This window comes from Atractosteus spatula, chromosome 9 (genome assembly GCF_055471065.1).
Source record: "Atractosteus spatula isolate fAtrSpa1 chromosome 9, fAtrSpa1.hap1, whole genome shotgun sequence".
Taxonomy (NCBI): Eukaryota; Metazoa; Chordata; class Actinopteri; order Semionotiformes; family Lepisosteidae; genus Atractosteus; species Atractosteus spatula.
Genome location: NC_142714.1, coordinates 19130071 through 19191018, shown reverse-complemented (window position 1 = coordinate 19191018; position 60948 = coordinate 19130071). Strand labels below are relative to the sequence as shown.

The 60948-nt window shown below is 35.7% G+C and overlaps 2 protein-coding genes across 5 annotated transcripts; one reads left to right on the top strand and one right to left on the bottom strand.

The window, feature by feature from the left end:
- The first annotated feature begins 617 nt into the window (after nt 1-617).
- On the top strand, nt 618-6532 carry LOC148828352 (transmembrane protein 179-like). The gene is made up of 4 exons (XM_088925007.1): nt 618-1003; nt 2276-2413; nt 3425-3503; nt 3774-6532. The coding sequence occupies exons 1-4, from the start codon at nt 618-620 to the stop codon at nt 3951-3953; spliced, it is 783 nt and encodes a 260-aa protein (XP_088781133.1). The 3' UTR covers nt 3954-6532.
- On the bottom strand, nt 6115-36260 carry c9h14orf180 (chromosome 9 C14orf180 homolog). 4 transcript variants are annotated; one of them, XM_088925005.1, is made up of 10 exons: nt 36108-36260; nt 30011-30041; nt 26122-26208; nt 23755-23875; nt 19296-19326; nt 18883-18991; nt 16498-16674; nt 16164-16286; nt 14596-14622; nt 6115-10248 (listed from the first exon to the last, which is right to left on the bottom strand). In XM_088925005.1, exons 1-10 carry the CDS (start codon nt 36258-36260, stop codon nt 10043-10045), a joined length of 1065 nt encoding a protein of 354 aa, XP_088781131.1. In that variant the 3' UTR covers nt 6115-10042. The 4 variants fall into 4 exon arrangements, with proteins under 4 accessions (XP_088781131.1, XP_088781129.1, XP_088781132.1 ...); XM_088925003.1 differs by having other exon boundaries at nt 16164-16305; nt 16508-16674; XM_088925006.1 differs by lacking the exon at nt 14596-14622.
- Nucleotides 36261-60948: the final 24688 nt, after the last annotated feature.

Sequence of the window (60948 nt, the reverse complement as noted above, 5' to 3'; positions counted from 1 at the left end):
TCAGTATAGGACTTTTAATCATTATTCACTATTTTTTGCGCACTTAAAAGTGTAAATTTCTGGTCTACTGAATACCGTCTAAATGACGACTCTTTCTGCATGTAGTGAACATGCGATATCGTATGCATATGTATTAGATCGAAATGATCTTGATTGTCACTTTTAGTGAAATGGGTATCTCCTTTCTTCCTAATTGGCAGTTTATAATTGTGAAACAGAATCGTCAAAGCCACGTTTTAAGAGTTATCTTGTCACGACAACCACCATAAACGCCAAACACTACTTCATTTTTTCTGTTTCATTTAAATTTTCATGTTATTTAATCCATGAGTCTGAACGTTTTGCTTAGGTATTCCTAAAAAAAAAATACACCAGCAGAATAGCACGCATTCTATAATTATGAACATAAAATGTATATTTTATCGTCTTTTTCTACTGTACCTCTTTAAATTGTATAACTTTTTATTGGTCGATGTAAATAACAGACATGAAAAGAACGCCTATTATAAAGCATTGGGAAAACCCATGCAACAGTTCAAAATAAAATAGCATGTACTAAGTACATTTTTCTCTTGCTTTGTAGCTACCAGAGCCCAATAGTTGTACAAGCAGAAGAGATGCTCTGCCTTACGCGTCAGTGTTTGACTGCGCAGTCGCGGCTTCACTGGGCACTGAAAGTGAATGCCAAAAGAAGAGAAAAAATGGCTCTCGATAATTTCCTCTTTGCCCAGTGCATCTTATATTTTCTGGCTTTTCTCTTTGGCTTTATCGCTGTGGTGCCATTATCTGAAAACGGCGATGATTTCCAGGGGAAATGCCTTCTGTTTACACGAGGGATGTGGCAGAACGAGAACATCACCGTGGAAAAGCAGAGGTTTATTGTGGAGGAATGGGGACCCGAGTCGTCTTGCCGTTTCAGCACTTTCGTTGGGATAGTATCTCTCATCTTATCCGCAGTGCAGGCTTGCAGAATACTCTTCTACCTCTGCAAGGGTCATGATGAGTGAGTTTTTTAAAACAATCTTAGGAATTAATCTGTGCTTTGTGTGCGCGTTAGTATTTATCACATTCGTGAGATGCACTATTTAAACTAAAATTTTAATTTTTCAGGGCATATTGTTCTAATCCCAGTTTTATGGTGTACTAAAACACATCCGATCCGCCAGAAGCCTATGAATGGTGTCCCTGGAATAGAACGTCTAATTTTTCCTCTTGTATGGTCACAAAACCTCATTAAACGATTGAGGTGAACTTTTTTGGAATATATTTGATCACTAAATAAATAAAATGGTGGCATCCTACCTCTCGTATTATCCTAAGGATGTAAAAACCCTACCCCACCCAGATTTAGCATTCTGGGATTACATTAAAGATTAATATCATAGCAGCAATTTGTGTTAAAAAATTCTAGGTAGAAAGAAAAAATACTGAATTAATTATGCAAGAAGGTGATGAAAGAGGCAGTTAGAGAGGTCTCTCTCATAATGACCAGTTTTGCATAGATTAGTCCCCCCCTGCTGTATTGCATCAAACAGCACAACAAACGTGCAGTAGAGGCCTTTCATCTCAAATGATTACTGATATTCTAAAAGTGGGAAGAAAAACTTTTGTACTAAAAATGCTAAATCTTTAATTACTTTATTTCTAAATATACAAAATATGTAAATCAATATCTAAAACACATGCATGTACATGTAAAACACCAAGGATACTTTTTTCTCAACCACATGAGCTGCTTAAAGGATTTTATATACAGTATATATATAGACAATAATGCATACACAGGGGTAACAGCTGTTGTTATTATTTCTTTTTAGTTCAACTGATAAAAGTACAAAACATTCCCATATAATATCCTGTAAAGAAAACAATATTTTTTTTCTGTTTTGAATTCAAGATGGTATAGCTTATCTTTCAGGTAAATCGATCAATTGAAAATCTAAGAGAATTATAATAGTGCTGAAATCCAGATTCATGAAGTGAGTCTTATGTAATGGAAAGCAATATTCCTCCTACACAATCCAGATCATGAAAAAAAATCAAAAGATTTCAAGCCTCCTTTTCTCAAAGGCCATAGAAGCTCTGTTTTTCTAGTGATTTGCATACCATCAATTTCTTCTCTTTAAAAGATGTTTGATGTTTTAACTAATTATGCCAGTACCCTCATCTTCCTTGCCATGTAACATTTGCCCAGAGAATGACAATTAGAGAGATTGCTGATGTTGTGCATATTTTTATGCGTGTCATATAACCTTGACTTTCTCTGTAATTACAGCTCCTTCTTTTATGCCTTCATAAATCTTCTGGTAAGCTCCTTTGTGGTTTTTGTAATCTTCGTTGCTAGTACAATAGTCAGCGTGGGATTTAATATGTGGTGTGATGCCATCACAGAAAATGGAAGTATGCCAAGCAGGTATGTACCCCATCGTTGACTTTCACTTTCAAACACTCTTGTTGTGAAACTGTTGAACACTTTTGACCACAGGTCCATGGTAAACACAGCTGGATGGGTTGATTCTGCCATAACACAGGATTTTGAAAACAGATTTTTTTGTCTTTATTTCTGACATGCAAACATCGGGTGATTGTTATGCAGCACTTTTTACTATAGTTTTGAACTGGCTGAAAACTGTGGCTTGAATTGAATACATGGGGTGACTGTATGTAGTATATAGTTTGCAAACACCTCTGGGCAGATTATCTCTCTAGCCATTTTCTGTATCTCTATAAGTGATTAATTGATTCTCCCATTGTCACTCACATGCCCATGAGCCCTGTGCACTCTGTAGCTTTCAAGTAAAAAGGATGAATGCAGAGATATTCTTCTCAGAAAGAACTTCATAGTTGTCCTTTTTGAGAAGGATTACTGAGTCATCTGAGTAGTCATTTTTAAATTTATCTTTGAGTCAAAGATGCAATAATTGCATCAGTAATTGCATCTTTAGAGTGAGATTAGCAGAGACTCTATGGTTGTGATCATCGGTGCTTATAAAAAGTACATTGAGTGAAAAAGTATCTGGTAGGTTGTTGATTTGGGCTGCCTTTCCATTGCAAAATAGGTGCTCCAGGGTTTTTGAAGAAAGCATTAGCTCAGAGTAACCCTTGTTGTTACTGTTGGTTTCTCGTAACAATAAACATCAGGATTCTGAAATAATGACACTTTTAGTAGAAAAGCTCAGGAACCTTCTCCATTAACATCTTTAATCTACTGTAAAATCCTTCTTTGTTAATAACTATAACTTTAATGTGCAATGTTGTTCAAAAATACTTTTGTCATATATCTACTTCATATGGTATAGTTTTGTGCTTTGTGTAAAACAGATTAATTTAAAAAGGTACCCCTCTGTACTTAAGTGTGTCTTCAGATGTGTTCAGCATAATTGTTAATGTGTACATGTTTCTCTTTGCCATCACTTTTTCACAGCTGTGAAGACCTGCAGGATACTGACCTGGAATTTGGTCTTGACAACTCCTCTTTTTATGACCAATTTGCTATTGCACAGGTAAGAGAACAAGGAAGAGCCTGGCAGGATGATGTAGTTTCAGTTGTTTTTTTGTGGACATTTTACTTTGGTTTAACATCTTGATCAGACATTCTTGCTGCCAAGCTTAGGTGGGTACTACCACTAATTAAAATCAAGTTCTAAGCTGCTTGAAAATCACCCTTTTAGCTTTCACATATACTGTGAAAGAAATCTCTCAGGAGAAAATAACTCAGTCCTTGCACTTGAAGGGGAAGAGGTTTTACAACAATCCCTTGATTGTTCTTACAGTTTGGGCTCTGGGCTGCCTGGCTGACGTGGTTGGGAATTACAGTCTTGGCATTCCTCAAAGTCTACCACAACTACCGGCAGGAGGACTTGCTGGACAGCCTGATTCATGAGAAGGAGTTGCTGCTGGGGAGATCATCCCGATGGGGCTCGGATGGAGATGAGAAAAGCGGGATGATCTAATCCCCCCCATACCCTCCTGGAGATTGAGTTACTTATAAACTTCCTATCACTGTATGGGCGGGTGGTTGACATCTAGCTGAAACCATCTTGATGATTTAGTCTCTTATCCGCAAGCGGGAATACTTTAAGATTCTTTATTTCCTAGTTCTTCTTAACCAGCTGTAATAAATAAATCATCCAAGGACCTTGTGTAACATTGCTAAGCCTATACAGATGGTTACGAGATTTAAGTGAAAAAATGTTATTGTTTCCTACAGCATGAATTGAATTATTAAAAAAAATGTGGAGCAATTTTAAAATAAAGAACAAATGGTTCACATGGCTCACTAAGAGCAAAATTCACCTTAATAGGGCAAATTATATAATTTTGTATTGGATAATTTAGGGAAAATACAATTTTTTGAACACCATATTTAAAGAGAACTATAAAATCATTGAGTCATTGTACAGTATGTAATACTATAGTTGCTTCCAGATTAGACCAATTAACCAGATTGGTCATTCAACACTAAATATAATACCTTCCGATATATTTTCCTCAAACTGGCATCATTGCTGTAATGCTCATCAAGTTCTTCAGTTTTCTAAATAACGTTGTTAACAGGTATTTTACAAATTGGTCCACCTCTTTCCTGCAAACGCTGTGGTAGTGGAAGTTTGTAATCCACAAAACTCCTTAAAACACTTTAATGGTTGGTGAAGCCTTAAGAGCAATATACCCCACTCTCTATATTATGGGAGCCAAGTATTTTGCATGCTGCAGTAAGATGTGGTGTGTGCTTTGGCAGTGTCACTTGTATGATAAAAAATTTGTGTTGAGAACTTTGTTAAGAATGTGATAGAAATTGTACGAAAAGATTCTGAATGATCTCCTTGCATCTCTAGCATTCTTTAGTTTTGAGTATTATCACAAGTTTCTTAATGTTTTATGGCTCATATCCTAGAAAGTAGCATGACTAAATAGCATTTTTTCCCAATGCTGCCGTCAGCACAATCCCATTTGGTTGTGACTGCGTTGTTTTTGCTTTGAACCCTTGTCTCTCAGCATGGTGGCAATTTCTGTAGCACTCATCAGTAACGTGTATTCAATGGTTTCAATGGATAAGTCACTTGGTGATGCTTTTCAGCCTGTCCACGAAACCTGTTGCTAAATGTGTGGAATGCAATTTGGCTCTTTCTTAACAAGGTTTGAAATATGCTGAGATAATTTATTGTGGGTTTAGCCTTGGCTTACTAAGTATAGATTATTTTTTGGATTTAAATATATACAGTACTATAGATATGCAGGTACTTCCCTGGGATGTCCAATTAACAACACTTAAATTAGTGTATTTGTAGACATTTGGCTTTGGACAGCAAACGTTTAAACCTTTAAGCACTTGCTCATCTTTTCAGTAACCATATGTTGATAGCTTATGAAATACAGTGTTCTGTACATGTACCCAAGAATTTCAGCAGAGGGCATTGTGCTTAAAAGTTCTAACTTACCATGACATGGATAAAGAATCTTTAAAACCACGTCAAAGCCCAACAAGCAAGATGGGCCAAACAAACATTTCTTGTTTATTATTTGTATCGGTTATGTTTCTGATAAGTTTCCTATATTTTGAATATCCCATAACAAAACGGGGGATTCTGTACAATATATTTTGCATAAATCTTGCCATTTCTGATTTCTCAAAAGATTTAACAGTAATGATCTGGATTTATATTACAAGAATTATTATACAATTTATTTTGTGGCACAAGCATAATTAAAATACATGCTCATGAATGATACTCAAATATTCTAGTGAAGTGCTCCTGACAGTGTCAGCTATACTTTTTTTCCTCCTTTTTGTGCTTTTTTGGTTCATCTTGAGCCCAGGTCAATGCACTGAGAGGCACCTGATCTTGTAATTAACTTTTGCCTATTGTTCAACTTCCTTGGGTTAGCTTGACCTCATTCGTATCCATCCAGTGCTGAAACTCTCCAGTAATTTCCAGTACAGCACCTTAGAATGCAATTTACAGAAAATACACAGTGCCTGCATTTTTTCTTGGCTTTTCTTGTGTCATCCAATGAGACATTCCTCAGGCACCAAACTTCAATAACCATTATCCTTTTCTCCCACTGTGTTGACCAAGTTTTGAGGTGAGATATACAAGAGACATTTCCTCAATGTGTTTCTAACTTTTTTATTTGAAACCAAAAAAGGACAAAGAAACAATATAAAGACACTTCTTTTAAAAGTGGCTAAGTACACAATACAATGTCAGTAAAATACAAAAGGTATACAATTTAAAGGACAGGTATGTGAACTTGGTAAAGATATTTTTGTTGCTAGAAAATCCTAACTGTTCAGCTCAAGTTTTAGCTCTGAAATATTCATTATCAATGTCAATAAGCAATGTATTCTAATGGACAGCTATTGCATTGTATTGCTTCAAATTCTTAAGTGTAAGGCTTCCAAATAAACTATCCTTACATATATACAGTGTATAAAGTTTTACCTAAAACGTGGTATGGAAAGAACAATTATTAGAAACTGTTTTGTCTTCTTATTGTTCTCAAAATAAAAGCATTGACAAATTTAAAATGTTATGTCTTTTTGTAGCTGTTTTGTTCTCTTTTATTAGTAGGCTTTAAAAACAAAGATTTTGCACATTAGAAAACCATTATTAAATGTTATACATGAAAGTTAATGAATAACAAATGATCTGAAAATATATAGAGGGTATAAATACAAAAGGGACCCACATCGCATATGACGGTAAAGTTGGAAAACTGTTTCATTACATCAATACTTATTGTGTCTTTTACTCTCACCTAAACATCTACTTTTAAGAAAAGCCTGTATCCTAATATGTGTTTTAAAGTAAAATCACATATATTTCTAAAGTGCAAGATTTTATTCAAGAATGAAGTTTATATTGCTTACAAATAATAATGTTCAAACCAGAGTACAAAAGAATAATTTAAAAATGAGAAAAATTAACAGAAACTTCAACAAACTGTAAAAGTATGTTATGCTTATATTACAGCATTAACAGAATTGTAGCATCTTTGTTTTTGGAAAAGCTATTCACTTTTGACTGCAGCATTACCAACTTACAGCCAACTCTCAGCAGCTCAGAAGCTAAGCAAAACTTGGCCTGGCTAGCACGGAGATTCAAGACCTCTAATGGAAACTAGACCAATGTTTTTTCTTCAGACAACATCAGTGCAACCTTTCAAAGTAGTATGTAAAGGAACCATCTGGTTTAAGCAGATAATGAAGAAAACTATGTCTGAAAAACTTAAAACTGAAAAAGTTCAGCTAACTTTTCTGAAAAGTACCATTTTGCCTACTCATGTACTGTATAAGAGGTTTTGGGAGTCACCAAAAATTTTCTTAAGAAAATTCTCTTGTAACATACAGTACCTCCTTTGAGGGAAACCGATATTTAAAAATAATGTGAGCTAAGCTATTTACCCACAACCATGTCTGCTTTTAAGAAACTAGTCCAAAGAACGTTATGAAGCCTGGTCTAAAGATAAAATTTTACCTTGAGATTCAAATTCAAATTAGAGTAACTATGGTACTTTGTACATGGGTAAAAATGGTCCATTTTTGACATTCACAAAATTCTACCTTATGCTGGAGCTTTGTGCTTGATACAGCTTTAAGAATGTCTTTGGTTATGAAAATGAAGACTGATTTGGTCCAAGAAGGCAGTATTTTCTTGTCTGAAACCTTCAAATTGAATAGATGATACAATGTAAAATTACTCAGTGCGGATCAACATTCAGATTTCCAAAAACATTTCACATTTGTGCTTGTCACAGTTTTGTAATTAATATACCGTGATTGAAATATTTTACACATGATTTAACTTGCTATTTAAAGTCTAAATGATTGGGTTTAGCTTTAATAAAACAGCGGGCTTTCATTCTTAACTGTATTTCTTAAACATTTTTGAATAAACAACCGCTTGACATATCTTTGTTTAGAATTTTCCATTTGGTGAAGGTTAATAGCAACGTCATCTTAAATTAAGACTCCTGCAAACAGAGAGTTCAATTATTAATAATCAAGACCGTGGAATGTATCCAAAAACCTACCCATTTTGATGGTAAATTCAGTGATGTGAGGCCGTGGTAGTTTTGGAAAAACATCTCATAATATATTAAAATAAAAAGATAATGAATTTAACAATTTCTTGCCTGAAATTCCTTCTATGTGGAATTTGCTCTCCCCATTCAAAGTGTGCCTACATTTTCTACCACACTCCTAAATGATTAAGTATATCTAAATTATCCCCTGTCTGAGTGTGTAGTAAATGTGTCTGTGAGCCCTGTGACTGGTATCCTGCCCAGGGTGTAGCATGCCTTCCGTTCATTGTCTACCAAACTAAAGTTAGGTTCAAACTCCCCTCAATCAAATTTTTTATTTTTTTTTAATAAAAGTTATTTTTGAAAATGGAAGGATAGAAGAATTGATGGTTACCAGATTTGATAGATTGCCAAGGACACAATTATCAGGTGTCTGCATATGCTTAAACTATGCTGCTAGTTTTCATATGCTGAAAACTTTGAAATGTGTCCCAAGTCACTCATCCAACTGCTTGCTCAGAGAAAAGGTCGAGTCTTTTGGTCAAATCATTGCGTGTGCATGCCTCAGACATGTCACCAGCTGACATTGAGCAGGATTCTCCAAGTGGTCAGGTGCACCACCAGCAAAACAACAACCCTTGCGACCTGCTGGGCTCCTGCAAGCTTGCAGTCAGAGTGAGATGTGCTTCTCCTCCCATGAGTCCTAACTATCCAGTAAGGCACAGTGAAGTGTAATAACAGGTGAATTGCTCTGACAGGTGTGTCACAGGAGTCTGTTTATAGGATCCTCAAGTTCAACAAGCAGTACAGGGGTTTTTATCAGAATGCCAAGTCTTAAATGAACTAGAAGTTCTAAACTAAGTAGGTATATATAAATATATAATAAAATAATTGATGATAACCAACTATAAAGAAAAAGGTGATTTGTTAATGTTAACCTTGGTATTTCTATTTTCTTTTACAAGGAGTAAGCATAATCATATTCCTCTATAATTACTTCTAATCATAACATTTATTTACTAAATCTGATCACAAGCCTCTTCATTCAGAGATATTCCTGTTTATGTTCATGTCTATACACACCCCAAATCCTGAATAATGTGAAAGAACTCTGTATAAACCTTGTAGAAGCAGATATTAAATGTATGTATCCATGTATTACAGAATGAAATGTGAATTAGCTGCCCCAGTTTCACAAAGCTCAAAAACAGAATCATCTAAATAGGCTTTGAATTATTATTTGCATACTGTGTACAAAGTCAAAGTTAGCTGCCAAAGACAGCTGCTATTACCCTACAGTATATGGGGCTCATCAGCAGGACACGGATAACTAATATACAGTACAGTATGTATATATACTGCAACATAAAATATCATGAAAATTAAGATAATGGAATCTGGGCATATATTCTCTCTCTTTAATGATACTCTTCTGAAAAACATTAATTAAGATGGAAATAAGGCATGATGTCATTTAGTGAGCTTTTATTGGTGTTATTTGTCCGGCTGAGGAGAATGGTAACTACAGTATCAGCGAGGACAGGTTTGTCAGGACCCCACCCCCTTTTAATGAGGAATGAGCCAAGGAGCTGCAAGAGCAAAGAGGATGAAGATAGTGTACAGTATGTCCTTCTCCCGAACTTGCCTTTTTATACTCCATAAAGCGAAACTTAAATGTACGCTTTTAATCATGAGGATTTTTTTCAACATCACCTTACTGTATATTGTCAACCCTGTTGACATATTGTAAACCTACAATAGCTAACATCAAACTGGTAGCTACAAAATATTTGCATGTCTACCAAAGTAACTATTTAAGGTTGGGACTATACACTTTTACAAGGTACTCAAAATAATGTCCACCTTATAAAGTGGTATAAAAATGATCCAAACTGCAGACTTGCAGTATAAATTAAGTGACTTTCAGCCACGTCACATGCTGAAGACATCCTTTCACTGAAATGCTGGATAAAGGACACGGAAGACCTCCCTTTTGTTTAAATATTTTTCTTGGTCACTGCATTGTCAGCCAGATCCAACAGCTCCACAACACCTGCTTCATCTGAACAAAGCAAACACTTAACACAGATTCCAGTTCTTCACACACTTTGAGGTGCCTCCTTTTGTCAGTGCAGTACATAACACCTCCGAGGATGGACAGCAAAATAAACAGACAGGTCAGCAGGGCATAATGAGGTCTGTTTGTAGAGTTGTTATACACTGAAATAAAAAATAGTAATTTTGAGAATATACCATGTCCCATTTAACTTGTCAGCAGCCATATCACCCTGCAACTCACAACTGGCAACCCACTAAAGCTAAGCAGGTGTGAGCATGGTCAGTACCTGGATGGGAGACCTCCTGGGAAAAACTAAGGTTGCTGCTGGAAGAGGTGTTAGTGGGGCCAATAGGGAGCGCTCACCCTGTGGTCCATGTGGGTCCTAATGCCCCAGCGTAGTGAGGTGGACACTATACTGTAAACAGGCGCCGTCCTTTGGATGAGACATAAAACTGAGGTCCTGACTCTCTCCGGTCATAAAAAAATCCCAGGGCGTTTCTTGAAAAGAGTAGGGGTGTAACCCTGGCGTCCTGGCCAAATTTTCCATTGGCCCTTATCAATCACAGCCTCCTAATAATCCCCCTCTATGAATAGGCTACTTTACTCTGCTCTCCTCCCCACTGATAGTTGATGTGTGGTGAGTGTTCTGGTGCACTATGGCTGCCGTTGCATCATCCAGGTGGATGCTGCACATTGGTGGTGGTAGAGGGGAGTCCCCATTACCTGTAAAGCGCTTTGAGTGGAGTGTCCAGTAAGTGTAAGCAATTATAATAATGATTATTATAACTGTGTAATTAGAACCTTTACGTTTTTTTATGAACTGTAGATGATCTATCACCATTGATTGACACTATTATTGTCATGCATCACTATTTTTGTTTGATTTAAATTTAATGTGGTAAAATCATAAATCCCTTGATCAATGACAGATGATTCAAATTCATTGTCCAGATTGGTCCACTCAGAGATTTATGTAGTTTTTCTCAAGCATGCTCATTTCTGTCTGCTGCTATGATCAACACAGTCTAATACAGTGCCTCGAAAAAGTATTCACACCCTTGACCCTCTGAAGGTCAGAGCTGTTACAACTACACTCAATTACAAGGAAAGACCTACAGGTAGGTATGCAGCTGCAGAGGTGAGGACAGCCGACATAGGAGAATTGAGATTTTAGTTTAACCTCTTCCCAAACGTGTGTTAAATAACCATTTCAGAAGTTCCGTCGAATTCCGTTCTCTAATTGCAATGAAACAAGCATACTTAAATGAAGAGATTGCATACTTAGTACTTCAAGTGTTTAGCATTAACTTACTTGGCTGAGCTATTACAACCCCTAAAAGGATCTTCAAAACGCTGATACAAATTTCTTCTAATACAGAACTATTGGATTGAGTTAGTTTCAATGAAACGTTTCACAGGCACTGATTGGACCACCATATGAATGTGCCACAGTGTTGAGTAAATTAGCGTGAGTAATAAGCTGGAAGAGTTGTTTGAGGTGAATTGGATATGCAATGTTTTGGAGGACCACTGATGGAGAATCAAGTGAATAAGGTGTGGTTATGCCACAGGAAAAGCCAGGAAATAGATGGCTGTAAAGCCACCAAACTTTCTCGCTCTGGGCTGGGCAGCAGAAGATGCTCTGGTAACTCAGGAAGAGTAGTCTGAGGTGAACTGTACTGAGATGAGAATAGTACAGGAGCAGTTGTGAGTTGGCACTTGCTGAAGTTTTCTAAAAGTGAATGTACTGAATGAGGAAGGACTCCACATGGAATCTCCAAGCGAAGAAGAAATATAAGCTACTTCTGCTGGTGGAAGCTTGGTTAAGGCAAAGAGATGTAGGCGAACACCACACCATTTGGATGGCAGCAGAAGGGTGGGCGGCTATGGGAAGCCTGTTGCTGTAGCAGCCAGGGCTGCAATCAGGGCAAGGGCCCCAGGGACAGCGAGGCAAGGGCCAGGAGCCCTGGCCCAGTGCAGACAGACTCCATGCACTTGCACACTTGGGGTGAAGTGAATACCAGTGACCAGGAGGTCTCCTTCGGGGACAGAGAAAAGGAGCATTGGGAAGAGAGGGTGGAGTGAGTGGGGAAAGCAATAGAGAGAGGTGGAAAGTGGCTGTGGCTGTTCCAGAGTTCCACTGAAGGTTATTGACACCAGGATATCTGACAGAAATCAGCAGATGATGGCAGGTTCTGGGACCTATTTGTTTTCTGGAGAAAATTTGAGGTTGAAGAGCTGCTGGTTTGAGAAAAAGTGAAAAAGCAATGTCCATCATGGCTTGGAGGAGAAGAATACAACAAAGGTAAGGTCTTTGCAGCTCTGGTTTGAGAGATGTCTGTCTCTGAAGAGACTGAATGCACAGTGCTAGAAAAGATACACACAGATTTGTGGACAGACAGTAAGTATTTATATACTGTAGGAGAGCAGAACTACGATATGCAGTTTGGCCTCCTACAAAATTTGTTTTTCATAACACCATGTTTTACATCAGTCAGTTAACAGTACCTCTGTTAGAACAGCTCTAAATCATAAGAGCTGTCTTATATGTCCTATAGTATATTATACAGGACAGTGAAGCTTGAAAAGACTGATTGGAAGATGAGGTGATGCAAAATACCGGAAAACAGGCTCCAGACCTAAAACTAGGACAAAACTTCAAATTTCATCAAGACAATGACATCAATGACCCAAATCACAAGGCCAGAGCTGCACTAGAGTGGCTTCAGACTGAGAAAGTAAATGTCCTTGAAAGGGCAATCAAAGACCTAACTTGAATCCTTTTGCAAATTTGTGAAAGAACTTGTGCTGCCCATAAGCAGCGTGAGAGAGCATGAGCAAATCTGCCAGGAAGAATGGACAAAGATTGCACCAAGCCAGTGTTTAAAGTTGGTAGACACCTACCCAATATGAACAGCAAATTGCAATTGCTGTTAAAGGTGCTCCCACCAAATATGGGTCTGAATACCTTTGCAATCAACATTTTTTTTTCCTCTTTAGTTTTTTACTGACATTTACTATATCTTACCCTTAGAGGTATTCAGTCTAAGCATGCAGTTTTTGAGAAAAAAATAATAAAAAAATGTGTATGCATAATTTTGTAATTTCACAAAATGGGACACCATAGAAAGGCACTGCACATTATGTTCTAATTGTTCACTATGCCAATATTTGCAGGTAACATTTGAATGTTTGATCGCAATTTGCATGTCATGGACTTCTAGAAGTTTGATTTAATGGTCTTTTTAAAGAACTTTATTCTTGTATTATATTGACAGTACACTGATATACTGACAAAAACCCACCACAGAAAATAATTTTCATGTAACAAGACAACTTGCCATGTATTTTCAGAGTGGGCATGTACATGGGATGATTAACAGTAATGCAATGTAAATAACATGAAAGTGCAAGAGACCCATTACACTTTTCCAGGTAGGTGGGGGATGGATATGTGCGTAGGGGAGCTGTGGGAAGAATTAACATAAAAAGCTGTCATTTGTTATGGAATAAAAATAGCATGCCATTAAAGTGGGGCCCATATGCAAACACCAAGAGATCCACAGAAAACAGAAGATGAATGTTTCCCATGAGAATGAGCAACAAATGAAAACCCACACATTTCAATGGTTGAAATGGGAGTGCTGGAATTAAATTACAATATTGCAGTACAATATGTGGTCATTTTATTAGAAACACATTTGCTGACTTTATTTCTAGGGGGCTTATCACATCTAATCCTGGTTTTATTAGGCTTTAGAGGCAGGTATTACAGTTTTCAATTCAACATTTGTTTTTATTTTAGTGTTTTTATAATGAGCTCATCAAGTTGATAAATAACGATCTTTAAAGTAGAATTTTTGTGTATTTTAGAGGGCCGCAGACGCATATTAGTTTGATACTACCACTGGCACTGGACTGTAAAAAAAATGTTATCTATGAAGTAATTCCCTATTGTTTTTTGTCGTTTTTGTATAGCATTTGGTCTGTAATAATTAAGCACAGATAAAATTGCTGCATTTAAAAAATGCATTTAGATACAAATAAGCAAGGTGTGTGTATATAATTTTGTGTTAATATAATAATAATTTAAACATGCAAAAAAAACATTTCTCTATATTTAAAAGTGTTTTAATAAAAATATTAAAAGTATGTGCTGTAAATTTGAGTAAAAAAGAAAGCTTTAAAAAAACATTTAGAATCTTGAAAGATGTGCTTCATATGTTCTTGGTGCATTATGTATCAATTTCCAATACAATGATAAGTACAAAAACCCTAATAAATGCCATAATTAATGCTGATAAAATCAGGTTTCTCCTTGAAAAAGAAAGACAGATTGTTTTTTCAAAATTGTACAAATTTTAGTAAATTTGACCCCTTTTCATTTAAAAGTATAGAACAATGTCAATTACATGTATTTTTGACAGCTGTTATTGATGAAGATGAGTGACACACAGCTGACTGCATGCTGTCTACAAAGGATGTTTTCAGCTTCTAATTTCACTTACCTAGTAAACAATCATAGTAAGGAATGTCTGAAAATAAGATGAAAGTCACTTTAACGTTTGCAAGACCCCATAACATGAAATTGAAGGCATGTCAATTGTTTGAAATTTAAAGCTAAAATGTTTACAAAAGAAAGGGAGCTGTCTGGTTCATCTAGCACATTTAGGTTGTAGTGGTTAAATGAGGTTTGGATTTCACACACCCAGTTCTTAAACAAAGCCAGAGTACAGTATCATCTTCAACAGCATGGCTGAGTTGTATGTCCTAGACTCCAACAACATCAAACAATAGAATTGTCTCTTTAAAATAGTGTGTACAGAAAGATGCAGAGACAGATTATTGTTGTAATAAAAAGAGCAGCTCATATTCTGCAGAGTATTTGCATTTGTAACTGCACAAACACATTTTATATGTATTTTATTTCCTCTGAAATGGTTGCTTTAAATCTCAAATAATATTTCTTAGGGGGATTCTAGTTTTTGTTCACTGAGTGTTTCTTAATTGAACTAATAATTTTCTTTAGTGCATATTTAATCTTTCTGCTCTGTAAAGATATAGTACTTCAACAAATGTTCATTAGTTTATAACAGAGGTATCTATTTTTCGTACAGAGCTGCAGGGTGTTCTGCACTAAAATAGGTGTCTAACTATTTTCTTTCACTTTTAAATTTTAAAAGGTACAGAACAAATAAAACGTGGAAGAAAAACTAATTTAAGATACTAATTTTAAAACAAGGAACATCATTTAACACCCCTAATTTAGAAATATTCAAGGGAAAACCAGAGTGAATAAAGTAATCAGTAAATAAATACAACATAACCCCAAACAGCTGAATAGAAAATAAATACATTTGATTCACTCTGGTTTATAAATTAATGTTCGTCTTCAGCTAAATCCTGAGGAAGTGTTTCTGATTTTATTATCTTAAAAATATCAACTGCAGATTATTATTTAGAAGTAATGAGTTCAACAACATTAAATACAACAACATTTAAGATTCTCTGAGTGGACGTTTTACAAAGGACTTCTTCTGTATAGAGTTTGAGCCTAAGGAAATGTGTGCAAATATTACAGTAAAAGGTGTGTTTTGCAGTTTTCTGCATGTTTATAATAGCAAACTGACTTTATTGTTGAAAACTATTTTTTTGTAAAAATGTTTTTTTTTTACTCATGAGATTTATAAATATATTTTTAAACCTTCTTGTTTATTACTTGTTGAGTTATGCATTTAGATTTAGTTATGCATTTAGGACTGAAGTTTAAAAATTCAGCCAGTCTCTTATTAGCACTTGGTTATGGCATTGGTTTGATAGAAAAAAACTAATATTTGTTAGTGATAAGCCTCATTACCTACTTTGGAATTTTGCTTTGATAGCTAGGATATTGTTAGACATATACACTAAAATAGTTTCTTAATCTTGATTTGTTCAGTTTAAGAAAAAGATTTATGAAACAGTTAAGTTTTCCAAACCTGAAAGGGATTCACATCATACAAAGTGACCTCTAGGTTTCCCTTCTTTCTAAATGTGTCCAGATGCTGCACTATGTTCAATCCTTTTCAGTTCTTACCATGTACAGTGATCTCAGGCTCTCTGAAATGAACCCTGCGGTCCGATTTTTTTCTGTGTGCTAGCTCTTTGTTGTCATTGCTGTAGTTTGACTTCTTCCTCAGTATGGAAGTGGGAAATGTACATGTTGTAGGAATGCCATTCTGTCAGAACAAAGGAAAGGCTCTGAGATTACTCAAGAATTAGGTTGATAATACAGGACATCAATACTTTTGAGAGAATTCAATATGCATATAACAGCTTTGGCTCAAAACTCTGGAATTCTAATGAGTACATTTCACTCAAAAATCCATTATGACAAATGGATTGATTTGTACCTCAGTTAAATGTTAAAAGATAAAATACCTTCTGCTTTCTGACATCTGGAGGAGAAGGGACGCCCTTTTTGTGATGAAGTCTCACGTCTGAGCGTTCCTCTGTCTTTGCTGGGGGAACACCATTAAGAGCATCGCTGAATGAGTCAGTGGTGGAGAAAGTCTTGGAAAGTGCTGACATATACTGTCCTAATGTATCTGTGGAGGCAAAGCATATCATGGACCTAAGCAGGAAACCTGCATTCTCTCAGTGTTCACCAATCTACCAAGCTCCTGTGTGTCATGTTCTTTTTCAAAACATTTGAATATGTATAGGTACAAGACTCATTTAAAAATTATGATCTTCTTAATCTTATTCCTTTGCCATTTAAATGTATTTTCCACCAGCTCAATTAATACTTTATTGAGTAAAATGTAAAGTAAGGTTTGTTCGGTCAAATGTAATCATCTTAATGCAGAGTTCTCCGATCCTGGTTCTAGAGGCTTGGTGTGTTTGCAGGCTTTCATTCAGTTTAAGTCAGCTGATGCTATTGCATTAAAGAGATTTGAAAAGACCGTAGATATGCTGATCATACAGTAACAGGATTAGGGACCTTTGCTCAGTATTCAAGGTAAATCAATATTCAACCATAACTTGTGTTATTACAGGAGTTCAAATATCAGAGTTATTTAAGAAGCAAAACTTGATTGAACTGTTGTAGGAAAGACAGTGCATGCTGCATACAAAACAAGGCTGCAACAGGGAATAGAAGATATCACAGAAGGGACAATGAATCCAGGATTGACTTCAGTTTCATACATGATCATTTCCTGCCTTAGTTTACTTCTAGGATCTGATTCCAGAGTATTTTATTTTTTATTAACAGGATATACCTCTAAAACAACATCAAAAACTTAGTGGAAAAAACTGCCTTTCTTATGTGTTAAGAATTAAAACTAGGTGAATAAAAGCCGGTTTGAAAAACTTAAGCAGTGCAAAATACAAATTCAAGAAAAGCACTGGAACAGTCTCAAAATATCAACAGACCACATATTGGTCTGTACAGTAACTACCAAGTCATAAATAACATAGCTATTTTCAATGTACTGTATGAATGTCCTCTGGTCTTGGATAATGGATAATATGGCCAACAGAGGAATAACATAGAAGTTGGATATATTCTAGGATACTCTGTTGATGTTTTCATTGGGACAACATGAGTCAATGTAACTTAATTTAAAAATACTGTCCCACTTTAAAGACTTAAAATATTTACTCTGTTCTTGTCAAAGACATTCGAATTGTGATGAAACAAACCAAAACCAAGCCCTGCTATCTGCCAACAATCTAATACAATATCGCAAATATAGCTCAATGTGAGAACACCATATAGAAAACTATTATATACTCTATTGTCCATACTCTATTTCATGATGTATGTTCCAGCTATGAAAAACAGTTGGCACTCCATATCACTGTAATATACTATGAAGGACTATCACCAAGGCTTCAGATGAACGGGATAAAAAAAATTATATTGGAAACAAAAGATTTTCACTGCCAAATGGAGCATAATAATTTTAATGTTGTTAATATATAAATATATTTGAGATTACAGTATAATTGATTACTTTGTTAAAATGCACTACATTACCTGTATTGTATATTTTTTTGTTCATTTGATAATTTGACAAAATGTTTACATTGTGAAGAATATTTAGCATTAAAATTCATACTATATATAAAAGTTGTAGGGTTATTTTGTGGTTTAAATTTAACATTCTAAATTTAGATTTCTACTTAAGTATATGAGGCATAGAAAGCAAAATCTTAAATGCATTTGTACTTTTTTGGGTTTAAAGCTGACAGTGAAGAATGACCAATTGTCAAAAATTTGTAGTTTATTTTAAATATTTTGTTTTATAGTTTTCCCCCAATTGGTGAAGACTGGAAGATTTATAACCAGTTGCTGAAATAAATCCTGAAGCCTTGAGTTAGTCAACTTCAGTATAACTGAGTGTTGAGAATGTTTTCTTGATGGTTTCTGTTTTTCATCTCATCTGTGTTTCCAGATTCTGAATGAAACAATTTTTTTGCATAAGTTCTTTAACAATGATTGTATTGAAGATACAGTATTCTGAAAACCTGCTTGACTCTCTGCCCCCTAGCAGTTTATAAGTTAAAAGTTCACTTTTGTAACAGGCCCCTTCAGTATAAGTCTTGTACTAACAGTATTGTTATACAGTATGTACTTTCATACTGAAACTTTTTATGAAACTTTGTTTCCATAGGCTGCTAGAACAGTCCATAAATACCTAAAACAGGGCTATGTTACACCCCTAACTCTACTGTACATACATTGATGACTGTCATTTCCAGCTGACCTTTAAGCTGTACATTAAACCTCCATTAAAAAAATATTTTACCTGAATACTCCTTCTTTCCTATTTCTGCATAGACAGAAGCCAGCAGCTCCAGGCTCTTTGCAGTAATTGGATGGTCATTGCCAAATGTCTTCTGTCTAATTTTAGTTGCCTGAACCAGGAAAGGAGAAAAAAGATCAGAACACTGCACTGAGTAATAGTGTTCAATCACCTACGTTAAAGGATTTAAGTATAACTTGCTGTAAATAGAAAACGTCAGAGACTTGGGCTTATGTATCTTTCAGCATATAGAGAAAACAGTATGACATGCACTAGTTGTGTGCATAAGGAGTGGTCACCTTATGGAAAGTTCCAAACCTCCTGATAAAAAAACACATGTATAGACAGAGATAGTTTCATTTAAAATATAAAACTGTACGTTGTACATGTTAAGTTTAAAAGCAAATGATACATACCTTTCCACTGTACTCTAAAGCCAGATGAGGCCTAGAAACAAGAGAAAACAAAAAATGAGAATGGTTTGTGTGATGATAATAGTGATACTACTAGTACTAATAAAAAAAATAATTATTATTTTAATTTCAATAGTGGTAATTAGCTTTCTGGATCCCAAATTATTACAGAATGACATTATGCAGAACCCACCAGGTTAATGTGAGGCAGTATCATTTCGTTTATTTATGAAGCTCATTGATTTCTCCAGTACTAATATTTGCTGGGTGTACTTTGCTTCAGTTGCTATTGTTGCATGTCACCTGAGCTCTCCTCCTGAGCCCAAACTATGCACATACTGTAGATAGAATTTTTGGTTTCTGTTTGTTATATGGGAGGCTCTTGCACAAAGTCAATACTCTAAACACACATGCTTAGTTCCAGCAAGTGAGTGGTGCAGCTAACATATGGACAGTAGCTGCTGGACCTTTACTGTACCTTCCTCTAGGCAAAAGAGACACATGGGGCAGTATCTGTCTTTTACATCTGCCAAGAACAATTAAGGACTAATAAACATTTCACTTCCAGGAAACTGGGTTCCTTCCTGAAGGTGATTAGAAATAACACAGTTTAAGAAAATGACAGCGCTGAGATTTAGCTGTTATTTCATAACATGTAGAACTGGTTATTGGCCAATCCTTATGTCCAGTCCTGAAAACCCTAGGTGTTATGATTTAATCTTTACATAAACATACATATTTTTACTGTTAATCTGGATTCACAACAAAAACAAACAGTTTTGAAGCTATTGGCATATCGATATTAATAACACACTTGGAATGTGTGCTGTGCAGGTTTATGCAGGTAGTGCAAAGATAGATTTCAATTCCTAATGCAAAGATTAATAACCCAACCCACATGTCAAAAATAACCTTCTAATTACAGCTAGAAATTTGTTGTCTGTTTACCTATCTTCCTTTATCTGTAAATTGGGTCCTAATCTTTTTGGAGCAAACAACAGCAGTATTTTCTCAGGAATGTCTTTCCTGTTTGCATTTTTAAAGAGACTAAATTAGGCTTCCTGCATGGTTCTAGTAGTGTGAGTTCTGGTAGGGGTGTACTGAACATTGGGTACCAGAGACCAGAGATTGCTGGTTCAGGTCTGGATTATACTATTAACCACATGGAATCCCAAAAATCATGGTGCAAAACAAAATGACTTTAAGATTGGTTTGGTGGGATATAGAGTTACTTGGAATTACGGTATCTTAGCTTGTCTCACAACACTTCCTCTCATTGCTTTCTGGGCACCAGAGACATTGCAATGTTATTAGTGATATCGGCATCAGTCCACTATTTTATCTCTAATGTTGGCATTTCCCAGTGTGTCAGTCTTTTACAGAAGTAGATGGCCTGATAATATACTGTATACAGTATTTCAGAAGAAACTGCATGTGTGATATCCACTTCCTCTGTTCTGGTATGATGACTGTATGATGGAACCAAACTGATTCTGAATTATCATGTGTGTATTTGTGGCAGAAAAAAATTATAAATAATACAGTATGTGCTATAAATAAAAGAGAATTGAATGGTGGTTTTAAAGTTATTTCAGATAACATTGCAACTGAACTATTATAAAACTTTTCTTTAAATCATTGTTATTCACTGAAAAATGTCATTACTCTTATACAGCTTCACACCAAAGTGTTAATAATAGGAGGTAATAGCTAAAACCTAAATCTAGCAATGACCGCTTTTCAAATGCTGTGCATCAGTTGAAATAAATAATTAACTCCTACTTAGAATGACTAGTAGGAGAACACCACCCATTATTAGAAGGCTGCTTATTCCTGGAAAGACTCACAGCAACTCAAGTCCTGTTTCAGAACAGTAGGGTACGAAGCAGAACTATAACCTGCACAGGATGCCAGTCTATCACAGAGCACACATATTTAGAAATATACCAATTAGGCTAGCATGTCTTGAAAGCTTGGTGAAGATGATACACCCAGAAAAAAAACACAGGGATATAGGGAGAACATGCAAACTACACACAGAAAGCACCCAATTCCAGAATCAAACCCAGGACCCAAGAGCTGTGAGGGTGTAGCACTAACCTCCATGACACTGCACTTCCCATGATAACATTAGAGAAGCCTAAGGCTAAGTGGGTGACCTACATTTTAAGGACTTGTTTTGCTGTTAAGAGTGTAATAAATCTAACCCAGATAAGCACTGATGCTCTAGACCAGGTGAAGAGAGAGAGGTATCCAGAGATGAGATGAAGTCAGTGGAAATATCAGGTTGGTGCCAAGTTGTGGTGATGTGACCTGGCAGGCAGGGGAGGAGGAGGGTGGGGTGCAGTTTTGAATAAGCTGAGTTGTGTAGTCAGATAGCACTGAGGGGTCTCTGCTGCAGTTCTCTAAAGCAGAGTCATAGAATGCTCATAGTGCTTTACTGCAAGGTCATCCCTCACCTCCATGTGTACTTCAAATTGTAGAGCAAGCTGTATTTAGTACTACAGATGTCACTGTTACTGTTCCAAACCATATCATCTTAAATAAGTAATGGAATGGAGTCAGATGTCCTGTTTAAAGTGTGCAGCTATTTGATACTCCCTTTAAAATCCCAGCTCTAGGCCTTCTTCAAGCATCAATGAATGATTAACACTTCTTGTTGGAAAGGTGTCATCTACAGTAGAGGACTGCTTTGCTTTATTATTTTAATAATGTAATAAACAATAACAAATCACAAGAGAGTATTTGCAAAATTAAAATGCCTTCAGTGTAAATGCCACTTTGCATGTGCATGCAGAACTGTCAGCATTTTCCAAAGAAACTGGCCAATAAAAAATGATATATTGTACCCATAACCTCAGCCTTTTTTTTTAGATTTTGAAGAACTTAACAAGTACATTTATGGATACTTTAAAGCTCCAGGTGGAATATCTACTTGGGACAAATCGTGTAACTACTGCTTTAATTTATGTAATTCACTTGGGAAAAGCCTGATTTTGGCACAGTCCAGAGTTAGGAACCATCATTAGAAAACTGTGCTAGGCTAAATCCAAGGCTTTTTGTTGACATGTACCCGTAGGTACTAAAGCTTAACCATTCAGTGATAATAAATAGTGGGAAAAAAGGCAAAATATTTTAATGTGAAAATCCCTCTATCCTTAGCAATCAAATTAAATAGTTACAGGAAAGCAACTTTTATATAAATGTTTTATGAAGGCCTAGTAGGTAGCTGTGCCAGCTTGTGTAGGCTGCAAAGGAACAGGTAAAGGTTTATTCTATGCAGAAGGGAAAAGAGACACAATGTTTTCAGCCACGGAGCCTTCTTCAGGTGTCCCTTTTTCTTTCAGCATGAAATAAACCTTTACCTTTTCCTAAATGTTTTATGTTTACTGTTTTTGCTTAATGAGCTGTTCCTGCATCATGCACAGCCTAAAGAAAATGGACACCAGATTTAAGTGTTCTCGTAACACCTGAAACGTATTGCAAATGTGGTGTTTGTTTTCTTTCTGTGCAGGATCTAGAATAAATTAAAGTGCTTATTTTGCATAAAGCCAAAGGCACAATGATGTCAGATCTTGATACATTTACTAGGAAAATTTCTTTTCGGTTTTATGCGAAAGATTTAGTGATTGCATCACGTTCTTCTACTACAATATGGTTCAGTTTCAAACATACAGTAACCAAGCAAATGCATACTGTATTTGTTTTACCTTTGTACTGTATGCCATGTGGTTATTGAATACTTTTTCATTAAACATTTAATCTTAGTAGGACTAGTTAACGATTTGCCAGTTAAAGAAGCAAATTGTTTAAATTAGGAAAACTAATGCTGTCCAAAAAGACCTTGCGGATGTAAATAAATCCATACTGCATACTGAAATCAATTAAACAAGTCATAAACCAGCAGACCACATTTCATTACTTTTAAGAAGCAGTCAGTATCCAGGTAACAGGCAAACAAAGGAAAGCCCAACATCCACATATCACTTTCTGTAAAACAACAGGAGCATATGTAAATCAAATGCCCTTCATGACAGGAAAATATAATGTCGCAGTGGTGTTACTCAAATCAGACAGAAGAAAAATTGCTTTAGTTTACTACATCTCTATGGTGAATTCAAAAACACAAGTAACAAACACAATTCCTGAGTATTGCAAAGATATAACGTTGGCTTTAGCTCATACACTAGCTTAGGAATAATAATTATATACAGTACCATATAGTTTAGAATCCTGAATTAATTATTGAGCTCATCTTAAATCACTTCATATTGATAGAAGTTTGAGCTTAAAACAATAGAACATAACCCACTAGCTTGGTATCCTATCTCAAAAAGCTAAAGTGTAATCTAAAGACAGCCTTGTATGAAACTCCTGGAAGAAAAGAATTGAAATGACAACAGACATGCTGTACAAAAGCAGGAGCTCTTTCAGTCATTCGGTCTCCAGATCGAAGGCCTACCTTTTACTCATGATGCAAAGCTGGGCTAGTTTTTCATAGTCCCTGGCTTGAGAGGCCTGTTCTGAAAGATCCTCTACAAAGTCCCATCCTTCTGCTCCCTGCTGCGATACTTCAGAAGGACCTGTCAGGGATAGTGTAATCAGAATCAGTCAGCAACCAGCAGTCCTTCAGAAGGCAAGGAAACTAGATCCCAAACATGGGCATCTGGCCACCTCCAAGTAAACCTAGTGCGTAGGAATAGAAAAAAAAATACAAAGAAAGAAATACTCAGTTCCCCACTAATATAGGAGACTTTTTTTGTTAGTACAGTTCTATGAAGCCATCCTGTATGGTGTCGTAGCCCTTTCATAGCACACCTAACCATCTATGAGTCATAACCTTGGAAGAGAGTGGGGGAGAATGAGACAAAAACTGCTGGTGCTGCTCGGGTGCAGAAGTGCTGATTCAGAGGCCTCTGTGTTTCCATGGTGCTTTGCATCTCTTAATCAGATAACGCAAGCAAGGAGTGTTTTTGCACCAAATGGCCTGGGCTGCTTGTTCAGTGCAGATGTGAGCTCACTACATCAGCAGAATTTGCAAAAGAAATGTAGCTAAGGCTGTAGCAGCCGATCTATTGCATTTGCATCTGAGACTTGCCCCCAAAACACAGCAAAATTTAAATCTGGAGATATTCTAGATATAAATTATTTGCTGAGATAAAATAAAAAAAAAATCAGAGTAGGGAGCTGCATCAGCATGTGTAAACAGCAATGGAACAGGTAAATCTCAGCCGTGATCTCACATCTCAGCTGTGGAGCCTTCTTCAGGTGACTTAAAATTAAAAACGAAATAAATGGCAAGTCATCAGAAAGTGACAAGAGTATTTTTCCCCTAACTTAAAATTACATGTTCTGAATCTTTCCATCCGCTAATTGTACACAGGCAAGAAATGAAAAGTTATACACTAAAGTTAGGAACAGGATAACAATTTGCCAATAGAAACCCTTAAGCATTTAATGTGAAACAGAAAACCTCTGAAGAGTATTGCGAGTTGTGACCAGTAAAATATGAAACATTGTCCATAGGTTGGGAGGAAAAAACGTTACAGTTGTATTTAAAAATACTGGACTTCCGATTAAATAACATTTTATTGCCACCATTTCTTTGGTTAAAAATCAAAGTAAAAAACATTTGCCTATAGAAGTGACTTTTATATGTTCCACTTCAATATAAACGACAGAGAAACCTGTGTTAAGAATTGCGATATAGCTGATTTAAGAAACAATCTGTCTCAATTTCATCCTAGAACTATCGCAAATACCTCTACTGACATTACGTAACTGATGCGCCTTGGGGTTCTTTTGTATCCTTCTCCCAATCTCTAAACCAAGAAGTATGATTCAGACACACATAATCCTCTCAGAATCATTATGCAGAAGAATTTACAGTATGTATAGAATGTAAAGACATATAGTACAGTATTGCACACTTCATAGGTCATCAAGGTTTTACCACTTTTTTAGAGACGCTGAGAACGATAAGCTTAGCACAGTTTCCATCAAAATTCAACTCTATCTCTAAAATTATAATTTTAACAGTATACAACTTATCAAACAGCTGAGAAGAGAGATAATATACTTAGTCTTGTTATGCTAAAAATCATTATGACATTATTATTGTTCCATAGTTCCTCTACTTTCTTTTTGTTATATCACATAAGGATTCCTGACCCAATAAAAATAAAGTAATTATAAAAATTCTCAGCCATTATAATTAATTAAACATTAGGGGCAAGACTAGAATTTGCAACATGGAAAACAATGTCTATGGAAAAAATGTAACTTCAAAAGATAGAAGATGAGCAAAGAGGGGAAGATTGTTCTCTAATGATACAAAGCAATTGAGTAATGAGACCCTACAACTTATACAATAGAGTGGCAAAAGGTATAAAGGCCAAGTAACATTCAACTAAATGTAACAATCAACTTAGTTTGTTGTACGATACAATACTGTCCATTTATAAAAAAATAAGCTTTACAGGTTATAATCTTAGACAAACATTGGACAACTTAATTGTGCCTCTCATAACAACAAACCATAAATTATACATAAATGAATCTGGTGAAATGTATACATTGTTAAACCTAATATCCCCTAATTTTGATTTTACATACTGTAGGTTTCTTCATGTTGAGGCATCTCATGATGTGTGTCAAGTTTAAAAGCAGAACAAATCTCATAGGAAATACACTCCACCAGCAATTAGTTAAGCAGAAGCACGCTGAGGAAGATAGCTTTTCTGATTAGAATTAGAAGAATCTAAGGTTTCCAAATTAAACACACATTATCTGTGCAATATTCAGAAAATACAATAAGACAGAAACTCGCCTGAGGTCCCCTGATGAGCAGTGAGGTCTATCAGAGCCACTTCATAGAACATCTTCTCTGCTTGAATGAACTGAAGGGCTTTTGCATCTGTTTATATTGGTTAAGGATTAACTGGGGTGTCAGTTGTCACTTAACTGAATGGAAAAGAACAATGGCCAGAGAGGGCCCAGCAGGTCAACAACTCTGTTTACAGCCTCCTTCTTGAACATGCAGTCAGAAATATACATACTATACAGCTATGGCTGAACGTAATCATAGTGTAACAGTAGCTGCTCACTATGAGAGATATGTAGCATAGTTCATTTTTAGATTCTGTATAATTTGATAGACACGCACATTATTTCCAGGTCAGTTTATTCCTTCGTGCTGGAAAGCCTTCGTACACGTGCTGCCCCTTAAAATACCCTAATAGCTGGAGATCTCCACAACCTATTCATGTACTACAAATAGAAGAGAATGTGTCATAGACATCCAACAAAGCAACCTGCTTGAGCATGATGAGCTCCAGATACACTTAGATGGAGAAATGTGTTTAAAATAGAGTATATGTTAATATGTACATGCTGACTAATGACTCAAATTAATGACTGATTTTGTTATAAAGCAGTTCCTTGGTTTCATCACTTTAGAAAGAGCTTACTACTACAAATGAAGAACAACTGCTTTCTATAAAAAAGCATTGATGGTTACAACCTATAGTCATTGGAAGTTAACATTCATACTTGTATTGTCAAGAGAAAAAAAAGTGACACGTGCACAATGAGCTCAACAAAGAGACAATAATAAAGCTGAACACATAACAGGGGCCATTGCTGTGTATGGCTGTAGGATGATACAGTACTGTTTACTGCAAATATTTTAAATATTTGTGGCTTACAAATGTGTCATTCTGTCAATAATAAAAAGAGATACTGCTGTTCAGACATTAGGAATAAGACTGAAGAAGGATAAAAACTTTTGCCCACTCCTCGGCTTCTTCGTATGTGGTGTTTTCAAACCTATCAACAGGCTACAATGTATGTCGTAACAAAATAATATAATCAAAAACATAACATAAAAAGAGTACACAATTGATTAACCTCCCTGTCTCTTTTATTTGTCTTTGTCTATATCAACATAAAGTAAATTAGGGTTTATGGTTTTTTAAGCTTTTCAAATTTATTTTAAATAAAACATCACACACTGCACCTCAATGTACTACATTTACAGTGTGGTAGATTTATACAGTACACTTACCAAAGCTGAACTGAAGAACAACATCATTCGATGTTTGAATTTTGTAATTCTTACTGTACATGTTTTCTATCAATTTAAATGTTATTAAACTCCATCCATAGAAAAACCACATCATATGCCAACTATAGACATGGCTAAGGACCCTAGACATAAAGCAGTGCCAATTAATCCTTTTAACCTTTGGAAAACAAGAAAATGTTCTAAGAGGCAAATACCCACAGAGCCATTTGCTTTCATGTCCATGTGGTCTGAGAGCTGGCAAAACTAGAAGCATTGGAGCTTTGCACTTTGAGCACACTGGGATATGTCACTGCAAGGTGACTTAATGCCAAGATCACAGACACTATTTTTGGCATCCATAGACTCTGACTAGAAATTAAAATATACTGTACATACTATTTTACATTACAATTCTATCCTTTTGCTAAAACTCCTGTGAGGTTTCTGTGAGGTTCAAAGGACTGAAATATCTAAAAGTCAAAATAGCAAAAGCAGCAGGAAGGTATTGTTCAGATGAAATATTTTTTTTTTCTCAGAGTGGCTATAAAGTCAGCTTATTCAACCAGCTGTGTTGTGAACACTTGCATTGAGGAACAAAAAAATGACAGAAATATACAAATGGGACAATAAGAGGCACATTCCCTTGGACAATGATAATGAACACCAAACATCTTAAAGCCTCTGTATAATTCTAAAGACATTGCAAAAGTAGATCTACTTACAAACTATGGCACCCAGACAGAATTAGATTTCAATCCAACCTCAGGTATTGAATAAAAAGTAGAAGTCCCTTTAGGTTTGCTAATAATAAATGTAGGTAAAAGGGGCAGTATTAGAATGGCTCTATAAATTAAACACTCTCGGATTTGTAAGAAGTCTTTCTGAAAAACAAGAAAACAGAATTAATTATTTGCACTGATATTTCCCCTAGAAGTAACTTATCACTAATGGATATATTTATCCAGTATTACAGAACATTTAACTAAGTTATTTGGTTTATCCACTAATTTGGGTCGTAGTAAAGCTGTTTAGTAAATACTTGTGCTAGCATTGGTTTCTCAGACTAAAGTAATATGATTTATCTTACTGCAGTTTGGATTCTTTCTATGTTGTGTTACAAATTAGTGAAGAAAATCACTAATCGCAATGGCATGCAATCTTTTCACATACAGTATATCTACAGAGATATTTCAATGGGAAATGCATAATACTTTATAGCACAAAGCAAAATACAATGAGTGCTCTCTTACAGTACCTTTGATGTTTAAAATGTTATATAGCTGTAATGAAAGTTGATTTTTTACAGACAACACTTTTGTGAAGGCCAACTCTTAGCAAAAATATACAGTCAAATTTGATTTACCAAACAGGGGGAAGAGACTTAAGTGCATTACAAATTGATCCTGACTGTTCCACACAGCAGCTGAAATAAAAAAAAAACATTTTCTTCCTAAAAACAGACAATGCACTGCTTGTTAAGCCTATTTTTATAATCTAGTCTGAGTTTTTAAAATAAAATGGGATAATGCTGACTTTCATATACAGTATAGGTCATCCCAGGTCACCTATGTTTAAGGATATTCTTTGTGACAGCTGGACAAACTGTCCAGATTTACTGTAAACGTTCTAGGATGGATGATGTAATGTTTTTCAGCAAAAGACAATGTGGGCTTGAGCATAAAATGTGAGTCAGAATTTTTGACAGGAGCAAGAATGTACCATTAGACGAACTGTATTTAAACATGATACTGTAATAGTAAGAGGAAAATTCATTCAGGTTCATTTGCCTTTTCATTAAAAGTGAAGGTAAGATAAGAAGCTATAGCTTATTTCTAACAAAATGTCAACCCCCCTGATGAAACTGCTGTGATGAATAAATCAACCTCCTATTTTAAAATCACAGAAACCTTCAAATGTTTAATCCACAATGCAGAAGGCTTTTACATTTACAGAATGACAATAGCCATTCTCTCTTTGAATGACATATGAATGGACACTTCACATTCATTTGTACACATTGTAAAGAGAATATATATTAATGTAATTAAATCGATGGGTCTTGTTTTATATTCAGAGGTTAAGCTTCCTTGCCTGGAATAAAATGTAGTTAAAGCACCTTTAAACTTTTTTCAAACAATGTGCACTGACTTTCAAATATCTTTACGTGAAAGTCTCTTCATAAATCACAACTTCACAAGCATATCTAATGAGCCAGGGAAAGAAGGATATTCTGTAATGACAGTACCTTAATTTAAAAATTTGTCATGTTGGGTTTTGGCAATAGAAGCCAAGAGTCAGTGCATTATCACAAGCTTTCAGATTTCGAGAAACACCTTCAAATGACTTTGGGTGAGTCTGTTTATTTTTAATAAGAACGGTAGGTGGTTGATATTTAAAATGTAAATTTTAGCCCTGTTTTTACATTTATGTCAGAATGACATTTTTGCAGAAAAACATACTGTATACAATATCTTGTGTTTACCAAAAAGTGGATAAGGCTATTAGCCTTAATGAGAGGGTATTAACGTAGACTTTCCATGTAGTGGAGTAGTTCATTTATAGCACAGCAATAATTGCACAATCCATGGTGCAATGTTTCAATATGAGAAAATGAAGACCATTAACAAATTAAGCAGCAATTTTAAAAGGATACAATTTTTGTCCTTGATGAAGACTTCAGCAATCTGCAAAAAAAACAAATAATTTCTATACAAGGCTATTTATAAGTAACTGGTAAAGTCATTTAAGTTGTTTTGTGAATAAATTATTTTTTTGAAGAATGTGGTGGAGTAGAACATTATGTAATTTAAGGAGCACTTCTGGACAATTCATTTCTTTGTGGTCTTGTTGCAATTTCACACTTGCGTGAAACAAAATAATAGTTCACAGCACAGTTTCAAAGTGGAAGTGGCAATTAAACAGTAATTTAAAAGCATTGGCCTTTTTTTAGATTAATTGAATCTGTCCCTAAGCTATTTTCATGACTCACTGGGGTATCCAGGAGTGGCAGATACTGTACAGTATGTTCCCTTTTGCAGCAAATGAGATCACGACTCTTCATTTGTGCTTCCAGCTTTTGAAAACTATTTTTCTTCATTAACACTTTCTTCTAGACCTGCCCTATCTCTTTCCTGAAAACAAAACATGCATAGAAATATCTAAAGGGGAAATAATAAATTATCTACCAAATTAAAAAATTAGGATGTCCCCAAGGTTTGGGCATCTTTTTATAGGTGGGTCTCAGGAAGACAGACATAATTGCAGCAGTAAGGTATAAAAACAGGTGCACTTTATTTACAGTGCAATAACATAAAACATACAAAACCAAAACAATGCCTAGCTCATCTTTGAGCTTCTGGCTACTTAACTTCTTTAGTTCACCATCTATAACATTAACTGGGCAGTGAAGCTGCTTACTGTCATTACAAAACAAATTTCTTCTCAATCTGAAGAACTCACAGTTTTGTCTTCAACATCTTGAGAATTCAGGAGCCTCATCTAGCATGTTTGTCCTTATTTTTTTCTATGTGAAGGAAGTCAGGTAAATAGTGGTGATATTCCTTACAATACAAACACAATGGAGCACCCTCTAGACTAGAGCAAGCTGGTGCAGTATCTGTTCCTTTTTTCAGGCCCTTCTATATCTCCTGGACCACAACTCTAATGGCATAGAAGGCTTATATCATGTAGGGAGACTGTTGCTTTATGGCTCTTTTCTGAAAGCCCTTATCTTACTCCAAAAACTTCAGAAGCAATTTAACGAGATGTGTTTCCTGTCCTCTGTCTGCAACTAAAGTAGAGTTCACTCATCCAACTATCCATTTTCTAACCACTTACGCTTTGTCAGGGACTTAGTGGTAACAAGCAGAGCACGGCAGAGCAGCAACAGTTAACTGATCAATATTTTCTTATTTTTTAACAAAAATACCTTGTCACACACTGTCACCAAACACCTACAAGAATACACTGTTCCACAAGACCTCTGTCTATAGTAAATTACTTTCTCCATCATATGTAATATCCTCACATGTTGAGCATCATAGTAATCAATCTTTTCAGTGGCAGTTGCTAGGAAAGCAGACAAATGCAGCTGTAGATTACCGAACAAGTGCTCTTTATTTGCAGAGCAGTAACACAAACCAAACTAAACAAAGCATTCTGTAGCGTATCTTTGTGCTTCTAGCTGCCTTACTTCTTGAGTTTAATCTCTATAATAAATGTGCAGGTAAGCTGTTTATTTGAAATCACAAAATAAAATGTCTTTCCAATCTCAAGAACTCACTGTCCAGCACAGTGTCTTTGTCACACAGACTCTCCATACCACACAGTTTTCTCTCTTGTTCCCATTCTTTTCCCACACACGGTTCTTATTTCTTTCCTGTTCTCATGTACTGTATGTCCAGAAGCCTCAACCTCCTGATTTTAAATCATCACATGACCAATTACAACTGGTCAGGTGACTGAGAGCGGCGGGACATTTCCCACAGCTTTCTGGAGAATGTAGTTCAAGCCATAGCCATCTTGCCTGCCCCTGCCATACTCACAGGATGGATAGTATATTTCCTGGTGTGAAAAAAAGGAAGCACAAGCAGTAAAGCTTTACCTTAAGGAGAACAGAGAATTGACTTTAAATATATTTAAACAAACTTTGTTTTAAGATAAAAAAATAGCTGACTGAAGGCATCTTTCTTCTTCTGCATTCTAACAACCTGTTGAAACTGTAAACAACACATTATAGAGCCTCAAAATATTAATTTTTATATTAGAAAGAATGGAAGGAATCAGATTCAGATATATATATACACTTTGGTCTGGAGAAGGCACAGTAAGTGAAAGAAAAAAGGGTAAATTTGAGTGCCTGCAGAGTCACTGTTTCCACAGAGCTACATTTTTTCTTGCATGTACTGTAATACCTAATGACGTATTGTACATCAATAACTTCTGTTTATGTTTGATACAAAGCACAATAATCAAAAAGTAATCTATACTTTTAACATTTTAAACAATTTCAGTATGTCCAAAGCTGTTAAATATGTAAAGGTAATTCTTTACTGTTTTAATTGGTCTGTACAGTTCCTATTATTTCAATTTGTACAGTACCTGTAGACTATCCTGAGAAGCCAGATGATACCTCACACACTTAATTTTACTGGAGACATACATTGTACGTTGACAAGTTGACATATTTATGGGTCAGGTGTATCTGGAATCTATTTTAGTTCATATTTTAGTTGCATGGTTAATACAAATGTCTAACAAGATAATTTCACATCATAATAGACCTGGTAAATGCATTTCAAACAGAACGTAGTATTTTACTCTATAATTTAGAAATTGCTTTTGTCAAATTATATGACATGCATGAATTTTACAGCTCAGTGATCTGATCTATATCAATAAAATAAATATTTCATAATTTATTTTGAATTGACAATTTTTTTGTAATAAAATAACCACTGTGTCATCATCAATTGTTTGAAGAACCATAAGTTATGACTAATTTACTATAGTACTTGTAGAGAATGCAGACCACCATGCGTAGATACTCCAAGCATCACAGAAACAATGAATATTTGGTGCTAAATATTTAAATGTATACACAGAAACACAGTACAGTTCTCAATGAATAGAGAAGACATGTTGCCAAAGGCACACCAGTGAAAGGAGTAGATGTCTTAGGGTGTTGATTTTGTTCACTAATGAAATCCAGCTAGAGGTAGTAAAATGCACATGGTGGTACTGTGTTAAGAGGCATCTAGGTGCTGAGAGGAGACAGCAGGGTTTCAAGAGAAAGGAGTGCCCATTGTGCTTAAGACAGTTTATTATGCAGCCTCAGACCTGTACTACTGTACCTTCCCATCACCATTCATCCTGTAATCACCATTCATTACAGTCACCATTGATTCATGGATGATGAGAGTCCACAGGGGTGAACTGTACTTGATTACACTGAAAAGATTTTTAGATCAGCACTGAGCAGTCGGTATTTTTGAGCTGAACTTTCCAGATCATACCTCAGACCTATGCCTGATGGGCAAGTATTATAATCAAAGTCTACACACATGCACAGGTTAGAGTCCTTTGAGTTTAAGCATTTTTATAAGTCAGAAGTAAGTAATTTAAAATTTCACATCCCTCTATAAATGGGACATTAATGTGTGATCATTGATTCCACCTATCTGATTTGTTATTTAGAGCCTTACTCTGCCCCGATTATAATTTGTAAAGCAGTCAGCAGAAAAACAAGCCTTTAAACGTTAGATATACTATTTAGGTGCTTTTTTATCATTTCTTACTTGTGTAAAAAAAATTTACCTTTAGAAGTTCTAAATCTTCTAAATCCTTCATTCTATTTTCCTCTCCACATTTAATAAGCATTACCCAACAGATAAAAAAAAAATACATGCTTAAACTGTTCTCATAGGATATCCCAGTTTTGAAACGTTCATCTGCAGGTGCACATTGTTGGCAGTGTCTTTCCAAATTTTTCAGAGGAAATTTGTTATGATTCACCACAGGCTTTAGGAAAATATTTATTTCTGGATCAGTGGTATAGCTGCTGAGGTCTTCATTTATGCAGTTTATAATTATATTTATAATAATATAAATTATATCATTTTAATTTATATATTGATTAGTAAGGTGAACTTGGTATTAAGAAAACTGAAAGATGTCTCATTTAAAGCAACTTGACAGGAAAGATTGATAATGTATCATAATACTTTCACTCATTGTCTCCCATCTTTATCTTCACCGCTGAAACTTCACAACTCCAAAATATGATGATAACTGTGCAACCACGCACCATTGATCTTTTTTAAAACCCACCTGATATGAGTCACAGCTTTTTGCCTTCCTACATTTATAATTTGGAATTGGGTTTCCAAGTTATGCATCAGAACAATAATAATAAGTAGGCAAAGCATCAGTACATTTTTGCACATCAAACTTTTTTTTTCAATTTTTTTCAGAGTAATTATTTTCTCCATGGTGGCTCCAGGTTCCATTGGTGACAATATTCAAGTGTCCTAAACTCAAGTTCTTCCTCTATGTGTTTATGTATTAATAAAACAGATAAACAAAGAATCCAGATGTGAACCATACTGTAGAACATTAGAACATTATGACCAGCAACCTCAATTAACATGTTCACGTCTTACTAATACTGTATATCCATAATGAAGGAAAACAATAACAACTATGCCTTTAATTACAATGCATACAATTACATGCCTAATCCAGTTAAAGATCTGTTAAATATGCTACACCTGGAAATATAGATATATACTGTAGTAACTATTCAGACTGTACCCACGGTGTCCCAATATTTTACAAAAAAAATGTCTTTAAGTTACAGTAAATGTCAGCTTAAAAGCTAAAACTAAAGAGAAAATGTGTTGATTTCACAAATGCAGTCATTAGATCCTTGAACTCAATATTTGGTGGAAGCAAATAGCTGCATTTTGAGTAAATCCCTACCAGCTTTATACACTGGCTTGGTGTTTGTGCCCATTCTTTTTGGCAGATTTTGCTCAAACACTCTCAAGTTGCTTATGGACAGCAGGTTTCAAAACTTTTAACAGATTCTCGATAGAATTCAAGTCAGGACTTTGACTGGGCAACTGACTAGAGAAGGCAGTGCCCACAGGGATCTTTAAAGTCTTTGATATTGTGTTGTACCTGCTGTAACTCCTGATCTGGTATTTTCAATGATTTTATCCCTGGCTTGCTTTGAGTGCTCTTTAGTCTTCCTGGTTGGTCTTTTCTTCAAATAAATCACTTAGAATGAACAATAGGGCAGTGGAACAAGTGGAAAGTTTGTGGAAATGCATTTAAAAATGAGAACAGAAGGCTCTTCTTTATTCAAAGTATTGTGTGTGTATGGAACAGGCTACCCAGCAATGCTCTTGAAGCTGAAACCTTGGTTTCTTTTAAAAATGGTTGGATGAGATACTGTACTTTGATTAATTAACTACTATTAAATGGGCCAGGTGGGCCAAATGACCTTGTTTCATTTGTAACCTCTCTTATGTTCTTATGAAATTCACTACCTGACAAAGGATCCTCAACGAGAAAGGTGTTTTTATTCTTAGATCATGAGAATCACTGGTTTCCTGTACATATGGCTGCAATTAGTTGAGAGAGGCCACTCAACTAATTGTGTTTCTTGTTAAGTTAGTTTTGTGCAACTAAATTCATTTAGGATTGCCAAAGCAAAAGGTTTGATACAATCATGAATTTGCCATTTTTCTTTCACAATATCTATTTACATTTCTTTTTGTTTTAAGAATTCAGTGTGTGAAGTATTGAGTGATTGTGGATATAACATTCATTTCTACTTTTAAGTGTCATGAGTGAAGATTTAAATCAACAAAATATCAAATTTGTGCAACGCTTAACTCTTTTGTAAGGCACTGTAAATTTCTAGTGAACATTCAAGATTATGCAGAATTTTCCACTTTAAAACAAGAAATTAATCCTGCATCTCATATCCCTCAAGACATTTTCCCATCAAAATCGGTTTTGGTGAAAGATCAATGGTAAAATGTAATAATTTACAAACACAAAGATAGGCCATGTCACACTGTTTGTGAAAGTGATAATGGAGTCCTTGCTTGATCAATATAGAGATGCAGGTGTAAAAAAACAACATTATTTAAAGAAGATTGAACAAGGAACTAACAACAAGACCACCTACAAAAACACATTCCATGTCAATGTGTCTGTGAAAGTGCTAATGGAGTCCTCACCTGGTGAAGACAGTCTGGCAGAGAGTGAAAGCTGTGCATGTTTGTCAGCCCCAGTAGACAGGCCAGGAAACACCTCAAAGCAGCCTTTGACTCCCCCTGCTGCTGAAACTGCCTTCCTTGATTATAGAGATCCTCCCTCCCATTGCTCAGCATGTCTGCTCTGCTGAAAAGCGTCTCAGAGCTGTAGAACCTCCCAGTTGAAAAACGATTGATGAAAATGCTGTATGTATTCCAAGAAACGAATTAGGAAAGAGTCATGCCCTGTAGGCAAACAACTGCATTTTCTTCATCCGAAAACAACTTGAATTTTGAAAGCCCACAAAAACCTTTGTGAGTTAAAAAGAAAACTCTGTTTTCCTTTTCAGATATGCAGCACAAAGTGAAACTGTAGTCTGTCTCGATGCAGTTTGATTACTGACAGGTCATTCACCCAATCCCTCTTCAACATAATATACAGTACACGGTGTACCACTTTTTTCATTATATTTATCAAAAGTGAAAAAGTGAAGCTGGGATTGTACATTTCTATGCCTGTTTCAAATGATTCAAAATATTTAAATATTTCTCAGGAACCAAGTTAATACTAATACTAATACTAATACTAATACTAATACTAATACTAATACTAATACTATGTTAGAAGATTATAATAAAGATTTCCTTGATGTAAGTCTGCTAAACTCCATAAATAGTATAGTTTCTAAATGTGTGATTCAATATACCCTTTTTTAGTGTCTTTGGTGTGTGGTTTGCTATAGACAGGTGGTCTATTTTTTTTAAAGCAGTGTGTTTCAATATACAGCTGTTATTGCACAGATACATTTTGTTATACTTCATCAATGTACTGTATGTTGTGCTGCAAAGTGCTGTTTGTTTCAATGAACAAAACAAAAGTAAAGTGGGACCCTATGGTATTTGTCAAAGCATGTTAAGAATGATATGCCAAATTTAATTTATTTTATGTAGACAAATCTATAAGCAATGTTAAACACAGCCTTCAATGTAACACATGGCAGTCAATGCAAAAACATTGTAATTAGAATTAGTTGGGATGTGTTTTATCCTCTGTGTGGAAGAAAAAGTATTTCTAAAGGCCACCTAAAACTTTTTGTCCTGAAGACTAGAAAAATAAGTAATATTTACATTTCCTTCACACTTTAATAATCAAGCAATATGTACCCTGCAGAGAAGAGTCAAGGTGAAAAATACAGACCATATTGTAAGCTTAATGAATACTTATGCCACCTCTGGAGGGCACACTAGCATGACACTTTACACAATCCCTACAACAGGCCTTCTGAAATGATCTCTTAATCATATAGGGTGCAGAGGAAAAACAAAACAGGCAAAGTCTCACACTAATTCTATACTCGGTAATGGCATCTGCGTGGTTCCAGTAACACTGGTGTTTAAGAGGTCCTCATATCCACCACCAAGAGGACACCCCCACATTAAAATCGCATGGCTGACCCATTTAAGAAGCCTTTGATTGAGTGCAGATTGAGTGCAGATTTAACTGCATCTAAAAAAGCATGGGAGAATATTTATGCAAATAGGAGGGAAGCACAGATTCTTTCAAGCTTGAAAATTAGAATAAATTAAATATAATGAAAAGTAAAAAAAAACTCACTTTCCCTTTGTGGAGTATATAGCATAGAGTAAACCAGTAACAGCCTTCTTGATTAAGTAAATTAAGTAGACAAGCAGTATTGCAGTGTCTACCTTTTCTGATTTCCTGAAGCAAAATGTAATATTCTTAGGTCCCTTTGAGTACAGAAGTTGTAAAAAATATGGCAATATTACAATTACATGGAGGAGAAATAGCATTCACAAATATATTGGGAAATGATATATTGGTGTCATTATTAACAAATAAGATGATAACAAATGCAAAGCATGGGGACTGTAATGAAAAAACTTTCTTCACATAGCAGTGTTCATTTCTAAATTTGTTTTTTAGAAGCACTTACAGATCATGCAGTTCTGAGCAGCAAACAACAGCTACCCTTGAAATAGTATGTCTGCACTGCTGCAACCATGTGATACCACATTTTTTAATGAAAACCCCTCTCCTCTTTTGTTCATACTGAGACCAGCACATTCCTCTATCATAACCTTGGTGAACTTCCTCATTCCAGCCAGAAAAAAATATGACCTACAGTAAGTGAGAACAAAATAACTACTACAGGACAAAACAGTCACACTGTCATTAGCACACATTTCAGAAATACTGTATTTCGAGGCTATAGTAACTGTATAGTAAACTGTATTTCAGAATATGGTACTGTAGTAATATTGAGCCTTCAACACTGGGTACAAGCATTTGGTTATTGATGGTCCCTGTACATGTTTCAGTGAAGAAAAGGTAATACAGTATATATATATAAGAACATAAATATCAGATTCAATACGAACTAAAACACCAAGAGACAATCTTCCAGGGCTTTTCCAATTTTGACATCTTCATCTCAAAAGGCATACTGTATATTTATCCCTTGAGAGGGTCTTTATCAAACACACACTTTACTCAGTGTTTGAGCAGAGGGAAAAACCTTCTTCTCTAGAGACCCCAACTTCATATACTGTACAACCACAGAAGTACATATTACTGTAACTGAGCAGCTCTCATTGTACTGTGTGTTTTGGCATCTGGAGCAATTTAAAGATACACTAGCTCCAGGCATTTGCACACGACAGACATTCACACAAGGGTGCAACAGTGTTCTGATGTCACTTACTGTAGGTTTCTGTTTAAATTGAAAAAATAACTCAGCAGTAGGAGACTCCCAGTTAGACCAGCCTCTCAGTTTAAGGTTGTTTGGATGTTGAAATTCACCTCCAAAGGAAGTACAGAATGTTCAGTGCTTAGCTGTCGACTTGGCTAGATTGGAGGTTACAACAGAGAAAACCAGGTGGGAAAAAGCACAGTTCACTCTATCAATAATTACTCCATTACTTAGGGTGTTACAGTATTTTCCATGAGGTCTGCAGGAGCAGGTTTTAGAGAGTATTGGTTGGGCATTAGATGTTTCGCTTTGCTTAAGTTTAGCCACAACCGCTGAGCGCCCATTCTGGAGAGCTGGTTTGCTCCATTGAGAAGTGAGGTGGGAGCTGTCAAATGAGTGGTTTGGGCTGAAGGTATGCTGATGTCTGCAGCCATATATACTTATAACTAACCTCTGATATGGCCACACTGCAAATTCCTCTGACCTACATAATTCAACTGACATTCCTTCTTTTTTGAGGGTTCAGTCTTCAGCAAGCAGCACCTCTCTTCTGTTTCCATGATAGACTACTCCTCCAAGCCCTCATAGTGTTTCCCCTGACCACAACAGGGTTCCAAAACCAAACTACTGTGTGATCAGCTTACTGGTAGTTCTCCTCCTACTTTTGTGTCAAACTACTCTTCCAGTCACTGCAACATTTTCCATCGCCATTGCCCACAGCAGAGCTCCAACCCCAAGCCAGCCAGTCCTGCTACTGCTGCTAGCTGCTAATACTACCACCTTTTCACTGACTTTTCATCACCCTCAGAATACATGCTCTCTTATCCAAATGTATTCATTCAAACAGGCTCAAACCTACATCACTTGTCATTTGTCACAAGCATGTTCTGCTCAGTTCTGGCTGAACCGACTCACCTTTAGCTTAGTATTTGAAATCTGTGTTTGTATTTTGGAGATTCTTTTAGGGGGGGTGAGAGCACTACTCTCCAACTAGAACTGTCATATCTGCAGCCAGATGAGTTAAAACCAAAATACTTAGCCTGCCTTCCCTTTATATTCATCAGCTCATTTTGTCTTCGACCAAACCACTGAAAAAGGTGTTATGGAACAGAAGTCCAGGTGGAGATCAAATTCTAATTTCACCCTTTTACTTCCCTCTGCAGGAAAGCTCCCTGGCTGCAGACAACACTGTGCACATCTTTTCTAACACCTCTCCCTGCACCCCAACATCTCAGTTGCAGCAGTTCTGGCTCATACCTCATACAGTAAGTGATGGGGTGTGTGACAGTGCTGATCTCCAGTCAGCACTGTCATTTCCTCAGCCAGGAGAGTTAAAGCCAGAATACTAAGCATACAATATATTTACATTTGTCGTTTCATCATTACTAGGATTTGAACAAACAACTGAACATGGAGACAGAAACCAATAAATTAACTTTCCCAGGAATCATAGTCATTGTTCAGTACAAAAGAGGAAAAAATATAGTAGTCTTTATTAAACATGACAAAAATAAACAACAAATGCCTTGCTGGAAGGTACTATGCAAAATGAATCCAGCATTAACAAGAATCTCTAATGAACACTATGGGTGTGCATATTATCCACTATAAGCAAACACAAGGACTTATCTCAAAGCAACACAATACATTAAATAGTCTTATGCTGATTTTTACCATTTGATATTAATAGCATCTCACATTGCCAGGCCAATTATAGATAATCTGTAATTTTTTGAAAAATGTAATATCTTGAATGTAAAATCATCTACTGTGCCCAACATTTTTATTTCCTAGTACCTGCTCCTCGGTTTTCTCTAATATGCGTTTGAGCAATATACTGTACTTCTGTTTCTTCAGCTTTAAAAAGACTATAGTAATTACTCATATAATAGAGCAGCACTCCTTTGACAACAGTAATAAAAGTTAAAAAATACTGTATACCCAAATGTTTTTGACAAATGCACTTGTTATGAAGTAAGAAATTTTATGATTTTTGTTCATTTAGCATATTTAAGGAAAACATAATTAAAAAAAGATTGTTTGAAATAAATTGGAAACACAAATAGTATCATTATGGTGATTGCTGTAATAATGGTGATTGCAGCTATGGAACATTTTCCTTAAAACAGCTATAACACTAAAAACTTATTTAGATAATGTGCTGCGATAATTAACACAGTTAAGTGCTTTTTTAAGCAATTAATGTTTTATTGCTTGCTAAAATTGTGTTAATACATGTTGCACTTATTATAACCTCAGAAATGTGATTATTTTCTGATTTTATGACAGGTATTTGTGTGAATCAGTCCCAAGCAAAGCTTTAAAACTCTAATATAGCATTTCTTCTAATGCTGATTGAATTGGTATGGTTCCCTTGAAACCCTTTTAACATCTGAACAAATGACATTTACTCATTTAAAAGAAATAAAAAAAAACAGTTCATAGTTCCTGCTTTTTTCATAACATCTGGTCCCAAGGTAGCACTATAACACCCACAGAATAAAGTGAAATGGTTTTAGGTATCAAATTAAGAAAACAGCAAATTCTATATGTCAACATACCCATGCTGTCACATAAAGAAGAAACCACACACTACCTAAGAATAATGATCTAAGCAGCAACATGATACTAAAAAAGAAAAATCAACATACCAGAATCTTCCATTTTTATGTTTTGAGTCTTTTTAATTTGTTGAAAGGTAAATGGTCATATCTGCTGAAGATTATTGTTATAGGTGAAAAAAGTATAGTTCATGGCGTACTGTTCGTATTAATGTACAGCACAGCAATTGTAAAGCTTTATCTGTACAGTTCACACTTTCTGTAAATAAGGTATTCCTTTGCATTGTACTTGGCTAAATTAAGGTACTTCATGTAATATAGATAAAACATTAACCTTTGTATTTAGAGATTCAAAATCATCATGAGAACTCTGCAGTTATGGCACATGCACCACCTGGGGAGGTATAACAGTTTGCCTTGTGTTTTGGAGTTTTGTTCTTTACATCAAGTGAACCATCTGCACCTCCTGATAAAGAATGTAACAGTAAATCAACCCATACATTATTATTACTAATTACTAAAAGCAAAATTTTAACCAACCAGCATAGGTTTCAGCAGAGTTCTATGCATGCAGTGAAGGACAGTACGTTATATTTAAGCCCTTTAATAATAATAATAATAATAATAATAATAATAATATAATTGGATACTGAAAAACATCTGCACATCAACAGATATTTGACTCATTGGTCATCTAGGAAATATACAGTTGTAGGCTCTTGCAGGTACGTTCTGATTAGTATTAAACAAATGTTCTAAAAACAGAATATTATTTACTGTAGGCTGTTAAAGAGCATGCCCAAGAATAGACTATTTACAGACTGTGCCTTCAAATGTAAAGCCACTCTTGGTGTCCCTGCTAGAATGAAATAGGATTCAGTAAATGTGAACTTATTTAATGCACTAATAAACCTACTTTAGAGGAGTTAGCAATAAACATGTTATGGTCTTATCACACTCCCTTTGTCTCATAAGAGCATTCTTCTCTGTCAGGAGAACAGTCTTTTGAGTTAGGGGTTTGACTTTCATTTTCATTTGCTGTAGAGCAGCTACTCAGTTGCTCTGAAGTGTTTATACCACAGAATTCGCTTTACTAAGGACAACCTTAAAGCTGAACAACAAAGATGTGGGTGACTGAATTACAATGTTCTAATTTTAAATTACTTTATTTTCTGAAACAGTGGATGTTTAAATTTAAAAGCCTTTACTATCAGGCACCTGCATTGTCAAGCGTAATATAAGTGGGTCTTCAGTCTTGCATGGCTTTAACTGGTACAAAAGCTTTATATCAATGAAGTTTCAACACATTAGGCTCTGGAAACACAGACAGTTTATTAAAAATTAATGTGCTACAGCTACAAAGAAACAGAGGCTAGCATTTCTGGTCAGCTGCTTTTATGGCTGACATGTTGTATACAATTTCTGCATCCTCAATTACAAGGAATGTGAAATAAATATGAAATATTCCATGCATTTTATATGGCCATACCTAAAAGCCACAGTGACATTTAAAACCTAATGAAAGATTTGAGTAGAGTATAGAGTACAGTAAGTATCAGAGACATGCCTGATTCAAGTGTGAATGTAAACAGTCTTGTCACAGTGTTAAAAGAGGATGTCACACCCATTTTCTTTGTGTTCATCCTGAATAGTCAATAAAACAATTATCCTAATTATTTTATAAATTAAACATATAAAGGATTTATCTTCATGTCTTTTAAAATTGATAAATGAGAAAATGTACTGGTTAGAAGTATGAACATTTCGTTCAATATTAAATAATTAGACCAGCTATGTAACTAAATGCTGAAGTGGAACAAAATTAAGAAGACAGTAGTCCCTTCAGGAACTGAATCAGATAACCCCTCATTAAAAGTATAGCCCATTATTAAAGATTGAGTTTATTAGACAAAAAACATTTGTTGGCTCTGTTGCATTTGCTACAGTGATCTGACAATGCTTTCCTCTTGTGACCTTCTCTGTAATGAGATCAAAATCAATGATAATACACTGTACTATTTTATAATAAAAATACAAACATTTTTTAATGGAATGCATCTTCTAACATTTGAGAAAAGAATGGATAATGTCTTAAGCTGCATATGTTCTAAGTTTTTTTTTGTTAAAAAAATATCTGTGTAAACAGTGGGATTCCCAATAAAATGACCTTATTTCTGTAATTTTAAAGTCACAACTTATAACAATAAATATACTGTATACTGTAGAAAAGTCATCAAAGTAATGGAGCAAAAATGTGTAGTTTCACCATTGTGCTCCACGCTTGTGGAATAGCCAGCAAAATTAAGTGAACCTTGCAGAAGAAGAAAGAAGCAGCTTTTTGTTAATGGTTAAGTGGTCTGATGTCGATTGCCATTAGGTGATATGGAAATATCATTCTAACTATTGGCAAAAAATCCAGTATATATGACAATTCCGTTCCATTCCCATAAATAAAAATTATTATTTATGTGAAATAATTTATAGTTATATGTTTAAAATATAACTACAGGTACAGTACATCCAGGTGCAGATTTAGTGCTGGGAGTTCTGTGAAGCTTTAAAATGTATCTGGTCTATAAATTGTACAATACCATCACTTTTCTTGTGTTCTGTCAAACCATTTATCACCACTTTCCCTCTGCGTTTCATTTTATATTAGTGATGTTTTAAATTCAATTTTTCAAGTTCATAGGTCAGAGCACATGGGGAAAACAGTAAAATGTGTCATGGCTACCTAGCTATTGTAAGTCTGGATACTTGTTTTATTGCTGTATTGATTGGTGTTCAACAGTTCTGGAATAGGAATCTACCTGTAATTGAAATATTGATTTGTTTTCCTCCTATGAATGTCCACAGTGGCTTGGAACAAATAGATTAGCATCATTGACATTCAGGTAAGCATTGTCACTGGTGATTTGTTTTCACAGCTAATGTATGAGATTTGTGGACCATCAATTAAATATGAGAAGCAATATTCCATGATTTTATTATATTCCATTTCCACCAATATTCCATAATGATAAGCAATATGGACATATCTTAAAAGTACGCTGATATTTATCATCTCACAAATGAATAGATGTTACTTCCACTCATCTGTTATACAGTAGATAGTTCTGAGACTAACTTGATTACACTAGATCAAGCATTATCAATGTCATTTTTTATGAGTTTGTGAAAAGCAAGTAGTTACAAAGCTATACATACCTGGGAGGCTTACAGAGAGGTTTAAAGTTCATTGGAACTATTATTTCCTGATAAATACAAAATAGAATTTGAAAGTGAAAACTTGAATAAACTTGGAGTTTAGATTTACATGTAGAAGACAAAGAACATTCATTAGAGAAATAGATTGATCACACCTTATAATGTAATGTACTAGTAATAAATATACAGTATGTCATAATAATGTACCTGTAAGTGTTAGTTCTGTATTAATAATTATAATATGCTTATAAATAAACCAGCTGTGTATAGCTGGATATTTTAATTTGGGATAAAGAGAACATTTATCATCAAAAAAAACTTATTTCTAAGAGGTGTTGCAGCAACCTGGAGCCTATTGTGCAGGCACAGGGACAAGGTGAGACTATCACCTTGGATAGGATGCCAGTCCATCACATTACAAACACAGGAACAATTTAAAGACTCAAATTAACATAGCGAACATGTTTTTGGGAGATATGTGAGAGAAACTCCAGTCACGAAAAATCCACACGGAAGGTACATCAGTGCCAAATTCAGCCCATGACCCAAGAGCTATGTGGTATCAGTGTTAACTTCCACACTACTATACAGTACAGTATATTGTTACAGCTTTAGGTGACTAGGAAGTCTTTAGAGTTTAGATAACGTTTGTGACCCCAGGCAGAGTAAACACATCTAGCTTCAAAGCAGAAGGGATATTTGCTGAGATATGGGGGGTCCCCTGATCAAAAACTATTGTAAGGTTTACCTTGGAATACCAACAGTAGGTAATCAGGTAGTGGGTTTGTGATTGCCAATGAGCAGTACAGAAACACACCATATACTGTAGGATCACATTAATATGACAGGGGGTCAACAAGAAGGAGAAGAGGACAAGAATAGAGAGAAGAGAGGAGTTGCCAGGCGAGAGCCCCTACCTTCGTGATCATCCAAACAAACCTGACTGGAGCTAAATATTTGAACCTTGCTAGAGAGAGCTTGCTATTCTGTGTTTTAGGGAACTTGGGTTTCCTGGGTAAAAGATACCTCAGTTAGAAATGTCTGTCCTGCATAGCATGCACTTTTAGAATGGGGAGATAGGCTCCGTTGTTTTGAAGCATCCAGGATGCAGATATGGAGATTTAACTTCAGGTTGTACTGCATTTATTTAGAAAGGCAGCTTATCTCTTATTTACCCACTGACGCCATTAAGAGTTTCATACTTATTATAAGTCTGGGGGTTTTCTGGGACGATTTAGATGTTAGGCCTCTGAAATGATTTGTTTGTACAGTACATACTGTACCTAGACTAACTTGTGTTTTGTATGTTTAGTTGAGTGTACTGTAGTGTTTGTCTTGTCATTTTTAATAAACATTTGTTCAATCAAGAGTGCCTGGATTATTACTCTTTTCACCAAAGCTGTGCCAGAGAATAAAAAATTCCCGTGCTCAGGTATATTCTGGTGAAATCACTTACAATTTGGGAGTTATGAAAATATATTTTACTTATTGACTTATTTGCTCTGTCAATTCCTGATTTTCACCATTTTCATAACCTCCATTTGTAACAATATATATTATATACATAATATTCATTACAGGTCAAAGTTGTGGAAGCAAATGTGTGGGGTTCCAAATGTTATTTCTTAATGCTAATTCAACTTGTTCTACCTGCAAAATAAAGGTAATATTTTCCTTGAAATATTAAACTATTTTCTTCCCAAACTATTTCCTCAGGTACTGGGCAGCAACAGTAAGGGCGGTGTTGGCGGCGGAGGGTCACATATCTGTGACAACGGCAACAACACTCTCACTATCTGTGCAGAAGAAAGGCCTGGTAATCTACTTCTGTATCTTGCCATGGAAACTCCACGGACAGTGACAGTGGAACTGTCCATAGAGTCGCCATGAGTCGATACCGACTTGACGGCACTCAACCACCACCACTTAGAAGATATCTATTTCTATTTAAATAGCAAAATGCCAGCTTCACTCAGGTCTGCAGTATAATTAATTATTTGTATGATATGTTGTACACTAATTTGGTAGTCAAAGATTTCTGCCACATTTTTATGAATGTATCATAATTTGCATTATCAAGCCAGTTGTGGCATTCTGTTTTTTCTTCTGCACAACTGTTTACAAATTGCAGTAGTAGGGCTATACTGTCTTCCTATTTTAAATTTACAGTAAACAAAACAAGTGCAATCTTCTGCAAGGAAATAACATTATTTATAAGATACAGCGCAGGATACAGTACATTTCGGAAGGTGTACTTGAACAACATCTTCAGCATTCAGCATGCCTAGTAATTGCTAGAGTACTTTAAAATCTCTTTATTTCCTTCAAGATGGATGGCACCTTTTTTACAGTATATAGTAGTGTCCCCATCACTATACAGAGGCATTAGGACCCACACAGACCTCAGTACTCACTGGTCCTACGAACACCTCTTCCAGCAGCAACCTTAGCTTTTCCCAGGTGGTCTCCCGTCCAGTTACTGGCCAGGCTCATACCTGCTTAGTTTCATTGTACTGCCAGTTGGAAATTGCAGGATGATATACTGTACTGTAGTTACTAGCAGACTTTTCGTCCTGAAATAGGGATCTTCGGGACTTCTCAGAAAAAGTACAGAGTATTCCTTGAGTATTCCTGGCAACATATTACCATTCCTTCAAGACAGAGAAGTCATATCAACACTCTTTCAATAATCTCTAAATACAAAATCATGCTTAACTGCATGCCACAGTATACAAACAGCACCATGAACTATATACTTAATATCGAAGATATTGCTGTACCTTTGCATAGAACACTTTATGCACCTTTTCAGAATGTATTACGTCCTGGGATAGGCAAACATACCCTGAACTGGATAAGCAGCAGTAATAATAATAATAATTGCTTACACTTATATAGCGCTTTTTCTGGACACTCCACTCAAAGCGCTTTACAGGTAATGGTGACTCCCCTCCACCACCACCAATGTGCAGCATCCACCTGGATGATGCGACGGCAGCCATAGTGCGCCAGAACGCTCACCACACATCAGCTATTAGTGGGGAGGGGAGCAGAGTAATGAAGCCAGTTCATAGATGGGGATTATTAGGAGGCCATGATTGGTAAGGACCAATGGGAAATTTGGCCAGGACGCCGGGGTTACACCCCTACACATCAAGTGATGTGATGATTTCTTACTGTACAACTTTGACAATGAAGTGCAGTTTACTACACAAACATATACAATATTCAGTAAAAAGACACCTACACCTATAGGCCATTTTGTATCTATACAAAACTTCTACCATCTGAAAGCTCTTTGACTTTTATGGGCTTATATCTGACATTCACTATCTATTGAAAGGTTTTATTGTCTTCATGTAATCAGCAGTAAAAGTGTTCCAGCTGTTTCTTTTTTTACCAATTAGCTGACCAAAGATTTTTTTGTGCAAAATATTAAAGGGAGCCATTAACCCTTGCAACTCTGCTAATTAAGTATGCAATGCAATTTTTCTATGTAATTGTAACCATGCCCTTCAAGCTGTTTAAATTGTGAAACAGATAGTGCCTCATAAAGTTTCACAAGCTACGTAGTGACTTGCCATACAAATAAATTCAAAACATGGCTCATTTATCTTGTTTTATATCTATACATTTTAGCTGAACAAGGCAAAAGCTGGCTGACAATAATGATCAAAAAGTAGTACAAGTCATAAAGACTTGTTTAATGTGTTTTATTAACATTTGTACTGTACATACAATATATTAATGTTGAATGGCTCCGGTTTCACCAGGCCTCTCAGAAAGCTGGAAGAACAAGAGAATAGATCAGAAACCAGGAAGGACAAGAGTTTCCTTAAATATGAGCAATTGCCCAAACTGTGTTAATGACTGGAGAATTGTCTGACTAAAATATTAATTAGATTTCTATATTTTGTTTTGTAAAAATAGAATACCTATGATCTTTACAAGTAGAAGATGGCTTGGTTTGGCAAAGCTGGACAGAGTGTGACACAGTTATGACAGCACTTAACAAGACAGCCAGACAGCCAGAAAGCAACAATGTTGGGGAAACAAGGAGTTCATTAGTCAGTTATACTAAACGTGAGATGTTAGTAAGGCCAGGTAGCGAAAGCTTGAATTTGATTTTAATCAAGGCACCATATACTGTAATATCTCCTGCATCTGAGTGCTCCTCGTTGCCATGCTAGGGAATTGGCTTGGAATGTCTTCATATTCCAGAGGCAAACATGCCATTCACTGATCAAGTACACAGCCACAAAACAATTCCCCTTGGATTTCTCCCATGCAATTACTGCCCAGGCCCAGCTTGGCTTAGGATGTAAGATAAAATGAGATCAAACTTCAAAACCCCCTAGTCACAAAAAGGTGCAAAAATTAATGGACTCAAAATGATACCATTCCCCTTCCTCACCAATTTGAAAGTGGGCCCCCTGGTTTTATTGATTCTTCAGTTCTTTACTTCCTATACTACTTTGCAACTTCAAGAAAATCCCTTCATCTCTCCATTAAGCCCACTGAAGAAATGATGAAAAACACCTTTAATGTAAAAACACTAGAAAAGCTTCTGTAGGTACAGTAATAATGGTTCTGAACTGGCTTCAAAAATCCTTTTATATGAATCTTTTCTGTAACTGGTTAAAGTTAAAGTTTGAAGTCTTAAAAGTAAGACAAGACAGTTTTGTTGTTCAATAAAGGACTCCAATTGCTTTGTACATGTTAAAAAGATTATATCTGTTATTGTAAGAGCTTTAAAGTACAAATTACAAAACACAGAAGCTAAAATTAATTAAGTGTGCATGTACCACATCAATTAATTTGGATGTATCTCTTATAATCCAAAAGCGGTATAAAATGTGGTAAATGAGAATAATGGTTCTTTTTATTTGTGATTTTGTGAAATCATCCTTTTGTGTTCTTTTTTTAGAGTATACTATAAACGTACAAGTGCAAAATATACTGTATACCTTGTAATAGTTATTGTGAGAAAGAAATGTACAATGGACAAAAGTCCAATGTATGTCAGACAAAATACAAACCCTGGGTTAAATAAGCCAAGAAACATGGAAAAGTTTTCTAGCCTCTGTTAACTTAAACATTAAATTCAGTTGTATAATGTACTCTACATGTATAATATTCACACCCACACACAACATGCATACTGACATACCAACATTTACTAAATTAACACTGCAGCAAATTACATTTCTCATTTTCAAGGCAAAAATCCTCCCACTGGTTTCTAAATGTAACAATACTTTATGACATAATGCTCACCTTTGCTTCAGAGCTTAGATAAAATGTGGGGGTGGGTGTGTATGAATTCTATAAGACAAAGCCACAAATTAATGCACAAAATTGTACCTTCTACCTCATAAATCAAATGTAGATAAAGGAGATCTGGACTTTTTCACTGAGCAAAAGTATTTATAAAAGCAAATATCCCAGACGTTAAATTTAACCACAAGAAGAATTAATCATATGTGGCAGATTATAGTGTAGGCTTGTTTTTTCTTTCTTAAATCCTACTACCTATGAAAGTCAATAAATGCCACTGTTGAAGTAGGCATTTTAGTGGTTAAGCTTAAAACTAAATTTAATTCTGCTTACTTTTAAGTTAAAGAGTAAATTCTAGTTTTTGTGACTGTACACCATAAACACCCAGCACAATATCAGACTCATCTGAACAGTCTGTATATGACTTTGTCAAACAGATGCAGTACAGCCATTCTCAAACTTCACCTTTCTACCATGCCTGTTTTTTGTGCTGTCTTGAGAACTCTTAACAAAAACCTTACAGTCAGTGTGGCACATGAAACAACCAGTGAATCCTGGACTCTAAGTGCAGTATACTGATAGAAAAAGAAATGCAACATTTTCTGGAATGAGAATACTACAGTTATAGTTTATGTACTTTCACAAAAGGCTGTCAATTTGTTTCATTCCCTCTGACCAGCAATACATCTTGTGCAGTGAGGCATTGCAACTTGCCAATCACACGAAAGCTCGTTAGGTGCACTTTTACCCAACAAGGTCCAGGTGGAACAATGCCTGATCAGGCCACCTTTAAAAAGGCCTTAATTCAAAGCTTAGGGCACTGCAAGAAAAAGGCCACACAGTCAGTTTTCAGTTTTCGGCATTCCATAATGCCTCGAATGTCACCAGAAGCAAGGGAGAGGGCCATTGGCATGCTTCAGGCAGCCATGTCATGTGCCAGCATTGCCAGACACTATTGAGTAAGCACTGTGATCTGACAGCAGAGAAGGTTTCAGCAGACCGTCCAAGATCCGGTCGCCCTCGAATGACCACACCAGAGCAAGACTGGTCCATCTGAGAGATCGTTTCAGATCTGCCCACTGTACTGCTGCTGAACCTGCCAGCAGACACAATGCCCACATGAGTGACAGGACAGTGAGGCTCCATGCTGCTGGCGTTAGAGCAAGGCAACCTGTCAGAGGCCCTCTGCTCACACCTCCTAGATGTCACACCCGACTGGCTTGGGCCAGACAGAGGCTGGGATGGACTCATCAGCAGTGGCATCAGGTCCTCTTCATGGATGAGAAACTCCTCAGCCTGTTCCATGCAGACAATGGTGTTTAAATAAGTTATAGGAAAATTCACACAATAATACATTTATTAGTACATTTCAAGTATATCTAACAATATGGCCATTGTATACATCGCTACTCTGCACCTGGTTTAAGCTGGTTGATGCTATGGCACCAAATCCATGGTAAAATATATTGTTTTGTAAATATCTGGGAGTTGCTTCATTAACTTCAGGATGCACACTTTGCGGAACACTAGTTATAGATGATCTTGGGCATTAGACCAAAAGAAATACTGAATTTGTAGATAGTTTTCTTGTGTTAGTTTTCCTTACATGAGTCTTTAGTGCTGCAGACATTCTCAGCCATAAAGGATCTGCTTAAATACCCTGCTTTTATCGCAGACAGTACACTACAATCTTTCTCTGTAACATCCCCAACAAGACATGGGCTCTGTACACCCACTTGAGTTGTTCAAGAATTGCAAATGGTGCCATACACTTTACAAACAGAAATAAATTCACACTCCACACCTCAGTGCTTAAATACATATTTAAATTGGCACTGGTAGATTGGTAGCATTATGACAGACAGGTGATCCTTCCCTGTGACAAAGTAGATAATGGTCTTACAGAAATCCACCTATTTAAATGTACTAGAGTAACTTGTGTTTTATTACCTAAGGTCTTAGTCAAGACCTAAAACATCTTAGTATTTGTGTATTTAAGAAAAATTCAGTGAAGCCTTGCAAAATTGATACACTAAAAATAATGACGCATGTACTGCACACAGCACACAATTGCTAAGAATTACTTCCATAAGCCTTAAATTGCCAGTAATGTTTTATGTAACTTATTCCCTACAACATGCCAGCAGTCCTGTCCTTAACACTGTTATTGAGGTTTTTGTGAGCAATTGACAATAAATTCCAGTATAGAGGCGGATTCAATTCAAAAAGCTGTTAAGATGAGAACCAGTGCAGAAGCATTTAACCTGCTATGTATTTACTGACAGGTCTGTGAAAGGTAACAGCTCAATTTAATGTAGTTTCACAAATGTAATCCAGCAGAATGTATCATGGAAGTGAATGTTAGAGCTACAATATTATTGCCAAGACCCTTTATCACTTTACTTTCCCTTAGAAAACATACATCAAAGCTGTGGTTTTGCAACTGTTTATTTTCGGGCTTTTTTAACCTTTATTGCTGACATACACACAGAAACAGCTCACAGTTGCCAAGGTGTTTCAGTTAAATCATACTAGTACCAATACTTGCACTGAGTATTGTAATTGCAATGCCATTACATTGGGTGATATATTACAAATGCTTCTGTTAATATTCATAGCACATTTCCTAAAATAAGAAATTTGTTTCTATTGCTGGTGCTAAATTGTAAACCTCACGCTTAAATATCAATGTTAAAAAAACTCTATAAAAAGGTCTACCAGTTTAAAAATGAATCCTTTCATTCTGTTTTTCTTTTTTTGTTTTGGTTGCTCTAAAACATACACCATCATCAGGACAGCGACTCACTAATCGTTACTTAGTGATAAAGCAAGGATGTTATTGCTGCCTGTATGGAGCTAATTGGACTACGCTGTGCACTGAAATAAGCACCCATTTGCCGCCCACTGTGGAATTAATCAGTCTTACAGAATTACATAATGCATTTCTGAAAGCCTATCTGATTGCCCAACAATTGTAAAGCCATCAAGTGTTTGACAATTAAGTCAGTACTCTCCCTGCACTGCACTTGCAATTCTGTGGCTCCCTCTCCTTATCTCTTTTGGATGGTGTAAACAGTGATTTCCCACAAATGCACCATTGACCTGCTGAAACCAGTCCTGGCTGTTTGAGCTTTCCACCACAGGTGTTCGTTTGTGGAGTTGGTAGGAAAATGTCATTAAGCGCTTAAATAGGCAATTTAGAGGCAACAAAACACAGGCTATTAGCTAATACCCATTGTCACTTGTCCTGCCTTCTGAGTGCTGTGTTAGGCCAATTCCCTCTTCACTCCATTTATATTAATAGCAAAATTCATAATTACTGGACATCTGCGGCTTTTGTTTGTGGTGTCCTCAAGTTTTCTTAACACTCCTTACAATGTCATGCTGAAATTGTCCCTGAATGCTTTTCATCCCTTGACCTTAAATTACACTTGAGAGGTAAAAATGACGGCAGATCTGTGCTTTAAGAAAAAAAAATATTTTCAGAAAAAGTATCAGTGAATTCGTGCAAATACATTTGGCTTCTCTTCATGTGTAAATAAATGCAGTTGAAAGTAAAAAGGGGTCAGACTCTAGTTTTGCTCATGTCTACCTACCATAGTCCCGTCTAAGGATAGATTTGGTATGACCATGGGCTAGATTAAGAAAATCATTCAGTTCTCTTCATCTTTAGGATTTAGATGAGAATGCAAGTTTATTCATGTTTGCATCCTTTGAATTAATGCTTACTTGCTATTAATAACAGGCTAAAGGTGCCTCTTATTGTCCTAATATACTTGTACAAGGCCTCTTGTGCATTCTAAATTCTTCTTCTATCTATCCATTATCAGAAAGATGTTTAGTCCTCGTAAGTGTTACAACAATTTCAATGCTACAGTGTTCTAGCTGAATAGAGCTCAAGACATGTTCACACCTCCACAAGAACACAGGGATGTTTAGAGACACCACTTATCCAAGCATGCATGATTCTGCAAGAAAGAAAACCTATGCAGACATGCAAAGAACATAGAAATGTCACAAACACGGACTGAAATCCGTGTCAGATCTTGTGGAAGACCCTATGCGATGTGGTAAGAGCTGGAGAAAACAGGAGGTGTGGTAAAAGGGAACACACAGGGGTTTAATAGTGCACAAAATAATAGTGACAGTCCGTGAGACAGTGTACAGGGAAGACAAAACGGCATCCAAATCCAAACGGGTCCAAAGGCAGGTCAAAGCACAGTCCGAGAGTCCATCAACAAGGAATTCATCCTGGGATGCGATAAAGTTAAAATCCCCGGGAGGGGGGAGCACATGGACAAACAAAACATGGAGGTCCAAGTGTGACTGGGCGAGATCCTCCAGACCCCGGGCTCAGGAAGCGGGAGGTGTCGGGGATGAGGCCTATGCCCTCAGGAGACGGACGTAGGGTTTCCTGGTGCTGGGCGGGCCAGTGACATCTTACCCTAATGATGAGCCCCGAGGACTGGAGGAGCCGATCTTTAAATAATAACACTAAAAGGGTACACCTGGAGAGCTTAATCACACGGACAATAATGGGAGCAGTGGAGCGTCCTCTAGGGAGGGATGTCGGGTGTGAAAAGAAACTCCAGACAGAGGTGCTCCTGTCTGAAATCAAAACTGTGACCCAAGTGCTTTGAGGCTGTGCTGCCCTACTTCCTGCTTATTATTTCTTACAATTAAACACTCTTGAATACCCAATGATATTGGTCTCTGTATTGTCTCATTTTCTGTTAAGAAGAAAATAGTTCGACCAATTATTGCAATAACCATTTTATTGTTAACTAGAATACACTTTCTCTTTCCTACTTCATCGACCCCTTAAAAAAAACTGAGTATATTCTCCTTCTCATGAAGGGAAAGTAATAGTAGATTATGATCATACTTTTCTAGCAGTGAAAGGTCAGAACTCTCTGATTTGGAGTTTATTAACAATAACTATACTGGTAAATATTACATTACATTTTCCATGGAAGAATAATCATCCACAATTTAAAACAATGTGCAGCTCTGCATGAAATTGTGTTTGACAGGTGCAAAGCTATACCTACTCTGCAGGAAATCCATCAGTTTTATAGGTGGGTTAATTACTTAGCAGAAGTGTAATTGCAAGATAGAAAACCCCAAAAATGTACTTGTTAACTACAGTGTACTGTAAGTGTACTACACTTGTTTTATTAATAATATAAAAAATATTAATATTCAATGACTGGAACTAGTCATTTTAGTTTCTCATACAAATAATTTTAAGCATACACACATTTTTTTAAATTCCAGAGTATTCAGTAAGATATTAAGCAATAGTAAAAAATGAATCCAACTTTTGCAGTAGTTATGTTTTTCAAAATTAGAAGAGAGAAATCAAACTTTCAACTGATCAGGATTTCAGCTGAAGAGTTATCATTTTGTTTTAAAGAATAAAAAAAAATATCGGATTTAACACTTCCCTAGTTTATTTTTTACAATAATTTGAAAAAACATATCCATAATGCAGATCTACACAAATGTGTGTTTATCTTATTAACAATGTTTCAATACTGTAATTGAAATAATTGCCAAATGAAATCAGATTTTATCAGAGATGTACTAGGCTATTTAATGTGATGTACTGTACATGTCAAAGTGGTTTTTCTACACATATAAACACTGTGGACAGACAATGGAGTTTAATGTAAAGCCATGCAAATTTAATTGCAACTGTCAGATGGAGGAATGAAGCTGGAAGTAATCTGGAACATGATCCCACTGACTGACACTTTCTCCATTGCCTCCACATAATGCTGAAATGGCTTTGATAATTGATGTCAACTCTTTGTATCCAGCCCTAGTTTCTCATGTTTTGTCTGTAACAGAAATGCTGAATCCCCCATTGTGCAGAGTGTGGGACTATTGAGTTTAATCTGAGCCACACAATATACTGGTTCATGAAAGAAATTTGAGCCAGGTCCTTGTTCTAGTCTGTCATCACGACAGACCAAATTAATAAACTGCACCTGCAGCCCAGATTTGCAACACCAACATCTTTCATGCAGGATATCTTCATTTTCTCAGCGATTGCTTGCTGCACTTGCGTCATTTTGCAGCTGGGTAGGCTTTGAAGGGAAATATTTCATGATTTCAGATTTAGCTTGACCAACTGGAAAAATAATGATGGATTCTGGAGTCCCTTTGTCATTCAGAGTGACTTTGGCAATGGCATTTGCTCCACAAAATAAGACAAATGGGGTTTAAAAGGCTGATTCAGTCATGAGCTTGCCAGGCTTAACAGGTGCCTTCGTGGAAATATGTTCCTCTATCCTGGGAATTGGTGCTTGTTATAGAAGCAAAGACTTGCTTGACCTCTTTTGATATGGAAAATTTGTGGCTCGCTCTGGTGTTTCCTTTAAATATGCAGAAGAAAGACAAACATCATTCATGGTTGTTTAATCAGCTTTGGAAAAAAATACCCACACAGTTTTTCAATTCCTCCTTTCCAAAACCCACTCTTCCAAGTGTACAATCTTGTACAGCTTTGGTTTCCTCTGTCTGCACGTACCCACAAGCAACAAAGGTAAACAATAGGGCAACTTATTTCATAAAAGAAAGCTCCAAAAGATTTAACCTAACATCTCCAATTACGTTGAATTCCTATAAAATGGTCAACATACCATTTTGTGTAATGAATTGTTAGCTCGGATTTATTGACTAATTACCTACTTTAGCGATGGATTGAGTTGATGACAACAGTAATGTTCTAATACAGTATTTTACTTATGCATCAAATGGTGAAATATGTCAAATACAGATATATAGTATACTGTATATGTTATTTTACTCTGATAGTCTTTAATTATTAAGGAATCTGTTAAACCTTGTAAAGGTTTCATATTGCTTTTTTCCACTTTACCTACATGTATCATTGTGGATTATGACTTCACTACATTTTGCTATGAGGGCAATATTCAAAACCAATTCAATTAGTCACATCCCAGAAGATGGCCAATTTGATTTATTTGCATTTATTTTGAACTATTGCTTTAAAGAAACTGTTTTTTGTTAGTTTAATGTGATTACAGATGTATACATCTGTAAAGTATTGTATACAGTACTGTATATCCTGTACCCATACAGTACATTGTACATATGGAATAAAGTTTACTTTAGACATTGATTTCCTAGTATGATGGAAGCCCAGTATTTATTTTTTTAATGAGTAAACCATACAACAAAGGATTAACTGTACTACAGTGTCAATTTAGGAATTTTCTTTGAATACATACTGTAGCTATTTTACAAAGATTAATGCCAGTTACAGTTCAATAGATGCAACTGGTTACTGTGCTTGAGACTATGAAAATCCAAAATATTTTTTCATTATTAATTTTATTAATATTAGCAATCCAGCAGTACAGAAGTTATATACAGAATCTGCTATGCATAACAAAATATTCATTTATCTCACATGGTATCCCATTTGAGGTTAAATCTAGCTTGTGAGAAATTTGCTCAATATATCCACAGTATCACTACTAATCATCAGAATTTAGTTTGCTAAATCTTTCATTAGTAATTAAAATTAAGATATTTCAAATAACATCATAAGGGATAAATATGAAGATTTAAATTTAAGAGATCTGAAAAAGCATTCAAAATGCATCACTTGGAACCAGGTGGTACCTAGATAAGGCCTTTTCCCCTTTAAACCTCTCATTCCTGCTTAATAATAGGTGGCTGAGGTAATTTTTGAGCATTGCACTAATCCTGCCAGAAGTATGGGTTTGGGGCTTACCAGAGTTGAATAAGAACTCTTTGAGGATGACCATAGTGCTTGCTTACTTTCTTCTTATTACATAAACATGCATTTTTATTTAACATAATAAATGCACTTTCTCATCCTAAGACCTCTGCTGAGGTGTATCATAAACCTTTCACTTACTGTATTCATACGTTGTCATTATACTGTAATGGTCACCCTCTTTGTGTTGGGCATAATTATTTTAAACAATTTAATCTACTGTATGTGTTAGTTGCTTTGCATTTGCCTTACCTGTTTGTGGATCCACAGTCTTGTCCTTATCTGTTTGTTCCACCATGTTGTGTCAGGGCTCCAGAATCTTTCTCAGCCCTGAATAAAATGGAGGCTTCCTGTCTATCAATTGGAGCTGGGGGTGGAGTTTACTTGTCTGCTTACTTTCTGCTTATGCCAAACAGTAAACACTCTCTTTTATTTAACATAATTCTATCCAGTAAAGATCCCTTGCAATTTGGTGAGATACCCAAATATGAGAAACCTGTCTTGAAGGGGAGTGTGGTTTAGGTATGATTCAGTTTTATTGAGTTTCACCATCATCACTATATATACAGTATAATAATCTGAATTGAGTTAGTGATAGGAACAAAAAGCTTTGCTTTTCTGACAGTATAAATATAAAGTAATGATTAGGCAATATTTGATATTTTTTAAAGTATATTTCAAATATTAATAATAAACACACACTAATAAAAAAACGTGATTATATAGTATGTCTTATATTTCTTTCTTTGCCTTTTGTGGAGAATATTGTAGTCGGTAGGTAGGTTGTGCAGTCTCAAATACTTTTTTTTGCACATTTCAATATCTGAATTGCAAAAGGGAATTAAATCACACAGCAATTGCATTTCCTTAAATGTTCACATTGCTACAGAACTCTCTGTGCTCTTAAATGAGTCGCACTAGTTCAATCCATCATTAAGCATAAGGGTATTGAGCCATATTATGAACGCCCTGCCAAAATTATATTAAAATGCTGCTCTAGCTGTATTTTCTCTTATTTTGTTTTTTATTTAATGTTTAAGTGGTCTAAGACACTAACGACTTCTTTCAGGTGCTCTGAAGCAAGGAGTTATGCTTGTGTTACTGAACATAATTTGTTAATATATTTTATATTAATTAATTTATTATCATTTTCTATCTGTGCTTTATGATTAGATCAAGTATGTTCACTGTGAATAATGTTTTACTTTTGTATTTTATTTACAAAATGCTTGGTATGCAAGTATTACAAACTACTTGAATTTTGGTACTGTATTGTGCTCACGGTTTTCTATGAAGTGAAAGACATTTTCTAATATGCAGTACATCCTGCATGCTGTGTTACTATGATTAGACATGACAATCACTTTTCTCTCTCCTGGTGATGCCTTCTTTTGTGATTTGTAATAATGGGAATGCAATGTATACAAACAAAGGGATTTCTACTTCAACACTGCAGTGGTATCATTACAGTCAGTCCTGTGCAATATTAAATGAGTTTTGAGTTTTGAAATGACTTTAGAATTCAGTTAGTCACAGAGGTCACAAATCCTGTTTGTTGATGTCAGGTTTAAACAAATCTGCTGAATGCCAATGGATCCAATATCATTTCAGGTGTATTGTGTTGGGCTGAGTAACAGTATTAGCATTGAAGGGCCTACTGCTGTTTTTCTCTTTATCTTTTTTTATGAAAAGCATGTTATATGCTTTTCATTTCTACATCATTGTTCTTTAAAGACAGGTCAATTATTACGCAATTTATTTTGTATGTAAAAAATCAATGGGAAAAATGAAACATCAGAAGCTTTAGGAACTCCAGTGGAATTTACAGTTGTGTGGCATGTTGGAAATGCCATATATCGATGTGATACCTTCATGATATAACGTGATATACCTTCTATAGTAGAAACTTTAAAAAGGCATCCACACTGTCAGGAACCTTAAGCTTTCAAATCCAATGACTAAACCTGGACTGGAAAGACTAGGTTGTCACTAAGATGTATGACACTCTCCCATGTGATGCTCTCCAAAAACCCATTGGCATTTTGTGTTATTTTGCATTGTTCAAAATGGAAAATGACTCAATAGTAGGTGCTAAGGTGAAAATCATCCATGGTCTTCACCCACATCCATCCAAGTAAAATGACTGGTTATTCAAAGTCTGAAACGAAATTTAAACAAAAGAGACCCAGAAGAAAGGGGAGGTATCCTCACATGTACAGTAAGTAGTAATCTTGCCTTTGAATCGTGCCTCTCCTGATCCCAGGGATGTACTGTACTGTAGCAGAGGCTGATCAAGCAGACCACATTTGCTCATCATGACCAGAGACACAACTGACCCATTCTTACAGAAGGCACAATTAAATAAATACTTCCCAGTAATACACTTTGTAGAAAAGCAACAGTTTTATATCAAGAATTGTGTATACTATACTTAAATATGAATTGACTGAAATTATTCCATTGGCATTTTAACTGTGTATAGAGGCATGTGTTCTTACATGTGTGATTACCTTAAGTTTCTCTGTGTAATGCGTAGAAGAGGGAAACAATGAAAGTAAAGAGTGCTGCACTCAGAAAAGTAATGCGTGTACTTCTGATTTTCTTCTGGTGGTGCAGGCATGAAGATGTTGAAACACTGAGAATGTAAATTAAATATTTGATTTTAATAGATGTCATTCTGTCTTTCAGTCTGTCTGTGACATGATTAAGCATATTTTATATTTTTTAGCAATTATGTCACTATTGAAAGTATTGTATCACTATGTATCATGCACCAGTTTTTATCTGCATTACTGGATTATCAAAAAGTAGCCTTTAGCAGTGTTAGGTTGCCCTACACAGTCTCACCTACTGTAATAAACTAGAGCAGACATGGACATGGACAGACTCATTCCTGGGCATGGGGAGCCACTGTCCCATGGGTTTTACAAATAACTAAAAATCCACCATGACTAGAACTTTGTAAGTGGATTGATTTAAGGACATACAGTAATAGAAGTTACACAATGCCCGTGAATACACGTGTTATTTGTATTACTCTTTTTTTAAATGATCATGCTTTAGAGAAATTCAATCTATAATTGAGCCCTGCATTTACCTGCATACAGGTACAGTTGGTAGATTAACAAACAAAATACCTTGGTTTTTTAAAGCTCACAGAATATAACACAAGTAGATCAAGACTGTCGGTGTAATTAAACTTCTGTGCATATTTACAGTAGAGGGATATTTTCACATACATTCCGTCATTTAGGAAGCATGGAAAATGAAACTGAAGGCTGAAACTCATCTCTCAT

Excerpts from the sequence above, each read along its gene's own strand:
- LOC148828352 (XM_088925007.1), top strand. The coding sequence starts at position 618 with ATGCTCTGCCTTACGCGTCAGTGTTTGACTGCGCAGTCGCGGCTTCAC. Across the intron at positions 1,004-2,275 it reads CTCTGCAAGGGTCATGATGA|CTCCTTCTTTTATGCCTTCA; the intron begins GTGAGTTTTTTA and ends CTGTAATTACAG. Across the intron at positions 3,504-3,773 it reads ACCAATTTGCTATTGCACAG|TTTGGGCTCTGGGCTGCCTG; the intron begins GTAAGAGAACAA and ends TTGTTCTTACAG.
- c9h14orf180 (XM_088925003.1), bottom strand. The coding sequence starts at position 36,260 with ATGCTGAGCAATGGGAGGGAGGATCTCTATAATCAAGGAAGGCAGTTT. Across the intron at positions 18,992-19,295 it reads CTTTAGAGTACAGTGGAAAG|GCAACTAAAATTAGACAGAA; the intron begins GTATGTATCATT and ends TTCCTGGTTCAG. Across the intron at positions 10,249-14,595 it reads TTACTATGATTGTTTACTAG|TGTATAACAACTCTACAAAC; the intron begins GTAAGTGAAATT and ends TTTTTATTTCAG.